The sequence below is a fragment of the Diachasma alloeum genome, unplaced genomic scaffold (assembly GCF_001412515.2).
Source record: "Diachasma alloeum isolate Michigan unplaced genomic scaffold, Dall2.0 Dall_scaffold_00299, whole genome shotgun sequence".
Lineage (NCBI taxonomy): Eukaryota > Metazoa > Arthropoda > Insecta > Hymenoptera > Braconidae > Diachasma > Diachasma alloeum.
The window spans coordinates 272807-334806 of NW_021680438.1; the positions used below are offsets into that span (position 1 = coordinate 272807).

Here is a 62000-nt window from a genome sequence, read left to right on the forward strand (position 1 = left end):
AGGTGAAAAGCCAGCGGCCTCCCAGATGTTGAACGTTCATGTTTGCTCGAGGGAATGCCAGCGAGCTGCAAGAGGGGTCGAGGTGAAACCAGCGACTTCCCTAATGCTAATCGTTCATTCTACTCGAGGGGATGCCAGCGAGTTGCAACGGGGGTCGAGGTGAAACCAGCGACTTGCCCGTTGCTGAACGTTCGGTTTAGCTACCGATCCAAATGTTACTGAAAATGGCGGTCGGTGCTGCTAGGCGAAATTCGCTGAATTCTCGCTGTCTTGTACCCTAATCCCTACTAGAAAAACAAAAAGAACAGGAAAAAAGGACAAAGGGAATAACCTACCTTTGAGCCTTTGCTTTTGATGGAATTAACGCACTTATCGTGCGTAAATTTTCTAACGAACGTTACAACAACGTTTTTTGCACATATGCACGCTTAGGAAACGAAAATGTACTGATCTGTGAATGACGCCATCCGTCACTAGCCGCACTTGAAACTCGGATCCAGGTTCCCCTATTCCCTCACAGATGGAGCCATTTTCTGACACTTTGGGCATTTTGCATGGTTAGGATACGCAAGGTAATCTCCGAAGGGTCAAGCCGAAGGCACAGACATAAAATAATTTATTTTGTTATACTCTATTATTATAAAGATTTGTACTGAATACATTTGATCCTGTAATTGGCCTTGTGCTGTAGGATCTTGACAAACAATAAAATAACAAATAACAAATAAATAAATAATAAAGATAAAGAAATTGGAAACGAATAGTTGTTAGTTGTTGGATTTTGGCTGATGGTTAATTTCTTTTTTATAGCACTGGAAGGGAATTTTTGAGAAGTATGATCTAGACGGAGATGGCAAAATCTCGTACAATGAGCTGAAGGCAATGGTCAGGGGATCCAGCTGCACTGATGACATACCACCTAGAGTTGTGAGACTCATAATGCACAAAGCCGACCTGGATGAGTCAGGGTATCTGGAGTACCCAGAATTTATTGCCATGGTGAGATAACTGAAGAATTGGATTGATAAGTTCTAATTGAAGATCTTTTTATAGATGTCGAACATAATTAAAATAGTCTTAATGGTACTTTTAAGTTTGTTTTATCATTGTATGGAGGTCAAGTGATTAAAGGAGATGAGGTTCAAACAAATTCACAGATTATTCTGCGAATATCCTTGGAAGGAATGGTTTTGGAAAATATCAAGAGATCTTTTTTATGTGACACTTTATTAACTAGTGATAATATCTCCTAAAATCTATTAGGTTCAGCGATATCTACTGGTTGATCAGCCTAACAATTACCAAAATTCAAAAAGCATGAGCAATTCTTATCTATCTACAATTAGTTATCTTCGGAAACGAGACCTCTAGAGAAGAAGATTGAAAGATCTTTTTTAAAGTCTATGGATTCCCTATGAAAAAGTTCTCCTGTTGTTGATTTTTAATCCATCAGCTTCAGAAAAATTTACATAATAATCAGTCCGATGATTCACAAAATATATTATTCAGTCATTATCTTCTGATAAAATGCTTTTATCCCAAAAGTGAAAAGGCTTTTTTTTAATTCATCGAAGTCTTTTTCAAAAAACTCTTGCAATTTTTTGGAATACCAAACATTATTGAAGGCTTAGACTTGATCCTTTTTACGACACATCGTTGTTCTCATTTCAGCTTCTTGAGAAAAAAGTTCGTTCATTATTTATTCTAAATCTACTAGTTCTAGGAATATTTAGACAACTGCCAATCTGATGATTAACAAAATCCAAAATGAGTAGGTAATTATTATTACTTTCAGATGGAAAGCTTTCATCAGAAAAATAATAAAACTTTTTTGCAAATCCATCGAAGTCTTAAAAAAATACTTGAAATTTCCTGAAATAACAATCATGTTTCTTCGCTGTTGGAGAAAAAAGTTCTCTCATTATTTTTTCTGAATCTATTAGCTCCAGAAATATTTACATAACAGTCAGTCTAATGATTAAAAAAATCCAAAATGAGTTGGTAATTATTATTATTTTCAGATGGAAAGCTTTCATAAAATAGTATATTTCCCACCAAAGGAGGGAAAATAAAGGAGTCGTGCCCACGTGCAGAATTACCACCCGAGCCGAAGGCGAGGGTGGTAAGCACGTGGGTAAGGGTCCTTTATTTTACCTCCCGTGGTGAGAACGTTATTTTTCGTCACAGCATAGGCGGAAAGGCAGATTTTCCTCCCGCTAAGCGAGAGGAAAATGTGTCCTTTCCGCCCGCCGTGGGGAAAAAAATAATAAACCTTTTTTTCAAATCCATCGACGTCTCAAAAAAAATTCTTGAAATTTCCTGAAATAACAATCATCATTGAATTCTTGAATTTGATCCCTCTCATCTCTCAACACAAACTGTTATTCTTCATTCTCTCCGTATGGAGAAGACAATCGACATATTTTTTTCGAAATCTATTAAATCCTCTATCGAAAAGTTCTCTTGATATTTTTTATGAACCAGCTAACCAGCTCCAGAAATATTTCCATAATAATCAATTTGGTGATTAACAAAATCATAAATCAATGTGTAATTGTTATTCAGTAATTATCCTGAAATGGTAAGCTTTCAGACAAAAAGCAAAAAGAGTTTTTCTTCAAGTCCATCGAAATCTCTCTGAAAAAGAGTTCCAAGAGTTCTTGGAATTTTCTGAAATAATAATCATCGTTGAATTTTCGGACTTGACCCCTGTCACTTTTCAACCGCAGATTGTTGTTCTCATTTCTTTCCCTCTGACATTCGCAAGACAAGCAAAAATCTCTCAAGTCCACTGCATTGTCTCTGAAATGCTGATTCAAATTACAGATCCATAGGAAAGACATGCAGGGTGTCTTCGGGCACTTCATAAATCGCTATGTCCACACAATGGTGCCGTGCAGGCCCACCCTCTCCACTCAATTGAGTGCGAGAATTTCCGCGGACTTTCCCGATGGCCAATACGAGGAGGAGTACAGTTGTAGACCACCTCCAGTAGCCATGATCATCATATCAATTATCGAAATTATTTTATATGTTTACGACATCGCGACTGTACCGAGGAAAGCATCGCTCATTGATGGACCAGCTGCTGAGTTATTTATTTACAATCCCCATCAAAGATATGAGGCCTGGAGATACGTGACATACATGTTTGTACATGTTGGGTGAGTCTATCATTCAGTCATTTCAATAGCCATTTACACTGAAAATTCCTACATAAAATGAATAGATTGAACAGGTAACCAAATTTTCGCATCAGTAGTATGTTGCTCTCAACAAGTAAAAACGAGCAGGGAGTCGAGCCTTTCTGTCAGAAGGCATGTTCCCGTTGTTTGATGCGTTATTTACCTTTTTCGTTTTTTACTTCTACCAATTTCATTGGTACTAAGTTGCCGAATGGATCCGTAAAAATTTTATTGCTTGTTTGATTGAAAAAAAAAAACAATTTTTTCTTGAAAAAATCTGATCCTCGAAACGTTTGATCTTCTAAAATTGAGAATTAAATTTTGGTTTTATTCAGTGGAATAGGCATACCAGACGACCCCATTTTTAATAAATGGTTTCATGTGAAAATCGATGATAGAATAACGATAATATTTCCGATAATAAAGGTGTTCTGAGAAATGTCTGTGTTCCTTTTGGGGATATTATATTCTGAAATATTAGGTGTACAAATAAGTTTTAGGACACTTCGATTCCGTGTCATGAAAGTAATTCAAAGTTACCGCTTCCGTATGCGAATTGACTGATGTGCGATTCAAAACATTTGAAGAAGTGCAAAAATGGGTCGATAATTTCCTCGCCTCGCAAGATGAAACTTTCTTTGCGGAAGGCATCCGTGAATTACCTAACAGATGGCTGAAGGTCATTCAAAATAATGGAGATTATTTTGAGGAATAAATGTAGTTTACTTTTTTTCGAAAATGAATTTAAAATTTTTTGCAAAGTGTCCTAAAACTTATTTGTACACCTAATAATAACAGAATGGTTTTCGCTTGTTTTGTAATTTTCACGTAAGAAAATGACCTTTTTTCCCATAAAATTATTTCAAACAAGTGGGAAATTGTTTTGATCACAACATAGTCAGTAGATTTTTGCTAATAAATTGACAATTTGCTTCCGAATGGAATTTGTATGACGGTGTATGTTGACTTGAATTCAATAAATCATCATTACCTCAACGCTGGTAGTCAACATTGCCCCAACTTTAAAATTTGTTATCTTTCCCTGAATATTGGTTTCAAAATTAATTTTTTCTACAACAGATGATGCAATCAATCTCATGATCGAAGGCGGTCAAGATGGCATTGAGAAGAATATTTTAAATCACAATTGGCTTCATTTAAACAATTATTTTTTTCAATTATCGTCGAAACACCATCAGTCACATACATACATCCATCTGGACATGGTCTAAAAATAGCATATTCGAACTCCTGAGGCCAAAATTAGTTATTCTGACCAGGGATCCCCATCAATATTAAATTACTGATATTACAAAATTTTCTTAATATTACAAGAATTTGACCCTTATATTAATGAAGGTTTAAAATATGTTGATCCAATTTTTAAAATTATATATTTTTTTTTTTTTTTTTAATGCTTATTTTATATCGCTTCGAGTCTGAGGAGACTATATGGCGATTGATCAAGACTTTAAAAATGGTTAGATCTCACCATTCTACCCGGCCAGGAATCGAACCTGGAACCTATCCGTTGTGAGGCAACGGCCTTAACCACTACGCCAGGCCACCGGGGAAAAAAAAAAAAAAAAAAAATTATATAATATAAATAATCTGATTTTTTTCGAATAATGATGTATTTCAAATTTGTTAATATGAAACTGTAAATTTACTACTAAATGAATAATTCAAATTTCTTAAAAGGGGATTTTCGATGACACAAATAATCATCAATCTTCCTACCTCAATTATTGATTGATAAAATAGTTGACAATTTGAATATTTGAATTGATGATACTTAAGTACTCAAAAAATTTAAGAGTGATGTTAACTAATTGACGGCTACAATATTTAACGGTAATAAAATATTACAAATTTGGCTGTCCCTGATTCTAATTCGAAAATTAGAAATTTCGGATTTGCCAAATACAATGCTTCCATTCGCCATAAAAAATCCTCTCAAGAGCCTCGAGAAATGACTTTCTAAATAAACCCCATGATTAAATTCCTCATCTTTATGTATTCCAGAGTGTTTCATTTACTGGTGAACCTATTAGTCCAAGTAATGCTGGGAATACCCTTGGAGATGGTCCACAAATGGTGGCGTGTACTAATCATCTACCTCGCTGGAGTGGTAGCTGGCTCCCTTGGGACATCAGTATCAGATCCAAATGTCTACCTCGCTGGTGCATCTGGCGGTGTTTACGCACTCATAACAGCCCATGTTGCAACAATCGTAATGAACTGGCATCAAATGGAGTTTGCTGTGCTCCAATTATGTGTATTCGTCGTTATAACGACTGTTGACGTCGGCCAGGCTGTTTACAATCGTTACGTGCTCGGTACACAGGATCAAATTGGGTATGTGGCCCACTTGGCAGGTGCTATTGCTGGATTATTAGTTGGGATCAACGTTCTTCGTAATCTAGAAGTACAAACGTGGGAAAAAGCTGTTTGGTGGGCTAGTATCTTTACGTATACTGCTCTCATGACGGCTGCTATTCTCTGGAATATCTTCGGAATGGAATAGAAAAGTCATCGTTAGAAAAATTGATGAGTGTGGAAATGGTGAGAGGAGACTATTAGAGAACTGACATGAGTAAAAATGTCATTCATTATTTTGTAAATATATTGGAAGAGACGTTCTTTTAGGACATAACATTTACAAAATTGGCGCTGAAAAATTTCTCTAAAGTTTTTCCTTCCAATCATATTTGAGAAATCATCTATCAATGTGTTCGACCTCCTTTTACTACTTCTCTACTGAATTATTGGCCTTTCTGAATCACTTTCGAGTGATTATGTGAAGCTAGAATTAATCCATAATTCCCTCAGTATTTAATTTGTATTTAGTTGGCAGCTACGAACAAATCCTCGATTTAATGAACCGAGTGCTATGTAAGTTATTTTATATTTCATTCTAGTTTAGTACAAAAATTTATATCATGAGGTCATGTAATGAGTTCACTGAGACGAATCATTCTCTAGAAATAATGACAACGAGCAGGATTAGGTATATCAGAGTGTCAATTATTTTTTTTGATGAATATAAACTTTTGTACGGAAGATGTGAAAGAACATGCATTTATTCTCTGACTATAAGATTTTGCAAGATGTATTTATGACTTGGCAGGGGATTGAGAGTGGTGTGTTCACCGAGGAAGAGTACAATTTTTGTTACTGTATTTAATCGATGAAAATTATGCACAGAGGGTTGGAGAAGTTGCTTGTATAGTAGCACATTTTTTTTATCATTTGTATTGCAAAATTACAAAATTTTACTGCCATCGTATTTTCCAACGCCCTGTGTCAAGTCATTTTGTATTAATAATGCTCTCACTATATAAGTTATGTATTTATTTGACAACGAAGATATATTGTTTTTTATGATACAAAGTTGAATAAAATCGTTTGCATCAAATTTGAATTTTTCGACTTTTTCAGGTAATTTTATCAGAATATCATTATCTCAAAAATCCAAAGTCAAGAACGTTATCTCCATTTTTTTACATCTTCATGATCTAAAATATTTCCCAATTTCCATTTGATTTTTCATTACGCAGGCGTCCCTAACAATTATCATTGTACAATAAAACAAAAGTAAGAAAACGCTGAATCCTCAAAGAGCGTTTTTAGTAAAGGTAAGGAAATAAGTCCGATAGGAAGAAAACTTCATATCGATAATTTATCATGGCAACTGACTGACTGCCCTTAGATACAGTTAACTACTGCCCAATATCATATTGAAAGAAAAACGAACAAGTTCTGAGGGTCTTGTTTGAGCCAACAAAATCGTTAGTTGAAAATTACCAAAAAAATAATTCTTTGGTTCGAATTTCAAACTCTCACACATGAATAATTGCTCTGCTTTCAACAACAACGAAATATTTGGCTCAAGAGGCGGGTCATTCATACAAGACGGTGCCTTTTCAGGATAAAAATATCTCTTATAGAGGGAAGTTTATCAAGAGCAGTATATTTCGATACGAGTGAGACGGAATTTTCACGAGTGTGAAGTTCCAATCACACGAGCTGAAAATTCCCGTCTTACATGTGTCGAACAATATTGTCTGACAATGATATTAAGTTCAGCGACTGGCCGAACTGTGCCTTTTCCGTTTACAAGTAAATGAAAAGATTTGTGACTTTTCCGAATAAAACCCGAGTCGTAGGCGAGGGGTCACGTATGAAAAATCGTATAGAAATTATGTATACGGATTACGTATAGAATTTTTATACGACCCACTACCACATGTATAGAAACACATTTCGTATGGAGTTTCAACATTCCTCTACGTTTTTCTTTGGCGCGTTTAGAGACGTTTCGTATGAAAACACAAATTTATGTAAAAATTTATGTGTCGAAAATATTCGTATAGAAATATGCGAATATCATATACGGAAATCTATAGAATTTGTACACTCGTTTACTAAAGTTCTGAAACAAAATACGTAGGATGCAAGTCAGATTGTTTCAGAACTTTAGTAAATGATTGTATACCCAATCTATATAGAAAATTTCTATATGAGTTTTTCATACGTCGTGCAATCATATGAGCTAGAAAAGTTTTTTTAAGCTGTATGGCGAATAATATTTTTTTTTGTCATAACGGCTGTAGACAGTGATTCGCTGACGTATAGCTCATGATTGTAACCCTCGCCTTTGGCTCAGGTGCAAACTCATATTCGCTAGAAAAAAAATTTTCAGCCTAATGACGAAATATACTGTTTTGTCATTCCGGCCGTCAGGCAGCGTTTCAGGGACGCGGAGCTGCAATCATATGCTCCGATTGAATCGAATTGAATTGAAGCTCCGCTTCGCTCCATGTCCGTGAAACGCTGCCTTACGGCCGGAATGACAAAAAAAACTTTTCTAGCTCATATGATTGCAGCCCTCGCCTTCGGCTCGGGCTAGTATTTCGTAACGAGTGCAAAACAGTGTTTTTTGGCGAGTGGGAGGTTTATATCACGAGCCGGAGGCGAGTAATCCCACGAGCTAAAAAACATTTTTTCACGAGTTACGAACAATATTTTTCATCACAATGTGGCGGAAATTCACTTTTCGTCACAGCGTGATGAAAAAGTTTTTATGTCGCGCCGTGCAATAAGTCGAGTTTATCGCACGCGGCGCTTCGCGCAGCCTGCTCAAAACTCGACTTCTGCACGACTTGACATAAAATATTATAGAGCACTCGGTAATAAATTTCATTTTCAACGAATGTGTGTACAGATGTGTCTACACATTCGTTGAAAACGAAATTTGCGCCCTTGTACTCTAATGTACTATTTTCGGCCTGGTGACGAAATATACTATTTTGTGACGACAGCCGTAGGCAGAGATTCACGGACACGGAGTGAAGCGGAGACGCTGCCTTACGGCGGGAATGACAAAATAGTATATTTCGTCCTTAGGCCGAAAAAAACTTTTCTGGCGAATATGAGGTTTGCAGCACGAGCCGAAGGCGAGGGCTGCAATCATATTCGTCGGAAAAGTTTTTTTTGGTCGTATGACGAACAATATTTTTTGTCATGACGTTCCGCGTCCGTGAAACGCTACCTTACGGCCGGAATGACAAAAAAGTTTCTTTCGGCCTAGTGACGAAAAATGCTGCCGAAAAAGCGATAACAGGGTTGAAAAATATGACCAAGGCGTTTTAGCGACAAGCGAAGAAGGAAATGAGATGTTCCGTCAAACAATGCAGCGGGAGATTTGAAAGGGGAGGTTATATTTGTTAATGCTTTTGAAGATGCTGTGCATGAGGTGGTTTGAAGGAAATATCATGTAGACGATTTGGCAGCAGGTAAATGTTATTCATTTTGTCATGTTGAAGGAGTGCCTTTTTTCACGGATTTATTGAGATGGAATTCCTCTGTTATGCAATTTGAAGACGTGAGAAAACAGTTCAATTTCACTGCTGTCATAAACATTGGCGTTGCCGAGATTTTTTCTGAGGGGTCTTTCGAAGGAATTAAAGTACGTTTCTATCATGATGGACGGAAAGTGGCGTTTTTGCTTTTGTGGAGAATGAAATAGTATTTTTCCGGGCTGTTGCGATGGGGTTTTTTACTCGTGTGGCGTTGGCGTCCGAGCCGAAGGCGAGGACTGGCCAACCACACGAGTAAAAAAACCCCATCGCAGCAGCCTGGGACAAGATTTTTTTGTAGTGATTTTCAAGTTTTCGAGTTTGGGAAGTATGCAATACCAATTCCCAGACGAGAAATCGTGAGAAGCAGTACAGAAATAATATATTTTGATACAAGTACGACGGGTTTTTCACGAGTGTGAAGTTGGAGGCCCGAGGCGCTGCCGAGAGCTGTCAGTCCCACGAACTGAAAAATCCCCGTCGCACATATATCGAACTGTATTTTTCATCACACTGCCCGTAAAACGTCGTTTTACGGCAACTTCGTGTCCGTCAAACGCTGTTTACGGACATTGTGAAGAAAAATTATGTTCGTTCCTCGGCAGAAATAGTATTTTTCCGGCCTGTTGCGATGGGGTTTTTTACTCGTGTGGTTGGCCAGTCCTCGCCTACGGCTCGGAGGCCAACGCCACACGAGTAAAAAAACCCCATCGCAACAGCCCAGGAACAATATTTTTCTGTAGTGATTTTCAAGTTTTCGAGTTTGGGAAGTATGTAATATCAATTCTCAGACGAGAAATCGTGAGAAGCAGTACAGAAAACATCTTTTCTGACTCGTGTGGTTGCATTCCTCGGCTTCACCCGGCCTGCAGCCCTCACACTCGTCAGAATAGTTTTTTTTTCGTACTACTCTTCACTTTCCCTCGTTCGGGGATTGGTATTGACCCTTCCTCAAACTCGTAAAAGTGAAAATCACTACGGAAATAGTATCTCATGTCATAAAGCGATAGAAGTATTATCTGCCGAATGTGAGTTTATAATCCGAGCCGAAGGTGAGGATTATAATCACATTCCCCAGATAATGCTTTTATCGCCGTGTGACATACGATATTTTATGTCATTAGGCCCGATAAACCGCGATTCTAACCTCGCTTCGCTCGGTTAAAGGTTCACGTCTAGTGCCATGGGGTTTTTTTTTCGCGTGATTAGCCGGTTTTCGCCTTCGGCTCGGACGCCAACTCCACGCGACTAAAAAACCCCATGGCGCTCGTCCTGAAATATACTATTTCAACGATGTATAAATGAATTAGTTATGAAAATAACTAATTCAGTCTATAGACTGAAATAGTATGGAAAAATATATATCCATAGATATATATCAAATATGCCCCTGTGTTTTTCAAAAGGGCGTCTACCTTCTGGTTCTTTCAACCGATGAAAAAGGGAGAGGGTGCGGAATCAATTTCATCGCATCGCTAACGTATAACTTGACTACGTAATTTTCATGGAATCCAACATGGGCAGAGATGAATGTGATTTTTTCAGTTTCAAAGATATCCTCAAAAAACAAAATGCAAAAATGCAAAAAAGTCAGAACGAATTCCTGGGCACCCTTAATTGACTAAAAGGTCGTAAATTTCTTTGGCAATTGAATGCAATTAGATGTAGAACGTTAGGACCTTTAATTTCAGAGAAATCCCAAAAAACGAAGTGATCTCGGAAGAGCATGGCCCCCTGAAAGGATATAAAATAAAGTGCAATAACATCGAGGGAGAAATATTTGAAAGATCGCGGTTAATAACAATGCGATTGCCAGTACAGCCCTTGTTCATACAGAGAGAAAAAAAAATTGATTTTCGGAAAAATCTCACTGATTCTTAGGAATTTATCATTTATTATTGTTGCTACTGAACACTGACTAGAATAACAACATTATAATAGAATAACTGATTCAAATTTCGCGATGGACGCGAAAATTTAGAGAAGGTTCCCTGAAAATCAGTGACATCCTCCAGGAAATTAACGACGATACCACCGGAAGTGACAAAATTATGCAATTCCAAAATTCTGCACTCGTTGAAGATTTCAATCTTGAATTCTTCGAACTAGAGAATAGATTCTCAAAAATTACAGATGGATCCCGGAAAAGTAGTGACATGTCTCTGAAAACCGAAACTCTTTTTTCCCTGTGCACACTGAGAGAAAAATTTTCTAATATGTAGACCATAGTTACTTGAGAGAAGTAAATTATTTTCAATGGTTTAAATCTCAGAATGTTTGCGGTTCACGGAACTCGAATGAATTCTCATTTATCACTATCGTTGTGCATTATATGATGAATATATTACATATCGAAACATTGTAACTGCATAACAAAAAAATTACGAAAACAATAAATATTTGGAGATTGACGATCTTTCTACGCGATTTGAGTGAGTTCATTTACGACAAAATCATACTTGAGTACAAGAATATTGTAAAACATGAGACCTTTCTCGGGTCACGTGAGTTGAGATGCCTGGGAGAATTAAAGAATTGAAGAAAAATTACTTGTCTCAAGAAAATATGCTTCAGATATTAGAAATTTTTTTCTCAGTGTACTCTTTTTATATCTTCAAGGGCTCGGCTTCATGATAGTATTGTTATCTGAGTTAGTAATAAATGAATCGCACGAGTGGTTGAGGTTTTGATGATGAGTAATGGGGATATCAGTCGATCCTCACCTGTTGAACTGTTTTCATACCTGTCGAATAACCACCGCCTCCTGCCCGTCATTTCGTCGTGGTTTTTAACTTTCCGAAAGGAAGTTATGGAACTTTTTCTTCAGGATGAAATATATCTTCGGGGTTTTTTCTAGTGTTTGAAAGTGCGGATCTATCGTGAATCAAAGTTATTTGTTTGGATTATTTCCGAATGAAAAGTGATATCGACAGGAAAAGTGATATCTTACACTGATAGAAGGATTCAATTGCTATTATCGAGGCTTTTCAACTATTACCACGATTTGTTAAACATTAACAAATTTATTATAATATATTATATGTGTGTTGTGGTAATAGTTAGGAAGCCGTGTCAAGGGGACCCAGGTGAGATTTAAGTCTTCGGTTGATGAAAATAACTATCGAGCGATTTTTGATACATCACGGGGTACCTAAAAAACTATGATAAATTTCGTACCCAACCCATTTTACTCCGTACGTCAGGCGAAAACGTCGGTTTTCGTATTTTTGGCTTTGAAATGCTCCGCCCCCTTTTATTTTTAGATCATAGAAAAATAAAAAATTATCGATTTACTCGTTTTTTTTACTTTTGCGATATCATATAAAAATTGATATTTTGAATGGTTGAACATCAAAAAATAGTATATAAAACGTGTTTTCAGGAGAAGAGTTTTGATATTCAACTAGTCAAAATGATAATTTTTGTCCGGTATGAAAAAAGTAAATAAAAACCACGGGACACAAAAAAATTTAATTTTTCCATGATCTAATTGAGATGATCGAAAAAACTACCTAGTTTTATTTTATGGAATTTAACGAACATTTTGAAAGAAGAAAAGTTTGAGTCACATGAATTATCTGGTGCGAGAAGCATTTTAAAGCCAAAAACCCGACAACGGAGTAAATGGTTATTTCCATCAACCAAAGAGTTTCAAATTTCACTTGGGTCCTCCCTTAAGGATATCCAGGTATCTTTACAGTTTGGTACAGACTACACTATAGATTGAACCATTTTCAATCATTAAATGTGTCACTTAAATTGCGTGAAAAAAATGGAAAAAAAAATCACGAATATTAGCGTCATTCGAATTACATTTTGCCCAGATGATTATTTTTTTTTAAATTTGTTGTTTGTAAATAAGCGATTGAAATTGTTTAAACTTTCGGAAACCGACACCCGACATTCAAATTCAAATCAGCAAAGTGTAAATAATAAAATCATTGTAAAATTTCCGGAAACTTGGAGTCAAATGAGGCTCAAATGAAAGCTCTGATGTTTGACTGCACAAGTAGAAAAGCATTTCACTGGAGAAAAAATAGCCAAAGTCCTTGGATATCCTTAACAGCAACTAAAGTGTTTTACCTTTTGCTGGAAATGTCTATAACCGCGCGAAGTGATAGGGGTTTTCAGCTGCTGTAAGAAAATTTTTCTATAAACTCTTTCATTATCTTTGACTCTAGGAGTATAAAATTCATAAATAATGGCCACTGCGCAGAATAGAGAGGATCACGATACCATTTTCCGCCAGTACAATGATCCAGTAAGTATTTATGATACTCAATTTCTCTCGCAATTTCTATTTATTAAGTTGTCGGAAAATTAGAAAAATTAAAGTTACGCATAGTAAAAAGTAAAAGAACATTTAGTGCATGATTCAGAAGATTCTATTGGATTTTTATTGGATTTTAAGAGCGTAAAAAGCTTCTTGACAAATATGACATAAAATTTCTGATGAAATTTGCCCTTCTGTATCATTGAAACCTTAAGATTACCTGGAAATTTTCTCATGTTTTATCGTTCTCTCATGGTTTATGTTACTACACTGAGAGAAAAATATGATTCTTCTGACTATATTCCATCACCATCGAACTATAGTCAAAAAGTCGGTACCTATTCTTCACTATTATCAAAAAGTCCTTAACAATTTTGCATGGGTTACGGTAACTATGGCCGGAGAAGTGATTACTACAATGGAATGTAGTCCCTGCAACTATTTTATAGTTCTACTCACGATAGATTTGTCGTGGTTACTTTTGAACTTTGGTTAGTTTAACTGCATTTTGATTTGCAAAAATTACGCTTGTAAAGTTACTATAACGTTCACCAAAAGTGCCTCAATTATTTTCTTATTGTAAATCGAACTTCAGATTTTTCTCTCAGTGTAATCGCTCATCACATCTTGTGCAACATTTTGTACTTTTATAAATGTATCATCAAACGGGTTGATTCTAAAAAATTAGGACGTATAGTTGACGACTTTCTAGTGGTGACTGATTACTTCGTTTATAGTATTGGAAGGAGATTTTTGAGAAGTATGATCTCGACGGTGACGGCAAGATATCGCACAACGAGCTGAAGGCAATGATCGGAGACTCAAGCTACGCTAAGGACATACCGCCTAGAGTGGTGAGACTCATAATGCAGAAAGCCGATGTGGATGAGTCAGGGTATCTGGAGAACCCAGAATTTATAGCTATGGTGAGATACTGTGGTCATCGATCAATTCTTCGATTCTTGTTTGATCGAACACGAAGAAAAAAAATATTTTTGCCAAGGAATCATTTTCTTGGGAGAAAAATTGATTTTTTCAGAAGCGTATGTCTCCAGGCCCGTCATTTCCAGCTAGTCTATGTCCATTATCGAACATTACAATTGATTGTGCTACATATGACCTAAAATGAACAACCTTCATTATTTTTCAATTTTTTCATTTTTGAGATTTTTTACATAAAATTATTTCAAATCATTCTAAATGTTGAAAATTCAGTAGCTAAGCGGTAAAACGGTTTAAGTTGATTTTGATTATTGGCCAGTTTTTCATTAATATCTCGAAATCTTAGGGAGATGGCAAAATTTTTGTCATGACCTTTTTTGTAGTCCTCAATGCGCTTTACAAGAAAGGTTTGTTTGGTGAGGAACTAGGTTTAGGGTGGATGTGGGAGAAAAATGTGGAGGGAGATGCTGGAAAATTAATGATGACACTGATTATAAAAATATCACTATTTATTCGTGGGATCGAACCACGTCGTTAATATTTTATACACTCTATGGTAAATTGTCACTGTTGATAGTCTTCAATTTTAATAAAGTTGAATCACTGATAATAGTTGAATTGAGGCTGATAAAACTGAGGTGATGTACTGAACGAAACGTTGATCTTACAAAGACCGGTGATGTACTTGGTTACTAGTAAGCTAGGTGAGGTTCAAGAAGCCACTGTACTCGGTGAGGAGCGATGTAAGACTTCTACAGGTGATTTGCCCGAGTTAGACTTGTACGGTGAGAGGCTAAGCCTAAACTGATTCGCGCGTGTTTCGGTCACTTATGACTGATGACCCGAAGGGTCCCGAAGATTTTCGAAGTAGGCCGATCTAGTCGACCAGAATGTTCTGGAATTTTAGTTGCGTTTCAAACAAGGTTATTACGTAAATTTCGTTATCTCCCTTAAATTCTGAGATATTCCTTGAAAACTAACCTAAGAGAAAAATCGGCTTAGACCGTTTTACCGTTTTGTTGCTGAATTGTCAAGGAGTTTACGTCATATATGGCATGATTATCCCATAGTTCAACGTAATTGTTATCTTTTGAAGTGGATTTGGACCACCTGCAAATGAGTGGCCTGAAGAAATACGTTCCTAAAAAATTGATTCTTCCCGCAAGCACATAATTCCTTGGCAAAAGTAATTTTTTTTCTCATTGTCAGTGAAGTACGACTGGGGTTGACTTGAGCATGCAGGTGACGGTCGGTGGATTGTTTGTTATGTCCCAAAAAGTGGAGCATAATTTCCCAACTTGTTTTAAAAAATGGCCAAACGTAAGTGGCACATACTTCAGATTCAAAACCAAAAATTAAGAAATATAAATAAGAATCAGAATATACGTGCATTAAAAGACACGTATATTTGCAACAGAAAGTAAGCTATATGAGGCAATGGCCGAAGCGTCAGAGCCCCTGAGGAAATAAATACGCGAGACTGTACATCTGATACCTTCTGTATCAGAATGAACTTAACGATTCTAACTTCGTGGAAATTAATTGAATATAGGAAAGGGTAGGGCAAAACGCATCGCAGGGCAAAACGGACCACTTACAGAAAATTGATAATTTTTGTTTTTGCTTCCGAATGGAAGCATTGTAATCGTGATTTTTTTCGATTTCTTAATTTTGAGTGAAAGTGCTTAGAAATGTGACGACACTTCTTGTCTACAAAACCCCTGTAACCGATACGATCCAAGAAACTTACTTTTAATTCAACACATTCAGTGTTCCTAATTTGAAGGAAAGAAAAAAAAACAAAAATTATCAATTTTCTGTCAGTGGTCCGTTTTGCCCTGCGGTCCGTTTTGCCCTCCCGGTCCATTTTGCCCAACCCTCCCCTAAGAGTATTATTCAGTACTTGTCGCGTGTGAATTATTCCAATAAATAATCGAACCCAACCCGCTGGGAACTCTGTTTGTTGATTGCCAGTTGGTTATCAATCGGTGAATGAATCGATGAATTGTTGATCCGGAGACCGATCATCACCGATCGACCGTCGTTTGATTAGGTGCACGAGTCGACTCTTCTTTTTTTTCCTTTTCTTGTAAAAAGGTTTTTATCCAAAGACTGTCATGATTAAAAAAAGCTACGAATCGAATATCCTACAATTTGGGTGAACTCCGACTTGATTTTGAGAATAACATTATAACTCTTGTTGGTATAGAGGAATTATAAGTACATGTAATATGAAAAAAATATATTTTTTACATGCTTGAAAAAAAAATTGCATGGGTGTAAAAAAAAACATTTCTTCGGTTTGTGCGACAGCGAAAGTAATGTAATTGATTGATTACATATAAAGGGCGTCATTAATGTTGGTCGACTCCTTTACCTAATGATCTGTTGAAAATATTAAAAACCCATCACAATAAAGATCACTGTTAAATAATAAGCCTGTCACTGTTAAAAATATAAAAACCTATAACAATTCATCATAGATGACTTGATGAATGTTAGATCACGATTACTGCATTTTCTGTGTTACTTTTGAATTTGTTTTATCATCCCTGAATAATAAATCGATGAAAAGAGATGAGCTTGCGAGAGATTGACAAATATCTTTAAAAGGAGTCCATTTAACAATTCGTGGTTTTTGTGTTCAGTAGGGGAGGGGGTGTCTGTACCGCCCACCTAAGGGGAAATTCCAGTTTTATATTTTATATTTCAACATGAGTATAAAAAACGTATTTGTGAGACTTCTTTAACTATTGAACTCATTATTCTCGGAGTGTAGACGCCTAATTCTCCTTAGAATTCACAAAATTCATTGAAAATAAAAGACAGAGCCTATTGAGCGGTACTACCCGCCGTCGGGTAATACCGCTCGGCACGACTCCAATGCCGCTCATAGGGTTTTGCGTGTACAGTAGACTCTCGTTATAGTCGCATTTCCCCTCATATCGATTTTTTCGAGCTCGAGCGCTTCCCCCACTCCGTACCACCTCCGAGGTGTGGATTTAAATGCCCCTGTGTTTTCTCGGAATGGGCTTTGTTTTGCATTTCTAAGAAATTCGGGAAATAAAATTTAGGAAAAATGAATTTGCGAGAGAGAAATTCAGTTCACTCTTGACTGTCACGAAGAGAGGGTCTTTGCAGTGGTGCATAATCCTGCTTTTTATTTGAATGAAGTGAATAAATTTTGGAGTGTATTGAACAATGCGATGTTATTAATATTTCTATTCATTTCATTAATTTACTAAAAGTGTTCAACGCAATTCATTTTGTTAATTTAATAAAAGTGTTTAATGAAAATAATATTTATATTTAATAAAAATGTTCAATGCAAATTGAAGAGAAAAATAATTGGAGTAAAATTTATTTTCTTATCGCTCCCGATTCCCGGAATTTAGGCTTACCGTGATCGCCTGGTGGGGGAAGAGAAATACAGTCCCATTCTCAGAATTGGCTGCCCCTACAGCCCCGTGAGTGCGACTATAACGAGAGTCTACTGTATCGCTCGCGCCGCAACCTAACTGTACTCGAGTGCTGTCGAGCAACTACGTGGCCGATCCTATGAGCGGTATTACCGGCACCGTTCGGCGTCAACAAAATTATTGATAATTATTGACATGAGTGGAGTTTTGAGTTCGAATTGGTCTCAAATTACGCGTGAAAGTACCACGAATCGAATAACCACAGTTTAATATAAGAATTCAGCGTTTGAAACTATCAAAAACTTTAATTACAAGTCCACAAATTTTGCACTGTAAAGACCTCAAAAGTTCGTTACGTGTTTTTTCATATTTAAAGCGGTAAATAAAGTGAAATTTTTCCGACAATCACATCCTATCATCAAATTCTTCATGATCAGGAACAGACAGAAATTTTCAAGTTGATGGTTGTGGACAAAATCGGGTGAACGGTATCATCCGCTGAGCGGTACAGGCACACCCTTCCCTACAGACTCCTTGTCAATATAAAATTTATATTCGAGGATTCTTGAGATCCAATGCAGCCTCTCTCCGTCGTGGATCCTGGATGACGCCCAGAGCTGGAAAGCTACAAGTTCTTGTGATTCTCCTTCTGATAAGCCCGAAAATTTCGCGGTATTGAAAACTCCTGATTCAAATTACAGATTTATAGAAAAGACATGCAGGGATTCTTCGGGCGCTTCATGCATCACTATGTCGACACAGTGGTGCCGAGGAGGCCCACCCTCGCCACTCAATTGAGTGCGAGGCTCTCCACGGACTCTCCCGACGGACAATACGAGAAGCAGTACAGTTGTAGTCCACCTGCTGTAGGTATGATCATCATATCGATGATCGAAATTATCTTGTATGTTTACGACATTGTGAAGGAGCCGACGAAAGCGCCATCAGAGCTGGATGGACCTACTGCTAAATTACTCATTTACAATCCCCGTAAAAGATACGAGGCATGGCGATATCTGACTTATATGTTTGTACATGCCGGGTAAGTTCAACATTCACATTGTAAATTGTAGAATAGAATTACAATTCCCATTCACTAGCGATACAATAAAACGGTTCAAGTGGATTTTTTTTTCGAAAATAAGATTTCATATATCAATTCCTAAGATGACCACATCCATTTTTACAATTCTTCCAAAGCCAGTGGGGAATTGCTTTCGTCACAGCATAGTCAATACATTTTTTCTGATAAATTACAAACTTGCTGTCGAATGGAATTTTTATGACGGCGTATTTTACAATCCCCATAAAAGATACGGGACATGGCGATATCTAACTTATCTGTTCGTACATGCCGGGTAAGTTCAACATTCACATTGTAAATTCCGGAATAGAATTACGATGCCAATTCACAAAATAATGGATAATTTAAATTTTCAATTGACTATGAATTAAGTAATTCACAATATGCGATTGTCAATCGACTATTGAGGAAATAATTTTAGATTTTATAAAAGGATTTTTCGATTAGCCAACTAATCGTCAATCTTCGGAACTCAATTACTGCTCGATAAATTAATTCGGAATTTGAATATTTAATTGATGATTAATTTAATAATTAAAAAATTGTCGGGTAATCTTAACCAATTAACTAATGCAAAATGTAACTTAAGGTCCGGGTGGATTATCTTTCGAACGCGATCTTGGTTGTTTTTTTATTTTGATAATTTGAAATGATCTCCAATTGCTACTCAGTTTTACATAGCTCTCGAGTCTCCAAAAATTATGATTGTACAATCAAAAAAACGTTGACAAAAAGCTGAATATTATCAAAGAGCGTTTTTGCATCATATTGGGAAATAAACTCAATAGGAAGGAAATTGCAAATTATTAACAGTAGTCAATGGCTGCCAGATCCTTAGTTACCCTGATAAATTATCTATTCACTATTTCCTCTCTATCGAACTTATTTCTTAATTTTTATTAAAAATGCTCTCGGAAAATGTTCAATTTATTTTTCTACTTTTTTTGATTGTACAATTATAATTTTTAGGGACTCCTGCGTTATGTAAAATCGAATGGAAATTGTGATATATTTTAGATTATGAAGATGGAAAAGAATCGAGATAAAGTTCGAAAGATAATCCACCCGGGCCTTAATTTAAAATTGACGACTGTACCGATGTCTGCTGCTGAGGTCAAAATTAGTCATTCTGACAAAAAATTGCAAATTTCGGATTTGAAAAATATAATACTTCCACTCGGAAGCAAAAGTTGAGAATCCTCTTGAAAACATGAGAAATGGGGATTGCTCCTTAAAAATTCCGCTCATGAATTGTCCTCATCTTCATTGATTTCAGAGTGATCCATTTAACGGGGAACTTATTAGTTCAAATACTGCTGGGAATCCCCTTGGAGATGGTCCACAAGTGGTGGCGCGTGTTAAGCGTCTACTTCGCCGGAGTAGTAGCTGGCTCCCTTGGAACATCAGTCGCCGACCCGAATACCTACCTTGCCGGTGCATCTGGCGGGGTTTACGCACTCATAACAGCCCACGTTGCAACGATCATAATGAACTGGCAACAAATGAAATACGCTGTGGTTCAATTATGCGTGTTCAGCGTTATAACGATCCTTGACGTGGGCTCGAACTTTTACAATTGTTACGTGCTCGATAAAAAGGATGGAATTGGCTATGATGCGCACTTGGCTGGTGCAGCTGCTGGATTATTAGTTGGAATTAATGTTCTCCGTAATTTAAAGGTAAAAACGTGGGAAAAAGTGGTGTGGTGGGCTAGCATTCTCACTTACACCGCTCTTATGACTGCTGCCATACTCTGGAATATCTTTGGGATGAAATAAAAACTCGTCTTTGGAATAATAAATATTTTCCAATTCTTCTTTCATCACTTTTCTACTGAATAATGGTTCTTTCTAAATCAATTTTGGCCATTTAATTAGGGTTCGAATGGTAACACGTAACAGTATTAATGTTGCTTTCACTATGTAAGTTATGTATTTATTTTTCAATAAATATATTTTTTTATAAAACAAAGTCAAATAAAATCCTCTGCATGAAATTCGATTTACTTGATTTTTTAACCCTAGACTGGTCACCATGCGAGGGAATTGCCGCAACACGTGGTTTTATCAGCGTTGCCAACCTGAACGTAGCCGATTATGGCACCAACGTAACAAAATTATGGTATTTCAATTCAAATTATGGTATCCACGTTAAAAGTGCCTTTTTCGGAAAATTGAAATGGAACACACAAAATCCTATTTTTTTCTCTTCTTTGAACACTATCAAACAGAAGAAATAACTAGGAGCGGTACTGCCGATGTCTGGAAGGATAAACTGGGTGGAGAATAAACATAATCGAATACAAGCACACAGTAAAATGTAAATATTTATAGCTCCTGGATTATTCTTGGCTCAAATTCATCTCATTCATCACGTCAACAATGAAAAAGTGGAGGATATCTATCTGGATGAAGTTGAAGAACCAATAGTTGGGTCTGATCATGATGATGAGGAGGAAAATCTTGATGTTAGTCTGGATGATTAACGGCTAGATGCTAGGGAAAGAGAGATTGATGACGAGATTGACCAATAGCTCATCCAAATACAAAATGATTTCGTGATCAGTTGCCAGATGACGAGAGATTTTCGGATGATCTATTGGCAGAATAAAGAATTAAAAAAAAAACAAGCATTTTTTGTGGTCTCCTCCCCGAAACAAGAAATTATGGTAAAATTAGGGATACCATAGACCTCTCTATGGTATATGGTATCGGATGTGAAATTATGGTAGCGGTACCATAATTATGGTATGGTTGGCAACGCTGCGTTTTATTCACCTTGCCATCGACTGGTTGACCGGAAAATTTTTAGAAAAATTGAATTCGTCAATTGAAGTATCTGGAAAATTCTAGTATTTTTTTTCAATATTGTATCCTTAATTCTGGGAGAAAAAAAATTATTTCCAACAGGTGAACAATTTTTTCCCGTGTTAAATGAAATTGCCTGTTGCGCGACGTTGCTGGGAACTCGCTAAGTGCGCCCGGGAAGTGCAGAGTGGATTCGGCAACGCTGGAGCCTAAATAACACAGCGGCACTCTCCCGCAAAGGTGACTAAAGTCGCATTTTCCCGTCAGGTGACTAGACTAGGGTTAAATTTGTGTCATGAATATGTCATCAACCAAAAATGATCGCACGCAATTTGCTGCGTGCCTTCTGTTGAACTGTCGGTTTATTAGTGTATTACTCCCATGCAAATTCTGCAATATATGAATTATGTCTTTGTTTCTGTGACGTTTGAGGTTTTCCAAGGTGGGTTAAGGAATAACCGACAATAACTAAAAATCCTCGATTTGCCAAGTTGACCCTCTGTTTCGGCTAATTTCCCCGGTTGAGCTCACGGGGAGTTCGCCCTTTTAGAGATGATCACCGGGTGTATAATTTTTGGGAAAATATGCGCCAAATAACAAGACCGATTTGATAGATGGAATGATAGTGAAATGAATTAAGCCGTTTCATGTCTCCAAGACAGTGTTCCAAATTTTGGGTCCAGCGTACGCGCGTTGGTAGGAAACTGAATTATTTCGTCAATTAACAACAATAAGAATTGAAATTAACATGAAAATTGAATCGGACTCCATTAGGTAAATAACTTGACCGAGTTGAAATTTTGGCTTTTGTTGGGTTCATACCAACTGCGTTCCCGTCGCGAACCCTGGGTAATGCTAAGCGCTAGTGAGGCTGGATACTTTAATAAAAAGTGCTTCACTACACGTTGAATTCATATGAACACCTCATAGGTTGAAATTAAAAAAATACTTTTAGAAGGAAAAGCGCAGAATGGAGTTTTCATACATCTACATGAGCTTGAGCATCCGTGTAAATAAGTGTGATGACTCAAAGAGGTTACATTCATTTATAGCAACCACGTTCCCACCTAATTTTCGTCGATGTACTTCAAGATTAACACATACTTTAATATTTAAACTTTTAATATTTACCTATTAGTAAATTTTGAAAATAAAAGCCGGCAATACTTCCAGCAAGTTGAGAAAAATTTAGAGGACCGACTGTCCTGTTTCGCCTGTATCCGTGAACTACTTCTTTTTGGGACTGCAATTCGTTGTTACCTCAAAAACGCAAATTAAGCATTCTCACGATTTTAGAGACTAAGACAGCCATGCCGCTCTTATTGACAGTCTCCAACACAGTCAAAGCGTCACCGTGAAACTGCTCAGGTAAGATAGTGACTTGAAGAAACTGAAATTCTTTGTTTTTGAGTTGAATGACAAAAAAGATAAAAAATATTATTTTCCAAGCAGAAAATAACCGACGTATAGACTAGGTCCGTACGTCACACTTCATAACGAACATGTATAGTTTTTTATAATAGGAAGTTGAATAAACTCGTTTGCATCAGATTTCAATTCGACAATTTCCTTGATTTGTTTCATGAAGGCCTAATTCCATAATCGCAAATCCATGAAAATCAGTGACATATCTCCAAAATTACTGAGATGTTCTTGACAATCAAATTAGTATAGTTGGACACTAGGCCATGGGAAACTTTTTCTGGCGAATATAAGTTTACGAGAACGAGCTGAAGGCGAGTTCTGTAATTATATAAGGGAGAAAAGTTCTTCACGGCCGTGTATTGAACAGTATTTTACACAACCTTCGCATGCACAAAATCCCACTTTTCACACATTGTGATGAAAAATATCATTCGATACTCATGGGAAAAGTGTTTTTTGGCTCGTAGGATTATATCACTCGCTTTCGGCTCGTGCTATAAACCTCCCATGAGCCAAAGAACACTTCCGCACTTGTATCGAAATATACTATTTCGTCATTAGGTCCGAAAACCGCGATTTAACCGAGCGAAGTAACTATATTGGCAGTCTACTGTTATGTCTCGCTTCGCTCGGTTAAGTCGCGATTTGCGGGCCTAGTGGCGAAAAGTATATTTCGATACGAGTCCTTAAATAATATTTCGATACGAGTGCGTAAAAGGCTTTTTTGAGCCGCGGGAGGTGTGTTACGCTCGTCGAAGCCAAGTGCTTTCCTCCCAAGGGTCAAAATCCTTTTTCCCATGAGTGTTGAACTCTATTTTTCGTCAAAATATGTGGAAAATGGAATTTTACGTATGCGAAGCGTTGGTAAAATTTCACTTTACTCACCAGTGAAAAAAACCTGTGAGAAAAAAAAGTGAAAACTTTTTTTGTGATGCCTGCCTGAAAAGTGCACTCTTTGAAAACGTTTAGTGTGCGCAAAGCGGTTGTTTTCCGCACGGCGTGCGTAAGTTTCATAAGCGTGCATAAAGTGAATTCTCGAACAGGGCATAAATAAAATTCTTGAACACTGAACTCGGCAGGTATCATACAAAATAGGATGCATTGCAGTGCGTGCGAAAAAGTGGATCTTTCCGCACTAGTAACCAGGGATAGGCAATAATATTAGATTTTGGCAATATTAAAAATGATTATCTCGTTATATTGTTCAAAGTTTAACTATATTTACCAAATTTAAAATATTATAGAATTTATTAGCTAAATTTTTCGATTGATGGTTAATAAAATATTTGATAATACTAAAATGTAATTTAGCTAATTCTAACTTTAGGTACTTGATTTTCGATTATCCAAATCATCGTCAATCTTCCCACCTAGATTATTGGTTGACAGCATATTTCGAAATTTAAATGTACAAATTGATGCTTACTTTAATATTTAAAATTTTAAGATTTATGTTAAAATTGACAGCTTCACAATTTAACGGTAATTATAATTGATTGGTATGCCTATCACTGCTAGTAACACAATATACTATTCTTTGTGATTGATAGCGTCTCAAATAGATGAACTGGCTACTCCATTCCGGATGATCTATTTGAGACGCTATCAATCACAGAGATCCGGATGAAGGTGATTTCTTTCTAAACATTTGTGAACAAGGACCAGTGTTCTGGAATTTAATGAATAATGTGGCAGAGTCCCGAGTGAAAATTCTGGTCAGGTCTTGATCAAGTTTGGATCAAGTTAGACCTGACCACTGATCAGGTATTGATCAAGTTGACGGATCCGGTCTTGATCAGACATGTTACGCCTCTGACCAATCCGGATTTGATCAGGACGAATGGATCCGAACTTGATCAAGTCAACTGTATGAAAACCGGATGACCTGTCTGTCAGTATCAATAAAAATGATCAATGATAATTAATCCAAAACAAAAGATAATTCAATTCTTTTACTGTGGGCCGCCTCTTTTAATGAATCTCTGCTGTTATTACCTCTGAAAAAGCTTATTATTTTTTTACCGATGCTGGGGATCGAACCGGCGACCCTATGATTGCTAATCCTATGCCCTAACCGCTACGCTATCGCGCTATTACTATTGAGTAAACTGTACATTGCCTACATGATTTGTATCGGGGTATTCGTTGAATTTACGATTATTCCTGATCTCGCGGATGTGCGTGTGTATTCTCAGAGATAAAATATGGTCAATTAAATTTTTATTTATTTTATTAATGAATAATAATAATGATAATAATAACACTAAAAAATAAATAGACATTTGGTGATTTTTTTCTCAAGATCATTTGCGTGTAAGTTTGATACTCCTCTAATACGTATTTACGGCATCATCATCCCTCCCTTCTGTACATTTGAGAAGGGCTGGCTGTTAATTAAATTGATTAATTTAATTTAATGTATTTTAATTATAGTATAATGATCCTTTTTAAAGATTGTGAATTATTATTGATAATGGTTGATAAAAATTAATTTGAATAGTATAATAATAGTTAATTAAATTATCCGAAAAACTTATTAAAATTAATGTCAGGTGGACCGGATCTGAATCTGATCATTTTGTCTTCAATTGACTAGGTTCAAATGCCGATCAAAGACATCAACTCGGAATTTGATCAAATTGGGGTCAGGCAGCCGACTTCAGGGTGAAATCGTGCCTACCTGATCAAAACTTGGTCAGGTTCTCATCAGGCATCACCTGATCCTGTCTACCTGTTCAGAACTTGATCTGAACCCGCCTGTAGTTTTTCGGATCCGATCTGCTGGATGAGAACTTGGTCAGGTTCTCATCACGAATCACCGGATCAGTCGAACCATACAAAAGCCTGATCAAGTTCTGATCGTCCTTCAGGTGGGCCTGAAGCAATTTCGGGGGGGGGGGGTTCCGGGGGTGAGAAGCTACACTTGAAGAACACTAAGATAGAGGAAGGAATATTGGAGAGGGAGGAATTTGATAGGTTGAAATCAGTGGGGTCGATTATGGGACTAATGAGAACACGACCTTGGCCAGTGCTCTTGTTCATAGTTTCATTCATTAATTGTTATTTAAGTGTTAGTAGTGGGGGGATTGGAGAAATGGTTAATTCTTCGATGATAAATAATGCGCATCGCGATCAGACGTTACCTGTTGGACTGTTCTAATACCGATCGAATGATTGCCGGTTCCAACTCATCGATTTTTCGTTGATTATTTCTGGTGTCCAACAGTACTCGTACTGGATCTGAGTTAATCTCTTCCAAGTGTTTTTGAATTCGTAATAAGGTGATATCAACAAGGTATTTTCCTTTAAACGTCTCCAGAGGGATTTCTGCGAGTATTGAAACAGATAGGAGGTTTCACCTGTTGTGAGATCATTTATTATTTTTTGTGGTTTTGACGTTCCAGGAGTTTTGAATATATCGGGATGGCTACTAGATCGAGCCAAGAGGAGCACGAAGGCACTTCTCTTCAGCATGATGATTCGGTAAGTCTTTAAGATTCTGATTCTTCATTCATTAACTCTTCACGGACGGGCCCCTTCTATTACCAAGTGTAGTATGTGCTCAATACGACGTGAATTCAATTACTTCTAATGAATGGAAATTTTTGAAACCGGTATCTAATTGAAACTACAGTATTCCGATTTCCAATTAGGTTTGTCTGATCAAGTTCTTCTTCATAGATTTGGAAATAATCAATTTTGAAAACAAGCGTTCACATTAACACGGCTCGGTACGATGCCGATATTAACCCCTCGACCCCGTACGTGAGGGGTTAATATGCACTAAGAGTTTCTCTCTCATATCAGTTACTAAAGACTGAACCACAGAGCCCAAGCAGCCGAAGGTATTAAATATTATTTAAATAGAGACAGTTTTAAGATATAGCGAATCTACACTGGTTTTATATTTTTGTATGCCTCCAATAGTCATTCTAGTTTACCTCAGTGGTGTTAAAAAAACTACTACTTTGTATTGAAGTAGAAAAAATGTTTTCTTCGTCGTTATCGAAATTCGCACCTGCTACGGGTATGAGACCCATTTGTTGGTTTTCAGTGAGAATACCCATGGAAAGTAATCCCCACACTGAGAGAAAAATCTGAAGTTCGATTTACAATAAGAAAATAATTCAGGCAGTTTAGTGAATGATACGATTTTTTTTTGTATGCGGCACATAACATTATAGTAACTTCACAAGCGTAATTTTTGCAAATCAAAATGCAGTTAAACCTACCAAATTTCAAAAGTAACCACGATAGATCTATCGTGGGTAGAACTATAAAATAGTTGCAATGACTACATTCCATTGTAGTAATTACTTCTCCGGCCATAGTTACCGTAACCCATGAAAAATTGTTGAGGACTTTTTGACTATAATTCGATGGTGATGGAATATAGTCAAAAGAATCATATTTTTCTCTCAGTGCACGGAGACACATCCGTATCACCAATCAGAATCGACTAAATAAATTTGGCGGGAAGAACTTACGATCTGTTTCGCAGAGAAAAAGCAGTTTTGATTTTCGGGGACATGTCACTGATTTTCAGGGATTTATCCGCAATTATTAAGGATTCGCGATTGTGAAGTTCAGTGAGTGGAATTGTTGAAATTCATCAATTTGTAGTGATATCGTCACTTATTTTCAGAGCAATGTTAATAATTTTTAGGGACCCATAGATAGAAATCACTAATGATCAGGGTCGTTCTAGTCAGCGTCCAGTATCACCAATAATTGATTATAGATTCCTGAAAATCAGTGACATGTTCCTGAAAATCGAAACTTTTTTTTTCTTTGTCGGTTACACGAATCGGGCTCCACGTAGATTCGGGCGATGGGTTTTCCATGTCAATCTCTATAGAAGCAATATCCATATGACAAATTGGAATCCATGAAATAAAGAAATTATTGCACGATCCTTTGTGAAAATTCGATCATAAAACTCAGTTTCCTTTTTTTATGACATGATTCTGAAGTTGAAAAAAATTTGAAAAATTTGACACATCATTTTGAAGTGGATGGAACTTCTACAAAAAAATTAAGCAAAAATTTTGAACAAAAGAATGTTCTACAATGAAATATAGCAATTTTTTATGTTGAAACTACTATAAAAAATACTTCAAGTTTGAATTGGAATCAATAATTGACGATAATATTTACAATAAAAAATCTTATAGAGTTTGATCGACAGTCCTTCAAAGTTTATTGTTCATTTTCTTCAGATTTTTTCCGTGAATTGAATAAGTTACGCGCGACCAACGGACTGATAATAATCTGGCCGTTTGTTGCAGGATTCGTAATTCCATATTTTTTCATTCTGAATGTATTATAGTTCATCGATTTATTTTTATTGTTATTTTACATCGCTTCGACTCGGTTGAGTATATTGGGATGATGATCAAGACTTTAAAATGGTTAAATCTCACCATTCTCCCCGACCGGGATTTGAACTCGGAACCTTGCGCACGTGAGGCAACACCTCACCCACTGCGGTAGGTCGTATCGGGCGAATTCGTCGAATTATAATCCTTTTTGATAGTTCCTCATCAAATTAGATCTAACTATGTTATAATGTGACAGATCATCGAAAAAAAAGTCATATCCATCCGTAGAGATCAATATTGTGATAACGCCTGGGGTGGAGTAGTGCCGGAATAATCATCTATTATTTTCTGTATCTTCAGCCGTTCACTCGAACTAATTAATGTATCGGCTTCAACTCATTGAACCCTAATTACACTATAAAAAATAGAACGAAAAACGTATGTCCATATGTAAATACTTGGCTGAAGGCCGTCGGGCGATGCCCTATCGAAACAAAATTAGCTTTTTGTATATTGTTCTTGCAATAAAGCTCATTAAACTAATTGTAAGTTACGTTGTAATTGATACTAGTCGAAACGAAAATTTTGTATCGAGTTATTAGAACAGCCCCTATGGCATTTATGTTTTTTTGTGATTACTCAATATTGTTTGTAACACGTTATTGTACTCAACATTTCTATCTGGGATTTAATATTAAAGGGAAGGGAACAAAAATGTAAAAACCCGAGAGGGTATACATATGGATGAATAAAATAAAAATAAAGTTCGTTAAAAATTAATTAAAAATTAGGCCACATCTCGGAATTAATATCGCATTCACTCTTCTGATTGATTAGTTTAAGCTTAAGAACGACCTTCTAATTAATTAATGATCATTTTACTATCGCCATTGATGACGTTACGATCTTATAATGATCGAATAATGGTTATTTTACATGTATCAAATTCCGATTATTATATATTCTATACTGATGATAATTATATCTAGAGAGGGGTCTGACAGAAATGTATTAAAATCAGTGGAAATTGGTTTTTTAGTAATATTGCGTTCCATCGAATCCATTAAAGTTCCTGTTAATTTTGTTCTATTTTTTATATTCCAATGATCTCAACAAGATCTTTTTTTAATTTCCGCCCGTTATGATTATTTTCCATAACATTCCTCCAGGTATACTGTTGAATTTCATGAAACAAAATACTATTCAAAAATTCATGTCCACACTGATTTAGGTTATGATTCACCATTTGTAGGGAAACAATGTTTTCGATATATTTGGATATATCACTTGATTTTCGGGGACCCATCTCTAATTTTTAGGAATGTATCACCGGTAATTGGCGATGCACGAGAAATTCTTTAGAAAACTTTTATTGCTAGCATGGGAAAAAGTGACGGCCACCGAATAATTCCAGTGCCGGTAATGGAAATTTTATTGAATATCGCGTGAATTTTTTTCATTTTTATATGAAATTTTTATAGAAATCTCCGGCAATTTTATACTTTGAAACCCTTCGAAGTTTTACCTTAACCGCACTAGAATTTTTCGAAAGAATTGCTCTCCGTGTAGTCTAAAAAATCTGTGCCACGTACCTGGGACTCAGTGACATATTCTTGATAATAAAAACAAATTCTCTGTGTTCCTTAATTGTTAATCAATGGCCTTAATAGTTGATAAGTATCGTTAACAGCAATTAAATCCTTCCATCTTTTTTATTACTGTATACAGCTTGACATTTGAACTCGAAGAATTTCAATCCTATGAGTATAAATCTATTCAGGAGAGGATATCATGAAGATTTATCACATCGATATTGTATTTATAATGAAAGGTGAATGTAGCGTTGGGGGTGGGGTGATTAATCACCTCGGTGTATCTGGGGGTGTAACAGTAGAAAGCTAATTATATGTGTACGTCCACGTGAAAAGGGCCCACTTTGTCGCATCTAGTTTCCAAGATATTCACGTTTTTCTCTCCATATCTCCCATTTAAACCAATGTTAAATTGTTTTTTTGATCATCTATACTGACGTCAGTTTTTATTCTATCGGGTTAATTTTGGGCTCAAAATGTGAGAAATCTGATCAAGATTATCGGAACATACATAACTACAATACCGTCAAAGTGGGCCCTTTTCATGTGGAGGCCCACATATAAAGTTGAGATGATCAGTCTTTCTTTTTTACTTGTAGAACTGGAAGCGGATTTTCCAGGAATATGATCTCAACGGTGATGGCAAAATCTCATACATTGAACTCAAGACAATGGTCAGAGATTCTGGTGGCAGTGATGACATTTCACCTTCAGTGATGAGACTGACCATGCACAAAGCTGACGTAGATGAGTCAGGGTATCTAGAATACCCAGAATTTATGGCCATGGTGAGATGACTAAATATTAAAATCCGTAGTCTTGGATTGGAGATTGATCTGATAACGAGTTATTACACTGAGAGAAAAATATGATTCTTCTGACTATATTCCATCACCATCGAACTATAGTCAAAAAGTCCTCAACAATTTTGCATGGGTTACGGTAACTATGGCCGGAGAAGTGATTACTACAATGGAATGTAGTCATTGCAACTATTTTACAGTTCTACTCACGATAGATTTGTCGTGGTTACTTTCGAACTTTGGTTAGTTTAACTGCATTTTGATTTGCAAAAATTACGCTTGTGAAGTTACTATAATGCTATGTGCCGCATAGAAAAAAATCGTATCGTTCACCAAAACTGCCTCAACTATTTTCTTATTGTAAATCGAACTTCTGATTTTTCTCTCAGTGTAATGATCATTTTACACGTGTTATTACCACTGTAAATTTTTGTATCATGATACAAAAAAAATGATTCAAATCATTTTTTTTATTTCGAATTTTTGATTCAATGAATCAAAATCACGATTTAAATTTTTGAATCATGATTTTAATGAGAGCAGTGATAGCATGAGCCATTTTACGAGACATCAGGAGACAATACTTTGGAGGGCTTGTCCCGGTCTCAGTGAACGCAGAAATTTTTGGTCTCGTTTTAGTCTTGAAATGCGCAGTATCGACTCCTCCCGTGATGACTCCGAGTCAATTTGTCTCCTCTCGGTTTCCAGTTTTTCACTTTTTTTTATATGTAGAATCCCGAGACGAGACAAACCGAGATTTTACGTTAAGAAATACGGAAAACTTTAGACCGAGATGAGATAGATTGACTCGGAGTCATCACGAGAGGAGTCGATACTGCGTATTTGGAGACTGAGACGAGAGCAAAGATTTTCATGTTCATTGAGACCGAGATCATCTCTCCAAAGTTTTGTCTCATAAAGTGTCGCGGTATCACTGAAGGAGAGACCGCAGTGGAATTTCAGTCTTCGTTGATGCAAGGGACATATTGAGCGACTTCTGATATACGATGGGACATATTAAAAAGTGGGAAAAATGATGACTACAATCAATTTTGTCGCATATATAAATGAAAACGGACAGTTTTCATTTTTACCTTTGAAATCGTTCAAGTGCCCAATTTATAGAGGACATGAAAATGTCTGGGGACGAGCACACGAACATTTACTACGCTATAATGCAGAAAATACTGTTATCGAGACTTTAAATAATTTTCAAAAAAGCAAAGAGATTCAAATGTTAGTTAATCAACGAGAAAATACAAGGACCCAGAACTTTTTATCCGTAGGGGGAGAAATTTTCCTGTGAAGTCATAGAATTTTTCATATGGTTTCCTTTAAAAATCCATGGGAGTATATGAGTAAATCTCACGCAGATTCAGAATTTTTCCGGTGCTCCCCAAAATATAACTCCGGTCGGAGTAAATTCAGCTCATTCCTGGTGCTCACCGCATTATTTTTTCTCGGATGTTTGTCTCCGTATGCACTCGTTTACTTTTGGGAGATGCAGTGAGGGTGAATATCGAAAGTATTTGTTTGATGTACGTCGTGCAAGAAACAAATACTTTTCGCCCGCTATACTGTCTCGAAAAGTGAACTTTGCAGGCGGGAATCTTAAATCGATTTGTAAAATAGCAAATTTTTGTATTTTAAACCCATACAATGACCATTCCATTGTCTCGGAAATCCCGATTTGTATTGCAGATCCATGAAAAAGATAGACAGGGTGTCTTCCAGCGCCTCTTGAGTCGCTATGTCGATACAGTGGTCCCGAACAGGCCTCCGCTCACCCGTCAATTGAGTACGAGGCCTTCACTGGACCTTCCTGACAAGCGATACGAGAAGGAGTACAGTTTTCGACCCCCTCCACTAACTATGATCATCATATCAATTATTGAAATTATTCTATATATTTATGATAAACGGTATGGTGGAGCTGGTGAGTTGTTCACTTATCAACCCCAGAAGAGATCCGAGGCATGGAGATATCTGACTTACATGTTTGTACACAATGGGTAAGTGCATTATTTACATCCTAAATTCTAAAATAGAAAGACATTATAAATTGCACGAATTGATGAAATTACCTGAGTGGTAAGTTTCGTAGCCGATTTCAGATGGTGAATTGTCAAATTTGAAAAAATGAAAAAAAGCGTTGAGTCCCTGTGGTTTTCGCTCGTATTTTACCATCATTCACAGAATAAAATTGATTATTATGTAATGAAAACAGTTTAAGGAGGGACCCCGGTGAAATTTGAAAGTCTTCGGTGGATCTGGGAACTTATTGAGCGACTTTAGTTATATGATGGGATATGTTAAAAAGTGGGAAAAATCCTGGACCCAATCGGTTTTGCCCCGTACTTCCACGGAAAACATAGTTTTTCGTGTTTCTACCTTTAAAAGGTTCCTCGTTCTCCAATTTTGATCCAATTTGATTTTTTGTCTTCAAAATGTTCGTGAGACTCCAAAGAACAAATGTAAGCTTCCGTTCTACAATCCATTATATAGATCATGAAGAGATCGAAGAAAAACCGAAAAAAATGAAAAAAAAAAATGAAAAAAGGGGGTTTTTCTTCTGATCGTTAACTATTCAAAATAAAGACTTTTCAGGCATAATGCAAAGCCAATCAGAAGGGAAAACGCTTTTTTTCGGTTTTTTCTTTTTTTTCGGTTTTTTTCGATTTTCTCATGATCTATATAATGGATCGTAAAACGGAAGCTTAACTTTGTTCTTTGGAGTTCCACGAACATTTAAAAAAAATAAAAATCAAATCGGATCAAAATTGGGGAACGAGGAACGTTTTAGATGTAGAAACATGAAAAACGACGTTTTCCGTGAGAGTACGGGGCAAAATCGATTGGGTCCGGGATTTTTCCCACTTTTTAACATATCCCATCATATAACTAAAGTCGCTCAATAAGTTCCTAGATCCCCCGCAGACTTTCAAATTTCCCCCCTTAAAAAGATTGACGATTCTTTTGAAAATATAATATCCCATTTTCAAACGACTCAACTTGATTTTTTTGCTTTCGAATGGAAGCTCTGTAATCGCTCAAATTTAAGTTTCCAAATTTTTTGTGTTAAGGCAACTGAATATGATCTAAAAAGTCCAAATATGCGATTTTTAGACAGGATCTATGTAGTCTTTTTTCATTTTTTTCGAAATTTTCTTATAAGGGATCAATTGAATTTTGCTTGATCAATGAATCGAAAGCTCGGTTCAATGAATCAAAAATCGATTTTTCAACGATCACTTGAAAAACACTCATGAAAATGGACCTAGTCGTGGCTTATAAAAAATTGATAACAATACTTTTTTAATTCTATTAGATTATGATGGGAGTCGCACAAGTTGTTTTGGAGTTACAGCACATTGTTTATATCCTGATTAAACCCGAACTGAAAACGAGTTCAAGCCTTGAGAGGGTCTGAATGTATAATTATTTGACAGAACGAAATAATACGCAAAATTTTGAAGACATTTCACTTGATGATTCGACATGATATCCTTTAATAAAAAATCCAGTGTAACGTTTTTTGAAGTCAACCTCTTGGGTGTATTGTATCATTAGATTTTTCATAAATGATGATAGTATACATTAAAGATATGACGATAATCCTTTATTATATTATATTCCATACTATTATATACTGTATTATAATACATTGTGTAATGCATTATATATATAATACATTATGCATATTATTATTATCAGTTTATTATTTCATTTTTTTATTATGCACATTATATTTTATAATGCATATAGTATTCTATTATAGATTGTATATTATACGTAGTATATATAATATAGTATAGAATTATCGTAATTTCTTCAATGTATGCTATCATCATTCATAAAAATTCTAATGACATCATAATACGCCGAATAGATTGGCTTTAAAAAAAGTTACACTGGATGCATTATATATTATACATAAAAAAATTGAATACATTCCTGAAACGTTTCCTTCGGAAACTTTGATATTAACTTTAGAAATTTAATATAAGATTATTCACTACAATTGACATTCAGGAAGCCCCATGGCGCCATGGCGTAGGACATACGCGCGCGGACTAATCTAGTTTCATGAAAAAATAGAAAAAGAGAATAGTGAAATAAGAATTTAAAAGAAGAGAAATTGCTAATTTATTAGTGACAGTAACTATACTCATTTATAAAAGAATACAACTATCCGATTGTTTTCAGAATAATTCATTTAGTGGGGAATTTACTAGTCCAGATATTGCTGGGAATACCCTTGGAGATGGTCCACAGATGGTGGCGTGTGCTAATCATCTACTTTGCTGGAGTGATAGCTGGCTCCCTTGGGACATCAGTAGCACTTCCAAATAGCTCCCTCAATGGTGCATCTGGTGGTGTTTACGCACTCATGACAGCCCACCTTGCAGCAATTATAATGAATTGGCAGCAGATGAAGTGGGCAGTATTACAATTACTTGGGTTCGGCGTTTTAGCGACTGTTCACATACTCCCGAATATTTATCATCGTTACGTACTCCGCGAAACTAAAGACGTTGGGTATGACGCACATTTAGCAGGTGCCCTTGCAGGATTGTTAGTTGGAATTAATGTTCTTCGTAATCTCAAGGTGAAAAAGTGGGAAACGGTGATTTGGTGGGTCAGCATCCTTACTTACACTACTCTCACGACTGCTGCTATACTCTGGAATATCTTTGGGATGAAATGAAAAAGTCATTTTCGTCACACGGTCCAAAAATATTTTCTGACGAATGTGATTATAGACAAAGCCGCATTCGTTAGAAGATACTTTGTGGACCTTGTGATGAAAATAACTATCTTATGAAAGTAAATGAGTCTCGAAATTGTGAAAGGAAACTATGGGAGCTTAATAAAATGCCGTTCTGTAGGGATTGAGGTGTTGACGGGAAGATAAAATTCTACTATCAGTATAATTAAGTCCAGACACGCGGTAACGTATTGCATGGCTAAGGAAACGGTTTGACTCCGACTGTACAAAACTGGCTGAATGCTGCCGTTTATCTATACACAAAACACTACCCCCTTCACGGAGAGAAATGTTCAGTAAAAATTACGGAACTCACAATTCGCTCACCGATTACGGAATCGACTCAAAAAATTTAATTGACGGGATCGTAATTTTTCACAGGAGATTCAGATAAAAATTACGGAACGAATATTTTTCTCCGTGTTCACTACCTCCCAATCATATCCATTAAATAAAATGCAAACGTGACAAGATGCGTGAAAAATACTCTTACTTACATTGTATAAATCGGCCGCAAGCTTCTCATTGATGTTTATTTTTTGTTTGAATCAACATTTGACCCTAGATTGGTCACCATACATGAGGGAAACCTCACTGCGCGTCGCGTTTCTTTTATTACAATTGACTGGCTATCCGGAAAAATTCAAGAAACTTTGACTCTGTCAATTGAAGTGTCTAAAGAATTATAGTACTCTAATAACCCAGAAAAACACAAATAAAATTTTAAAAAATAAAAAAATTATTAGAGTTATTATTGATAACTCTAATAATTTAGTACTTAATAGCCCAGGGGATAATATGGAATTCTATGAATATACCAGTCGAAATAATTTCATTCTTTCATTGGAATAAGAATTATAGTAGTTTTTAGAACAACATATTTCCCGAAATTCCTAAAGAAAACAGATTATTTCGAACAGATGATTTTGTTACCCATGTTAAATGAAATTGCCGATCACGCGACGTTGCCGGAAACTCGCTAAACGCGCCCGGGCAATCTTGAGTGAATTCGGCAACGCTAGAGCCTAAATAACACGGCGGGGAATCCCCGCGGAGGTGACCAGAGTCGCAGGGTCGCGTTTGGTCACCAGATTAGGATTAAAAAATTACGCGTTAGCAACGGATTCATATGCGCATTGTCGCATTTCACCTATCATTTTTTTGTTACGGAGTTGGTAGCAGTGCAATTCAATCGCACGCACCAAGGAGGAACCCGGGAATTTCCAAATTTAATTCGATGAATGAATGATAAAGTTCATAGATATTTTTCAACTGGATTCCGTAAATAAATCCGTAAATCCGTAATTCCGTAAATGAAACCAGTAGAGTGCGATTATTTTCTTGATTGACATGATCTTTTGGAGGAACGATGTATGAGGACATGCATTTATGCACTGACTATAATATTTTGCACGATGTATTTATGGCATGAAAGAAGATTGAAAGTGATGCTATCACTGTGAAAGAGTACAATTTTTATTACTGTATTAATTAGATGAAAGTTATGCACAGAAATGTGGGGAAGTTTTTCCTCTAATGCCACTTCCTTCTATTGTTATTATTATTTATATCGACAATACTTCGTACAAATATTTTACCGCCATCACATCCTCTAAAACGTGTATTTTTGTATAATACTTTTACTAAATAAATTATGGAATTATTTTATAACAAAGATATATTGTTTTAATGATCCAAAGTATAATAGAATCGTTTGCATCGAACTTGACTTTCTCCATTTTCCTGATTCCCTTGTTCAAGGTGTCTTCGTCTTAACAACTAAAAGTTAGGAGTGCTGACCAGTAAGAATAAAGTATTGTTGCGTATTTGTTCTTTTGCTTCCTCTCAACCATCCACATGTACGATCGTCTGTTTCTCTCTCGACATTCTTTTATCTATGTTTTTAGTCCGTGGACCCAGAAAGCTTCTGGAGCTGCACAGAGGGGATCTGAGGGTAGAAGTAGGGCTCCTTACGGATCATACAGCTCTCAGAGCTCATCTGTTCAAGATGAAACTTATAGAACAAGAAGACTGCAGACTGTGCGGAGGCGATAAGGAGGGTGTCATCCACATTTTATGTGAATGCCCCCTATTAGCACTCCGTCGCTATAAAATCTGGGGCCAGGCTTTCCTGGAACCAGAGGACTTATAACAAGCGGCTATCACCAGCCTTATTAGCCTAGTGAGAAACACAGGGCTGGGGCTGTATGACTGACCGAAACTAAGGCGGATGTTACAAAAGATCGTATGATTTAGGTGACTCTGGGCGCTTCAAGTGACCAGCCGCGCATATTCTATTCTATTCTATTCTAGTCCGTGGACGTATTTCTTTTTACATTTTTTCATTTATTCTTTTCGCAGCAATTTATTTCATAGTCTTTTCCTTCAATGAAAAGGCTCATAACTTTATCTCCTATTCGCTCTACGAGCGAATAGGAGTCGCTCGTAGAGCGAATAGGAGTCATTGAGTAATTGACTTCCAAATTTGATGACGTCTTCAGCGAATAAGTCGACTACATTTCCATGAATTTCAACATGAGCAGGAATGCAGATGAAGGCGACTTGTGTGACATAATTTCTGAGCAAAGGCCATCTTCATATGAAATCGTCGCTCTCGACCATGTTCTCAAGTTAATAAAATTCCTTCGATTAGGGATTGCTGTCAATTCATGAAGCTGAAACTAGCAGAATATTCGTCAGCGAAAAAATCAATTTAGGGGGTATTTAGGTGCAGGAGAGTCAAATAATCACATGTACAAATGTTTTTCAAGTGCGAAAGAGTTTGTACGTTACTTAAAAATATTTATACACCCCTAGATTCGCCTAAGACAAATCTTCTGCTGTCGAATATTTCGCTAGTTTCAGCTTCATTGCCAATTTTTGTTGTTGCAAACCTAAATATAGCCCGAAAGAATTTTATTAGCTATCTTTATACATAAAAAAAACTCCTAAATCACGTCGAGGGTGTTATTTGACATGAGTCAGAGTGAATCATGTCGGGAATAAACTAATTGCACAAAACAAAAAGTTGAAGCTTTTAAGTATCTATCTGTTATTTTTTCTCTCCCGTATAACCTTTTGGATTGTTACGTATCGCATTCGCTGAAGGACAAGGGAAAACCGTACTTGAGGAAAAAACCTGCTTAGCTACAGCCGTGTCTTACGAGACTCCTACGCAACTAGTGATGCCGCGAGAGAATTTACGAGACATCACGAGACAATACTTTGGAGGGATTATCTCGGTATCAGTGAACACGGAAATTTTTCGTCTCATCTCAGTCTTGAAATACGCAGTATCGACTTCTGTCGTACACTGATAGAAAAAATCTCTGACACGACAGAAGTGGTTTCTTGAGACAAGAGAATGGGGTTTTGACCATGAGTCTCTTGATACAAGAGATTCTTAGTTTTACTTAATTGAAGTATATTCTGAGAGGAAGATGTGTGCCCTCAGGACCGATTTACTTGATTGGAAACCCTATCACCTCTGTCGAAAATCATGAAAAACAGAATTATCTATAGCGAAAAGTACGAATTCTTCACACAAGAGAATAGAAACTTCATCAGATTAATATTAAATGTAAGCAAGATTACTTTCCGCCAAGAGATTCTTGCCAGCGAGTCTGATCTAATATGGAAAGCATTATGATGCACGCGAAACTTCCTGCTCTTTCCGTCCAATATTTAATACTTTATGCCAAGTTCCCCTATTTCTTTGATCCAAAGTCATGAAGAATTCATTCAGTTAAAACGACGCAAATGATGTAGTTTCTTGAGCCAAGAACTTGTACTCTACGTGTCAGAGATTTTTTCTATCAGGGTAATGACAGTACACAACCGATGTTTGATGTATTAGTGGCTTTGTTTACTCTTCAAAGTTACTATAATGTTATGTGCCGCATACAAAAAAAAATCGTATCGTTCACCAAAATGCCTCAACTATGTTCTTATTGTAAATCGAACTTCAGATTTTTCTCTCAGTGTACACTTTTACAGAACAGTAGGATAATTTTTATCAAAAATATCTCTCCGTGTAGAGGTTCAAACGAATGGCGCTAAAAGTTGGAACTGAGAAAACAACAACATTGGCCAATGCCCTTGCTCACAGTCGTATTAACTGTTAATTCAATTAACAGAAATTGAATAAAATGACAATTAACTTAATTGCTATTTTATTTAATTTTAAGGTATTTTGATTTGTTAGTAATGGGCGAATAGGAGGGACGGTTTAAGTTTCGTGAATGAACAATGGGGATTATAGTTGACCCTCATCTGTTGGACAGCTTCGGCTCCTTTCAAATTATTGCTAGCTCTAATTCGTTGTTTTATCATTGTTTTCTTTTCAAGTTTTTGAAATTACGGAAATATTTTTCGTGGGTCGGAGTTTCTTCGTTCGATTGTTGTCGCCTAAATAAGGCGATATTGACAAGTTAATATCCAGTGACAATTGCCAGAGGTATTTTTGTAAATACGAAAAGGTTTAGCTTAGTTTTCAGGAGTTTCAATTCCAACAGGATGATCAATGGACAAAATCGAGAGGAGCCTACGGGCATTGCTGTTTACGATGATGACTGGGTAAGTGTTTCAATTTTTTTTCCTTCCGAACGGAAGTTTTTTAATTAATGGATTTTGTCATTCGCTAATTTCAGTTAGAAACAACGGACAAAAATTTATCATCGAAAATTCACTACGCTTATGCAGAAAATGCTGTTGTCGAAATTATTAACGAAAATCAACAGTTAATCAGTTGTTGATGAAATATTTTATTGTTATTTGGAACGACTTATAATGTCATAAAAGTTCTAGATATGGTGTTTTTACAAACTGTTTGTGCAAAATTGGATGAAAATAAAAACAGACTAGAATGAGCTGAAAATCTGAAATTTTGGCTTATAAATGGTATGGTTTAGGGGCACTTGTCAGTCAAATTTAGGCTCAATCACTGCCTTTTTGAGATTCCGTGATTCCCCAAAATGTGTATGTACTTAATACCCCGAAAGGGACTGCAGCAAATCAAATTTGTTTTGATAAATACTTTATAAGCTCCAACAGAATTTTCTATAGATGAAGAAATCTCTCTCCCAAATGAATAATCATGATTTTTAAATAAATCTGGTTTTTTGATGCAAAAAAATTATTTTTGTGAGGGTCTTGCATACATTTTTGCATACTTTTGAAATTTTTTTCATACAGATTTTGTCCAAAAATATGCCGTAGACGCGACTCGCTTCGCCTACTCGCTCGTCGATATTCGGTTATGTTCACAATTCGCACGCCCGTGTATTTATTGCATTCCTGATGACATTTCGCAACGTTTATATGTGAATGCATGCGGATTGATACCACCTACCCCCATGTCCCCGGCACCAAAAACATTGAAGAAAAACTTTGTTCTGTTCAAAAAAATTGCGTCATTGCAAAATCGTTCTCTCTAGGATAATTATCGAATGTCTTTTATTTTTTAATTTGTTCGCAAAGAGAAAAATTCAAGAAAAATGACCAGAAAAAAAACGCAAAAATTTCGTTTCGAAACGTAATCCGCGAGCGAAGTAAAATTCAATAAAAAGTGTGAGTTGGAACTGAAATTGTACGAATCACCACGTCAATTCTACGATTTGTTCCGTAAAAATTAACCACCCGTCTGATGACTCACCGCTGTAGGGACAACAAGTCGTTCCGTAATTTTTCCCCAACGATTGAGAAATTTTACGGAACGGAACGTTGAAATAACTCACCAGCTTCATAAAATTGTTGAACGTTCAAGATTTTTTTATTTTGGAGGCACAATAAGTCAGCAAGTTTCTGTAAGATTTAACTTCTTCGGAAAAAATTACTTGACAATTTCATATTTTGTTCGGTGATGAACCTGAAAATTCACTGAACGTTTCAGATTTCTTCTCTTCCATTCCTATAAAAATTGCCGGAAAACGATTCCTCATTGCGGATTACGTGAATTGTTCCGTAATTTTTACTGAATATTCCTCTCCGTGTAGTGGAAATTTCGACAACAGTATTTTCTGTATTAGTGTAGTGAATTTTCGATGCCGTTTTGCAAAGAACAAAAATTCTAATATTTCTCTCTCCATATGACAGCCCGTTTGCGCAACCATACATTTTCTAGAAAAATTAGTCATTTGTTGTCTTTTCTCTCAGTATCGCGATCATAATTGTTCAGATTATATCCCTCCCTATTCTACCGTGAAATTAAATTCAGCTTTATGGTAATGCGTCAAATTACGGAAAGTACGTCATGATTTGTGATCCCATCTATCTTTGAGATTAATCAGTTTGAATTAAACATCGATTTGATATTGATTTATTTTTTATTTTTCATTTTCATTGAAGATAATGATTTATTGATGGTCATTGTACGATCATTGATGATAATTTTACGACCTTGTAAGCTAAATGGCCCGGCACTTGTCTAGCTGAGGTGAACACGTACACTTAGATGGCAATTAAGAGAATGGCCTCTCTTCTCTACTGGGCCCATTTCTCTTTTTTAGATATTTGTATTTTAAACCCAGTGGTCATTGCACGGAGAAAAAAGTTGGAGAAAAAGTATCAAACAAATCAAGTAATTGTGGAGTCGAATCCACTTCTAGACCCTTTTCACACTATATCGGGGCAAAAAGTGCGAGACGAATAGTGAATTTGTCTTCGCTGTCTCGGGAAAAGTTAGTGAACGTGATTTATCATTTATTTAATCAAAAATTATCCCATGAAAGTGGATAATTGCTCAATATTGGGTAATTATTCACATATATGTAGGAATTTTTCCGTGGCGGCGAATGATTTTTTTTTACCAAACGCGGTATGGTAAAGTTTCACATTGTCCGTTCCTATGTCGTTCATATCGAAGCCAGAAAAAAAAACCCTATCAGTGCGGGAAATTTTACTGTACAGAGAACAGTAATTTTTGCATCCACAGATGTGTTTCATTTACCGAATAAATCGTAAGATATCCTCCGCATAAAATATTTGTTATTGAATTCTAATTTCGCTCTAAAATCAGGAATCGGCAAAAAGCACTGCTTTAGTAATATTAAAAGAATTAATTAAATTAATTAAAGAATTAATCAAAGTTCGCTAATTTTTATTAAAATTTGAAAATAATTTTTAAGTCAAAATTTAGTTAAAGTAAAATTTTCAAAATTTAGTTAAGTTAAATTTTTATTATTATTTGCTTATTTATTTAGAGTGATGTAACTCATGTAGTGAGTTATTTACACTATCATTCGCATTTTATATGCTATATTACATGCTCTTGTTTATCTTAATTGTTTTATATCTGAAGTTGATAATCTTTCAGGTATTTACATATTTCCTTAATATATGTATGGTCAGTTGCATCTGCCAATTATTGTAGTAAAGGGCATAGACGAATTAGATTTTTTCAATCCGTCTAATAGTTTAGATCTCTGGTGAGCATATTTTGGACAATGCCACAGGACATGTTCAAAGTTTTGCCTTTCTTCTCCATAAGAACAACTTGGGTCATTAATTATTCCGACTCGTTTCAAGGATGCTGCAAGATGGCAATGGTTGGCTCTTACTCGGTTTACAGTGATTAGTCTCCCTCGGGAACTTGTAGTTTTTGTACCAGGTCCCAACAGAGTCCTTGAAGAAGAGTCCTAAACATTCTGTACTCTTTTTTCTTTTTTACATTCGTTAAAAAAAAAGTACAGAATATTTAATTCTAATTCTACATTCGTTGCCTGTTCTACGATTTTGCGTGTCGTAGATCTGTATTCTTCTTGTTTTTTTTATCGTTATACATCGTTTACATCGTTTCGACCCGGTTAAGGTATGCTGCGATGATGATCAAGACTTTGAATGGTTAGATCACACCATTTTACCCGGCCGGGATTTGAACTCGGAACCTTTCGCATGTGAGGCAATGAACTTACCCACTGCCCCAAGCCACCGGGCACCTGTATTCTTCTGATTTAATGTGTATTCGGAAGTCCGTGTATGGAACTTATATTATTATTTATTATTCATACCTGCCCTACAGGGACTAGCCCCATAGCAGGGGGACACATGGGTAAATTGTAAACTAGAAAAACAATAGTGGCGATACGTTCAAAGCTCAGTCGCAAAATCACAATTGTCCTTAAGTAATAGAAAGAGTTGAGCAGAGTATACAAATGAAGTTGTTGACGAATTATTTAATTCGCGCTCGGTCAAACTTGAAATTAGTTGTAAATATCTGAATTTGATTTTTCGATTAATAGAATAATCGTCATTCTCGCGAAGTTGATTACTGATTCATAAAATATTTGAAAAATTTAGTTGATGATTAATTAAAAACAAATTAAAAAATTGTACAATACAGTTAACTGATTTTGTATGAAATGCAATAATTTTAATTCTGCATGATGATTTTACCTCTGTCCACAATATTGACCTTTCGTGTAGTAAAATTTGCCGATTTTCTAGATAATTTTTATCCAACTTTTCTCTAAGTCTGTATTATCCCTGAACTGCTGATATAATTACAGATTGATAGGGGAGACATGCAGGGTGTCTTTGGGCACTACATAAATCGCTATGTCCACACAATGGTGCCGAGCAGGCCCATCCTCTCCTCTCAATTGAGTGTGACGTCTTTAGGGGACCTTCCCAATGAGCAATATAAGGAGGAGTACAGTTGTAGACCGCCTGCAGTAGCAATGATCATCATGTCAATTATCGAAATTATTCTGTATGTTTACGACAGAGAACTGGGTGGAGCTGCTAATTTCTTAATTTATAATCCCACAAGAAGATACGAGGCATGGAGATATGTGACTTACATGTTTGTACATAAAGGGTAAGTTCGTTGCTTCCATTGAAGATCACTAAATAAAATTTGTGCAATGCAACAAGTTGATTAGATTATTCACAACATGAATTTGGGTAGCAATTTCGCGAGAAATACCGCGACGAACGAAAAATTGCAATTGCTTTTTGGAATTTCGTCTCCCATTATTGAATCCTCCGTCCGGTGTACCGTCTTTTCCGCATGCGTAGAACCATCCGATGGGTCTTTTGGCTTCGCGGAATATAAAACCAGTTTATAATTCGCAAAAATTGAATTTAAAAAATCACCCATCTTTATAGATATGTTGTTTTAAAAAACAATTGATATGATTGAGGAATGGTATATTTCTAATCTAGGCAAGTAAAATAAAGGAGACGTGCCCACGTCCGGAATGTCCACGCGAGCCGACGGCGAGGGTGGTAAGCACGTGGGTAAGGGTCCTTTTTTTATTTCCCACGGTTAGACCGATATTTTTCGCCCCGGCGTTTTCGCACAAATCGTACGAGGCATTCTCAAATGACGGCGATTTTCGCGAAGAATCGCGAAGTTTACACTTCGCGTTAAATCGCGGTATCAACATCTTTGTGTAGAGTACTAGTTAAGTTGAAATTGAAGTTTAGACTTGTCTCAACAAGGGGGACAGTGGAAAACACAAATCGTACAAGGCATTCTTAAATAATGGAGATTTTCGCGAAATTTACACTTCGCGTTAAATCGCGATGTTAACATCGTGTTGTATAAAGTCCTAGTTGAGTTAAAATTGAATTAGCTGTGTAGGAGTCGAAGCTGGAAAAACTAATTCGTAATTGTTATTGTACACCTTTTAGCCAAAATTTAGAAAAAAAACCACTGTAGCTCAAAAATTGGAGGTTCTGGATTATTTTTAACATTTTAAACCTCTGCGGGGCAAACGAACTATAAATAATTAATTTTTTTGCACTAATTATGCGTTTTTAGATATATATTATATAATCGATCTTCAATGCATGAGAAATATCACTCCAATAGCCCGCGACTTTTAAAACTCATAGTAGTCTCCGCTTCAATAGAAGTTCAGTAGAAATCCAATAGAATTTTCTATCGAATTCGCTAAGTTTTCATACGAAATTTTTTTGTGCATGAAGCCTTTAGTTAGTCAAGGACACGACCGTAGGTAAAATCATAGGTAAAAGTCCGGGTTAATTCCTCAACTTCATTCATTTCAGAATAATACACCTAGGTGGGAATTTATCGATCCAAATAATGCTGGGAATCCCCTTGGAGATGGTGCACAAATGGTGGCGTGTGCTAATCATCTACTTCGCTGGAGTAATAGCGGGCTCCCTTGGGACATCCGTCGCACTTCCGAAGTTCTATCTCGCAGGTGCATCTGGCGGTGTTTTCGCACTCATGACAGCGCACATTGCAACAATCATAATGAACTGGAAACAAGTAAAATTTGCTGCGCTTGAATTTTTTGTCTTCGGTTTTATAACGATTCTTTACGTGATTTCGAATTTTCGCAATCGTTACGTACTCCACAAACACGATGATATTGCGTATGATGCACACATGGCTGGTGCTGCTGCTGGATTATTAGTTGGAATTAATGTTCTTTGTAATCTCACGGTAAAAAAGTGGGAGAAAGTGCTTTGGTGGGTTAGCAGCCTCTCTTATACGGTTCTCATGTCTGCTGCTATACTCTGGAATATCTTTGGGATGAAAGAGTGAAATTATCGAAAGAATAGTATATTACGCAACAAGTGCGTAATGGGTTTTCTGGCTCGTGGGAAGTTGTAAAACGAGCCGAAGGCGAGTTTTACAATCCCACAAGTCAAAAAACACCATTACGCACGAGTTTCGTATACTATTTTATGTCATAGGGCCCAGAATTCGCGATTCTACCGAGCGAAGCGAGGTTAGAATCGCGTGATTCTGGGCACCTATGGCATAAAAAAGTATATTGTGTTACTCGTACGTAAAGTTCCACTTTTGCGCATGCACGTGTAACACATCCTATTTTTTGTGATACCTGTTCAGTGTTCGGAACGGTAGTGGGGGTAATGTGCGTGATTGTTATGTGCACGAGTGCGTAAAGTTCAAGAAAACAATCGCGTTATGCACACTTAACTGTATCGAAACGTGCACTTTCCATCACGTATCACAAATAGTATTTTGCGTTACTAGTGCGTAAAGTTTTCTAGCACTTTTTGAACGCACGCGTAACGCATCCTATTTTTCATCACTGTCCGTCGAACGCCGTTTACGGACATTGTAAAGAAAAATTATATTCGTACTCGCTTGAAAACAGCGATTCTGACTAGTGTGGTTGCATTCCTCGGCTTCACCTCGGTCTGCTACCCTAGGAACTAGTCAGAAAAGTTTTTTCGGCCTTATGACGAAAATGGCTAGTTTCTAACGCCTACCGAGTTCACTTTCCGAGGGTACAGTATGAGTAAAGTATTTTTTCTTTGCACGAAGTACGTAAAGTTTCATCACTAATGCGTGAAGTGAAATTTTACGTATGCTCCACGTGCATAAAATACCACTTTTCACACATTGTGATGAAAAATTGTTCGAAAAGTGTTCTTTGATTCGTGGCAAGCAGCATTCACACCTCCTACCCACCTCAACACCACTACTGCACACATCCCATGGAGCAAAAAACACTTACGCACTCGTATCTAAATATAACAGAGCAGTACGTTAACTTTTCCCACGAGTGTCGATCCCTATTTTTCATTACAGCGTGTGGAATTTCACATTACGCACAAGTGATCAAAAAACCTTTTTCGTAGTTATGGAAGTTTCTCATAAACAATGTTAGATTCTGCCCAATACCCTCTAAATAATTTTGGTCGAAATAGTTTTAATAGTTTTTTTGATAGATTTAAATAGTTTTTTTGGCCGAGTAACGAAGTTGATTTTTTCACACCATCTGCAAACTGTATTTCACGGACATGAAGTAGTATATTATCAGAAATAGTATATTTCGTCATTAGGCCGAAAAAAACTTTTCTGGCGAATATGAGGTTTGCAGCACGAGCCAAAGGCGAGGGCTGTAATCATATTCGTCAGAAAAGTTTTTTTGGCCGTATGACGAACAATATTTTTTGTCATGACGGCCGTAGGCAGAGATTCACGGACGCGGAGTGTCCGTGAAACGCTGCCTTGCGGCCGGAATGACAAAAAATACTATATTAATGATCTCTTACCAGTTCTCTAGTAAATAATGGCCCTTCCCGTATCACTTTCCTGTATTTGGCTAGAGTTAATTCGTGCTTGTCTCATTATTTAATTGTCGATAACGGCAAACAAACCGTCGGTTCAATGAACCGACTGCTATATAAGTTACTAGCATTCGGATAATGGGTTTTCCGATAAGGAAAGTTATTGTAATTATCCCGAAAATTTATTCTCAATTTTTTATCAAATGTTCACGTTTCAAGGTCTTCATATTAATTTCTATCCATTTTAAGAGTGATGTTTGTGTACATTCTGAAAAAACATCGAATTAATATATGACGCCATCGATGGGTTTTAACGTAACTTGGAGCTAATTGGATTCTGGTAGATATCGATTGAGCGATTTTTCAGTTTTATAAGATGAAGGAGTGGAGAATTTGCATAGAATTTTTTTTTAAACATGTGTTGTCTATAAATAAATAACTGAAATCGTTTAAACTTTCGGAAGCCTAATTTTTTAAAATATGAAATCGATTTCTAGTAAAATTTTGAATATGAATGAGGAAATGATTTTCATGCTGGAAAATTGATTGTTTATAAATCATTTACAGGAAATGCTTGCAATTTTAAAAAATTGCAATTTTTTAATCATTTCATCAATCTTCCTCCAAAAGTAAACGTTGCAATTGTTTTTTCACATTTAAAAAATGTCTGACGGTTCAATATTGAAATTCAAATTCAGGCCTGCAAAATTTAAACAATAAAATCATTGTAAAATGTCCGGAAACTTAGGGTCAAATGGGGCTCAAATAAAAGCTCTGATATTCGCCTACAAAAGTAGAAAAGCATTTCACTGGAGAAAAAATAGCCAAATGTATGATATTGTGACGTCGTATGACATATGTGAACGTTCAATAAGAGGTAACGTATACCACTTCCATGTGTTGAACTTTAGAATCGTTTTCGTGTCCAAAGTTATAAATTTTTGGAACTAAAAAAAACTTCAATCACTCCATTACTACATTATGCAGTGCCGGAAGTTTTTTGATTTCTAAAAATCAATAACTATGGACACGAGGACGATTCCAAAATTCAACACATCCAAGAGGTACCGTTGCCTCATAAGACGAATCGTTATTTGAGAATAATGACGATGAGAAGGAATAATAGTGTCAATTATTTTTATAATGAATATAATCTTTTGTATCGATGAAGGAGACGTAGAAAATTTTTTTTTCTTTTACTAGAAAATTTTACAAAATGTATTTCTGGTTTGGAAGAAAATGGAGAGTGATGTTTTGACAGCAGGAGAATACACTTTCTATTACTACATTAATTCGAGGGAAATTATGCACCGAGTTGATTTTTTTTCGTGTAATATCACGTGGTTTTTATTATCATTGTTATGGAAAATACATTTAAAAAATTCGCTGCCGTCGTATTTCCAGCGCCCTGTGTCAATTCATTTTGTAATAATGTTTTTACTACATAAGTTAGGGATTAATTTTATAACGTCATTGTTTTTCATGACACAAAGTTGAATAAAATGGTTTTTATCAAATTTGCATCTCTTGACTTTTTCAGTTTGTTTTGTTACAATTAGTATCTAAGCCCCAATTTCCAATTATATTTTTCAAACATAGTAAATAAGAATATTATCCAGTTTCAAAGAGAAAATAACACTCAAGTGTTCCGACCACATTTTTTCCTCAGAAAATCATAAAACTAACTTTCCCACATTCGAAACGAAACCGAAAACCAGACGCTTGCACGCGTGCATAATAAATTATCCAAAAACATGAAAAGGAACTCACTAAATCTGTAAGATAAGTACTAGCATCGTGAAATTGTAAACCGAACACGACGAAATCAACACGGAGAGAAATGTGCAGTAAAAATTACGGAACTCACAATTCACTCACCGATTACGAAATCGACTCAGACAATTTAAGTGACAGTATCGTAATTTTTCACAGGAGATTCGGATAAGTATTACGGAACGCTCCGGAAAAATTCCGTGACAGTTCCGTAAAATTTCCTACAACCACATTTCGCTCCGGAATTACGGAAAATATTTCTCGCCGTGAAGAAACACAAACGTCATGAGTGTCAAATGACGTTTTCCAAATTCTAATGTTCCGTGAGAACAGAATTGTTCTCAAAAGTCAAAATGCAGCTGCACCCTTAATTGCTCTTAATCCAATCATGACTTTCGAGGCTCCGCGAGTGACCTAAAACCAAACGGTTCGCCTCACCTCACCACCATCCCTAATCAACCAATCCTACCCTAGTTAGAAGTTGGAGCGTGTACGTCCACGCGTCAACTCTAAGCTGCCCTGAGATGTTCAAATCTCATCTTAGTAAAATCACTTCTATTTCCACGATCAAAGAAAAAGGACCAACTTCTCTAAAAATATTAAAGTGAAACTCCAAGTTCAAGTAAAGTCTCAGTGAATACTTCAACAACAAATACCCAAATTCTAAATTCAAACTGTTCGGGACTTGATCACAAATACCAATTTAAACCAATAGAAGTCAAATAATAAAACAAGACCAAACTAAAAATAGGAACACTTAAACCTTGATAGAAGCCAATCCACAAGTGTCACTTAAAACCTTGAAACTGTAATAGTGAACAGTGTAATAAAACCAAGTGTTATTGTTATTGAATAATTTTATTAAACGAAACACTCTAAATCATGTCTTGATTGGTCAACTGCGCGTAGTAGTTGATTAGTGGAACCTACCTAATGAGATAGTTTCCCTCAACACCTGGTAACACCTGGAGTTACCGATCAAAGGCTCAATTCAACTATTTCCCAAATTAATCCAACAGACAATTGAGTGTAACCCATTTGGGACGTAACAGTTTCATTAAAATATCATCATTTCAAAAATTTAAAGCGAGGAATGTTGAATATTATGAATAGACTTTATGAAATTTATGAGCAGTAAACAATTGCGTAGGCAAATATCGTTTACAAAATCAGAAGTACTTTCAGCTCTTAAGTACGAATTATCAACGTAAATGCGAATTTATCCATCACAATCCATAACGTTTTATCGTCGTATTCATTCACATTGAAATTTATCCCCCTCATTTATGTGTAAAACTCCAGTATATACAATATTAAATACTATTTCTCCCACGTTATCCCTAACAATTCATGACTCAAACGTGTAAGAAAAATATATCCATAAAATTCACATGACGTTTGTAAAAAATCCCTGACAATCCTTCCGCCAAGAATCGGATTAACCAGTTAAAAAATGTACCGTTTAATTTATTTACAAACCTCATTCCATCAACAATGAAAGGCTCAAACGAGAATATCTAATCGCAATTCGGATCAGTTTTCGGAAAATATCTAGTCCAAGGAGATAGCATTTCCATAGAGACAAAATTTTTTCGTTGATTCACGGGGCAAACTGATTGTGGTCAATATTTTCCCGCTTTTTAAAATGTGCCATCACATCAAAATTCACTCAATAATTGACTCTAGCTGTAACGGCGATTTTCAAATTTCACCGCAGTCTCCCTTTAAAGTAGCTCTACCCTTACGGTAAATTCAAAGATTATTGAAAACTGCAAAAAAATTGCTGAAAACTCGATTAGATTCGGAATTTTAATTTTTCTCTTAACTTAATTATCGTTTTGGTTTTCAAAAAAGAAATGTTCAAAAATCCGGATTTAACGCAGTGTATTCTGTGAAAATCAACATTTCCATTGTAATTAAAGATTAAAATCTGAATTTTTTTTCATTATAGATGTGAAAAAATCAAGAATTTTTTTGACACCTCATAAAAAATAATCCACCGTTTTGCAAACAAGTTTTATTATTTATTTATAAGAGGGAAATGTTTCAATAAATATCAATATATTGTGAAATTTAATTTAGATAATACTGACTAGATATGAATTTTTTCAAATTTTTTCCATGCAATTTAGTTGAAAAATTTAAAACCTGAAAATATCCAAGTACAGTGTAGCCCGGCCGAAGGATAGAGCTACTTTAAGTCGAATTACCCTCCTCTATCAATCGTCCGAAAAAATCTCAAGTTCAAAACAATACAGCATGCATTTCATGAGGTCCTCCTTAATTTCTCTGAAATTCCTCTACAAGAAAACCTTCAAAAAAATCTGTTATGACTTTTACATTTAAAGACATCAAATTATATTTTATTCAATAAAAATAATCGATCCTAAAATTGACCTGATCCACCACTAATGATTCAATTTAAATTCAAAATCAGCTTTTCGAGAATATCTCGAAATTAAAAGGTGAAATTTGCTTCACAAAAACCTTTTTCCTAGCTGTCAATTCTCTCTACGGAAACTTCCATCAAGAAAATGTCGGTATCTCCCCTACTCAGAAGATATTCACAAAACAATAAAAAAAAATTGATTCGAATTATCCTCTTCTACCAATTTTCCGAGAACACCTCAACATCGAAAAAGACAGAATTTCTCTCAAATCCTTCTGCAAGGAAATCTTTCCAAAAAATCTGTCACTCTTAGATTCAGGGTCCTTCACCAAAACTGAACAGTCCTAAAATTGAGCTGATTCACCACTCCTGTTCCCCACTGAGATATGTATGAAAAACGGACGGATAACAGTCAATCCTCTCACTCCACTTAATCCTGTATAATAGGAACTTTCTCCAGCCACTCGGTATCCGGCCTAACGAACTCCAGATCGCTTCCCTCCTCCTCCGACTCGTCATCCTCATCGAAATACGGTCTAGTATTATCCAACTCCTTCGCCACCACCAGCTCCCCACCGCCGGGTCTCTTGAAGACCTCGACTTCCTTCTCGTCATCATCAAAGAAGCTGTTCCCATCCTTCAACAGGCTGAAGGCATAAGCCCGCCTTTTGTTCGTCTCGTCCTGCCCAGCTGCCTTGCACCTCATAAAGCAGCAGATGCCCATCGCAACGATCCCCACGGAGACGATCCCCGAAATGATGACGAACACAAGCCTAGGCAGCCCGAAGACGCTCTCATCTCTCTTAAGCATGAACACGAGATTGGAGAACCTTTTGATGTCCGGAGTGGTGAGGATTTTCGTATCTGGAATGTACCCATCAGCCTCAGCCTTGATCGCATGACTCCCAGCTGGCAATAGCACCCAGAAGGCCCCAGTCTCGATGTTCCTGACCCTGTGCACCGAATTGTCGTAAGACAGACGAGCCCCAATGGCCTCGCCCCCCTCGTTCAACACATATCCAGTGACTCCCTTGTCCACAGCCCCCATCACCGCCAGAAGACTGTTCTTATTATACTCCCAAACATCCACCGGATGATCGCTATTGCAGCAGGTGACGTAAACATCTAGCATTAGAGTACTAGTGTTCAAATAAGCGTAATCAATGAGAGAATCTCTCCTACCACCTGGGAGAGCCTCTCCGCTGTGCGAGACCCCACTCTTCCCAATCCTCACATCATCCTGGCACTTCTGATTGGCCAGGAGCATTGACGGATGATTGCGGGTGTACGTCGACGCCAGATAATTAAACGTGTCGTCATCATTGGTGCTGAAATCCCCAGAGTTATTGCCATTGAAACCATAGGGAATCTCCACGTGTCTCGATCCACTGTTTAAGTTAATCCCAACCACTGCTTTCGTCTCCTTCAACCAGTCCGCTATCATCTCGGCGTCTGCACTCATAGGCCCGTGAACCGGAAATTTGAGACCCGATGAGGAAGCCGAACACGTCAGGTTTTCCCCGGTGTCCGGGAATAAATTCGGAGCAACGAGGATGTTGTAGTTTTCTAGAAAATCAGTCACACTTTTCTCTCTCTGGTAATTACTAACGAGGTGATTCGCGAAGTGGATAAGTACTTGTGAGGTCACAGGAGCCCCTTGGCCAACCCCAGCTGAGAAGACAACAGTGGGACGACTGGTGACTTGGTGCTTAGCATTCCTAGCTGCCAGTTCAATCGAAAGTACTTTAGTGCCCTTGGTGGTGGTCCCAACTGTCTTCAATTCCGTTATCTTCGGGTATTTTTTATTTAATTCATCTAGGGAACGATTCACCTCGTTCTCTTCATGGAAATTGTCCAGAGGTTCTTTGGAAATAGGTTCGACGGATCCGGTGGATCGCAAATCCTCGAGCTTAACTGTGACGTCTGTCATCTCCTGGCTCTTGATCTCGACGTTCACAGTCTTGGTGGTGTAATTATCACAGGAGAACATCAGAGAGTACTTCCCAGGGTTCAGAACCCTGATGAAGTACGCCATGTTCTTGGTGACCGGATAAACCTCAGTTCCAATCTGAACTTTAGCGTTTCGAAGTGGCTCGTCCCGACTATTTCGAACCTCAGCTCGAACTCCAGTGGTCAGCCCAAAGAGTAACTCCTTAAGTGGTGCTAGATTGTCCCTCCAGATTAACGGAAGTGACTCGGGAGCAGCGTATTTGCAGCAGGAGAGGGACAGAGCCACCACTGGGATCTTGTAATTCTTCATTATGTAGTCGCCAACAGCACTGGAGTTGTCGTCAGCATCGCAGCTCTGTTTGTGCATGGCAGCATCGTAACTCTCTGCTAGCGTCTTGTAGACGTTGAGGTAATCCTCGGTATAGCTGACACCAATGCTGCCCCCAATGACGGTAACAACGATATCGTATCCCTGTGATGCCAGCAATCGCCTGAAGGCTTTGGTGACAGGATCCTTATCCCCTCCAGCCAGCAACTGCTTTCCAATTTCGTCAGGGACTTGAGGATTGCAGCTATCGTCGACCTTATCAAATTTTTCGTCCAACCCTGGGATAATGTGGAAGACAGCGTTGTCTAGAAGTCTCACTATGGGGGGATCCCCGATGGCGTCTCCCTTCACCAAGTGATTCGCCAGACGGAGGTACATCTCCCTTCCAACAGGCTGCGATGCAAACAGACCACCCACCAGAGCTATGTGGATTTTGTTCTCCTCTGGGGCCCCCAGATTCCTCGTTATCTTCAAGGAGTGCACTGCCATGCTGTCCAGCGAATCTCCAGCTTCGAACTCGACAATACTGTCCGGCCTCTGGGACTCCAGGGAACCCATCGCAATGTTCAAGGCCCCATTACTCAAGTACCCTTTTCTCAAGTTCTTCAGGATTGCGAAATCGTAAGCTGAGGACCAGTGCTGGTCGTCGTCCTTCATCAGGGTGATGTCTAGGACTACTTCTCCCTTTCTGGATTCCCTTTCAGCCTTGATGGTGACTTCTTGGGTGTAGGATTCGTAACCGTAGGCACTAGCGGTGATATTGTAACGCCCTGGCGTCAGCATCCTCCAGTAGTCTCCATCCTCGGCGGTGTAGATCACATGATCAATACCGCTTACCTCAATCTTGGCTTTTGCGATGGGACCACCAATGGAGGAACGAACTACCCCGTGAACTCCCTTCCTGGACATCTCTATGAACGTCATCAAAGGTTCTCGGTTCTCCTCCCAGTACCGGGGAAGGTCCTCGGGTCGGGGGAACTTGGCGCAGCCTAACTCTAGGGTAAGTTCGAAGGCGTTACTGTGGACGTAGTTGTAGTCTTGCATTCCACCGGTTACTGGGTACCACGCGGCACCGTTGGTGATGCCGTCGGGGAAGGCGTCGTCCAAGACGCTGGATCTTCCGGGAGGGGATGGACAGGGTTTACCCAGGTGCATCCTTGGGTGGGCCATAGAGTAGGACAGGGCGAGAGCCTTGAAGACAGCGTCGTCTGGTGATAAGTTTTGCCCAGGTTCGTCTTGTAGTGGACCGTCGTCCCATGGGTAGTTGGCGACAAGCGCTCCGCCGTGCAGATTAGCCGACAGGACGAACGGAATTTCAGAGATCCATTTCATAACCGCTTTGGTCTCCGGCTCCGGGTGCTTATTCAGCTGAAAATATACGCCCGTGAATGTATTGGTTCATTATGGGGACTTACCCTGGAACAGAATCCACACGGAGACGCATCCGTATAGCCAATTGGATCGTAAGATTTTCCCGCCAATTTTATTTGCTCAAGTCTGATTGGTCTACGCGGATGGGTCTCCCCATGGATTCTGTTCCATGGGCATTCACTCTAAGGGATAATAATGGATTCTGTTCCATGGGCATTCACCCTAAGGGTGACTGACTACCCATGGACCAGAATCCACACGGAGACGCATCCGTACAACGAAGTAGATCGCCAGATTTTCCCGCCACTTTTATATGCGTCTCCGTACGGATTCTGTTCCATGGGCGGTTATTCGTATTATGAAGAGAAGAAGCTGTCGGTTCCTCGAAGGACACCTAGCAGATTCGAGAGAACAGGCTGTTGGACTCCCATTGAACTCCTTTTGAAAATTCTATCAGTTGTATTGCTTGACCGATTCTATTGATGAATTCCGCAACTTTACTGTACGTTTTTTTTTATAGAAAGTGTCCAATAGAAACTATTTTATATAAAAAATGAATGGAATTTTATCTTTCTATACAACTTCTGTTGAGACATTTTCTGTAGGAATTCCCCGACATGAATTTTCGAAGTTTTTCTCAATCTTTTTTATTCGTTATTCATTGAAGAAAAAAAGTAAAAAACGTAGAAAATCTGAGCCGAGGAAATTCTATAGAAAATATCTCAATTGAATAAGTTGTATAGAAAAATCTAATTCTATTGACATTTTCCGTCGAATATTTATACTGTTGCGTATTTGTTCTTTTCTTCCCTCTCAACCACCTTCCTGTACGCTCATCTCCTTCTTTCTCGTTATTCTTTCATCTTCGTTGTTAGTCCGGGGACGTGTCATTTCTTTTGTATCTTTTTATCATTCATTTCGCCCCAAATTCTTTTAATAAAGTCATTTATTATTAAACGGGTCCATACTTTACAATATTAAAAAGAAGCTCGCAAGATAAAGTGCGAAATTTTTCAATAGAATCGGCCAAAAACCAATCGAAAGTTCAATAAAAATCCGATTGAATTTTCTAGCGAATGCGTTAAACTTGTCTGTAAAATTTCTTCACTCGTGAAAAACTCGTGGTTCTAGCAGTCATGATACTGAGATCGAGAAACTAGTTACTTAGTTTCAGTAGAAATTCAGTACCAAAAACGTACTTGGAGAAAAGTCTTCAAACCTAGAACCGTTGAACTCAAATTAGGAACTCTGGGGTTCTTAAAATAAGAACCGTTGCTCATTGAAATCGCGAACCCCGAGGTTCTGAAATTGACACCATTGTCTTCTCAAATTACCGCAGTTATTTACGGTTGCACGTTACAACTTAATTAATAATGCAAGGTTCTACGTTAAAGAACGCCAGAGTCCTTATTTTAAGAACAAAGCGTGCCTTGAACTAAGAAAAAATGTGCCTCATTAACCCTAGTTGGTCATCATGTGAACTTGCGCTTGGTCACCTTCACAGGGATTCCCCGCCGTGTTATTAGGCTCCAGCGTTGCCGAATTTACACTGCCCAAGCGCATTTACTGACGTTCCGGTAACATCGCACAAAGAGCGATTTCATGCCACATGGGAAACAATTATTTACTTCTTCAGAATGATGATAAATCAAAATCAAAATGATGATAAATGATAAATCATTTTACAAAAACAGTAGACTCCCGTTATATACACTGAGAAAAAAAATTATTTTTGCGAAATATCCATTTACTTGAGAGAAGTATTTATTTTTTCAATGCCGTATTTCTCCAGTCGAGTCATTCCGAGATCATCCTCATTAAGTGTCAATTATGACCATTATATTGCTCCAGGAGATAAGCGTGTTAGTTAAGACCTTGAGTGCACTCTCTCAATAATTATCAACATTCAAAAATTAATATAAATTCTTCCCTCTGGAAAATGAGAAATGTTGGGAAAATGAATAACCATTGGACGAGTTCATCCAAGGTCAAATGCAACATAGTCATCCTCTAGAGCAACAGGATTGGCATAATTGAAATCTAATCAGACGCGCTTGGGAATGACTCAATAGGAGAAAGATGATTTCGAAAAAATTAATGCTTCTCTCAAGTAAATGAATATTTGGCAAAAATATTTTTTTTCTCAGTGTCGTCCTACGCCCCTAGCCCCACCATGCGCCTAGTTTTTCGTAAATTTACTGTTGGAGTATTTTATATTTTATGTACGATCTCCTAAAAAGGCGAAACAATAGCGCATCTAAGAAAACATCGAGGTATTCACATTCGGGAGGCGAGAGTGGTAGGTGTGGGGGAAGTCTCCACCGTGACGAAAAAGCGATGAAGAGAAAATGCGACAATTTATTGTACTCTTATCTTTTAAACACTTCATTTGACGAATTCAAGTGTTTCCGAAATTTTCCACTCACCCAATCAATGGTGAGAACAAACTTGTGAATTGGAAAACTAGGATAAGTGCATTTTTTTCGGAAAAAAACTTTTTTGACTCGTATGATTGCATTCCTCGGCTTCGCCTCGGTCTGCAACCCTCACACTCGTCAGAAAAGTTTTTTTCGACCTTATGATGAAAATACCTATTTTTGGCTACATTGCTTCCGCAAACTGATGCGAAAAGATTAAAAGCTTGATAAAAGGCGGGAATTTATATAGCGTTCTACACCTTGTGATGTCACAAGATATTGTTGAATAGAATTTTAGAGTAGGTAGGAAGCGAACCAGGATAATTCTCGATATTAGTTTGCAAGAAAAATCGCTTCCACAAATTGATAAGCGGCGATTTAACAAAACGCATTTTCAAAAAACATGCTCCTATCCTAGTTTACTACTACTTCACGACAGAAATGAAAAACGACGCGTTGCGGGGTTTCCCTCCTATGGTGACCAATCTAGAGTTAAAGTACACCTAAAGATACAAAATGACTGTCATTTTTCAGATCACGTCATATGACCAAAAAATTGTGATCTTGTGACGGTTATGTGACGCAGTAATTTTCCAACTACAAAAGATGGACACAAACAATTTATATGCAACTGTTGCTAAAACATCTCTATAAATTTATAATGACTGTCACAACGAATTTCTAATTTCTGACGGTCATAAATATAAAAAATGGTTTCATCCACAAAGAAGAAACATCACCGTGATTTCCATTTCAAAATGCACATTAGGCTAATATGAAATGAATTAAAATCAAAATTGACGAAAAAATGAAGTTGCATGAATACGGGAGAGTGGGATAAAACGGACACTTTAGACTTTTGTTTTAATTCCTCATAACTCAGACACAAATTTATCAATTGAGCCCAGTTTAGGCTCATCACAAAGGGAAAGAACATTTGAAATAAAGTCAAGTGTCCATTTTATCCCAACCTCCCCTTATAGATGAAAAATGACTGTCATATTTTTTTAGCAAATTACCAAAAGGGCAAAAGGTTGAGAATTGCGACAGCCGTCACAAACGCTTCGTCACCGCTTCGACGCATTTGCATCTCTAAAAACTATTTATTTCGTAGTTTCTGGCCTCTGCGGTCATTAGCCAATTTCTCAGTACAAACTACTGAGAACTCAAACTTTTTTCTGATTCTCGGAGAAAAATCTCTTAGAATAATGGAAAATTCCACTGAAATCCAGGAACTTTGTTCCTCTCTGATACAAGAGGGGAGAGATTTCGGTCAGGGTCGAATGATTGAAGCGACTGTTTACCTCGTCCGTGCCATATTGATCGGGGAAATTGCGATTTAAATCAACATGATGGGCATTCTTCCTGCCCACTACACTGTCCACATCCCCCACATGGGATATTTCGTAACCATCCGGATTCATGCTCGGCATCACGTGCAGTCTAATTGTGTTGACAATCCGGGTTGCCCTTGTATCGGTGCCATAATTCTCGCAGAGATACTTCGATAGGAGGAGGAGGACCTCACGCCCAACCACCTCATTTCCATGCATATTCCCTATGTACTTGACCTCTGGCTTGTTAATATCGTGTTTTCCAGGGTCTTCTGTTATCTCGAGGACGTACAGCTCTCGATTTTCAACGGAACGACCAACGCTGTACAGACGAGTTATGCTGGGGTAATTTCCACTCAGCTGCATCAGGAATGCCTCCATCTCGGTGTAATTGTGATGTTTGAATTTTACCTCTTCGTAAAATCCGTATTTATCGCGGGGTCTTGTGTACTCCTCGATTTTCTGGGACATTTGGGCTGTGGGGGTGATAAAAGGGAGAACAAAAAAATAAATAACTGCTGTGAGTTGGGGTAAACGCAACACAAGGTACGGGTTTCAAGCAAAATCATAATAAAAGTTTTTGAAAGAACGTGATTTTTACAGTTAAATTAAAAGTGTGAGGGAGAGGATGTGGCTCAAGTGAGACAATTTGAACATTCAATCACAGCAAATATAATACTTTATTTTTTCTGTTCTGTTGACACCGCTTTATACATTGTACACATTTTCTTTGTTCATCCAACTTTATTGCTCTTCACGAAGGACATGCGATTACGAGTGGTTAAATGGATATAGCTAGTTTACATTGAATTTTCTTTCACATTGGCTGATATTCGCATTATTCAGAGCTTTTATGGAAATTGGTAATTTTGAAAGCGTCTCGTGTCCTCGCCCATCGCATTTACAATTTTTCTTCGATTAAAATAGTTTCAGATCTATAAGGAATGACGAAAAAATGAATCATCGAATTAATCATTCTTATCGCAAATTCCTGAATAAGTACTAATTAGTTGTTCAGTATTCGGTTGAATTACACGTGTGGAATGTACAACGATTTTCTTCATTCTTAAAAATAGCACAAAAATATGGAATTTTTCATTTTCTTGAACAGAAATGCTGATTCATCAGTTTACCAATATAATATAACTCTCTTACTAATGAGATATGTTCGTGATCGTTATTAATGTCATTATTAGTCTAGAATTACGTGGATCGCGGTGCATATTGTGCATGTGGCTTTTACCGCGTTGATTGTAATTGAATTAGGCGTATACAATAGACATTTTAATTTCATCATTAATTTGTTCTTCAATCCTTCAACACTCGAGTTGTACTGACTAGTGATGTCATGATTCAAACACTTCAATTTCTTTTTCATTCCATACCTTGTGTACGCGTTTTGCACTTGGAATTGGGACACAATGAATGAGATAATTTCATAAAAAACTTAGCCAATTCGCTTAAAAATTTTATTTGATTTCTCTTCGATTCTATTGAAAGACTACATTCAATTCTGTCCTACTGCGCGTTTTTCACAGCTAATGATCAATAGAAAGTCTGTTATAGAAAAGAAATTTTAAATTTGATCTCTATACAACTTTTTCTATTGAGACATTTTCTGCAGGAATTTCTTGACATAAATTTTCCAAGTTCTTTCCATTTAATTTTTTTCTTTTGAAAAAAATCTGAGAAAAAAACTTAAAACCGAGACATTTCTATAGAAAATATCTCAATTGAGAAATTTGTAGGGAAAAAGCAAATTTTAATGATTTTCGCTGTAAAATATTCTCTATTGAAGAACTAAGAGAATTTTCAATAGAAGTTCAATAGAAATCTGAGAGAATTTTCTACCAAATTCGCTAGGTGTTTTATAAAATAAATTTGGCGTTGGGGCATTAACAGTCATTCATACGTTAGATAATAAAAAGTGGAATTGAAGGAGAAAAAATAGTAAATCTTTGCGTAGTTAGTTTGTCATGGAAAAAAATAAAAATGTCCACTTTCATCGAAAGTTGAACTGTTACGATAACGAGGTGCACTGATCCAATTAGGGATCGTGAGCTGTAAACAAAAAAGGGGAAATAGTAAATAAAAAGAATAATTGATCATTTTTTTCATCAGTCAGGAGAAATAAATGAATTGTGATCGTGGTTATTAGTAGAAGTAGTGCAAATTGGGAATTGTGTCATGGAGGTAGTTGATGAGGACCTAGTAGTCATAGTCACGAATTCTTAGGGAAGCTATCATTCTCTCGAGTGGCGATAGTATCACTTCTGGATAATCCAGCTCGCTTTTACCTTGTTGCGCCTCGGAAGACAGAGGACTCAGAGTGAAATTTACTATTGTTGGGCCGCCCACCTCTACTCTTATTTTCTTAAAATCACTTCGTTTGTATCTGAAATGGCCACAAAAGAAAATTATTAGAATTACCGAGAGAACAATTTCGTTCACTTTTTTTTGGATACTTATCCCTTTAGGGCGGTTGTTACACTGAATTTGATGTACCGCCCCTTGAGTGAACTTCAAATAAATTTAAAAAAAAAATGTTCAAATTTGAGAACTTGACCTCAATTCCAAGACATCCTCAGAAAGGCTCATTTACTTCGTAAGAATAACATGGGTTTTGACGAAAGAAAATCAATTTTCTTGCTATTAAATTTTTTTTTCTCTCGTATACCCTTTCGGGTCTTTACGATTTGTTCCCTTCCCACTCCTCAACTCCCTGTACCGCATTCGCCGAAGGACAAGAGAAAACCTCATTTGAGGGAAAAACCTGCGCAGGTACAGTCGTCTCTTGCGAGAAACCTGCTCGATAATGAAACCGTGAGATTTAGAGTGTCACAAATTTTGCCCCCCCCCCCCCCCCCCCCCCCCCCCCCCCCCCCCCCCCCCCCCCCCCCCCCCCCCCCCCCCCCCCCCCCCCCCCCCCCCCCCCCCCCCCCC

At 37.1% G+C, this 62000-nt stretch overlaps 5 protein-coding genes across 8 annotated transcripts in view; 4 read left to right on the forward strand and 1 right to left on the reverse strand.

Moving 5' to 3' along the window:
* Positions 1-6603, forward strand: part of LOC107039407 (rhomboid-related protein 2) — a 15758-nt gene extending 9155 nt beyond the window's left edge. For all 4 annotated transcript variants that reach the window (XM_015258998.1, XM_015259001.1, XM_015258999.1 and 1 more), the window contains 3 exons: positions 811-999; positions 2827-3164; positions 5211-6603. In XM_015258998.1, coding sequence (XP_015114484.1) covers positions 811-999; positions 2827-3164; positions 5211-5712 — 1029 coding nt within the window. In that variant the 3' untranslated portion in view covers positions 5713-6603. The remainder of the gene's footprint in view (positions 1-810; positions 1000-2826; positions 3165-5210) is intronic.
* A 5173-nt stretch (positions 6604-11776) lies between these two features.
* On the forward strand, positions 11777-20681 carry LOC107039381 (rhomboid-related protein 2). Its single transcript, XM_015258958.1, has 5 exons — positions 11777-12132; positions 13228-13307; positions 14057-14245; positions 18382-18722; positions 20041-20681. The coding sequence occupies exons 2-5, from the start codon at positions 13248-13250 to the stop codon at positions 20540-20542; spliced, it is 1092 nt and encodes a 363-aa protein (XP_015114444.1). The 5' UTR covers positions 11777-12132; positions 13228-13247; the 3' UTR covers positions 20543-20681.
* Positions 20682-26419: 5738 nt separating this feature from the next.
* LOC107039397 (rhomboid-related protein 2-like) lies at positions 26420-35420 on the forward strand. The gene is made up of 4 exons (XM_015258980.1): positions 26420-26479; positions 30509-30697; positions 32414-32724; positions 34919-35420. Exons 1-4 carry the CDS (start codon positions 26420-26422, stop codon positions 35418-35420), a joined length of 1062 nt encoding a protein of 353 aa, XP_015114466.1.
* Positions 35421-39995: 4575 nt separating this feature from the next.
* Positions 39996-45996, forward strand: LOC107039352 (rhomboid-related protein 3-like). The gene is made up of 3 exons (XM_015258919.1): positions 39996-40055; positions 43985-44295; positions 45492-45996. The coding sequence occupies exons 1-3, from the start codon at positions 39996-39998 to the stop codon at positions 45994-45996; spliced, it is 876 nt and encodes a 291-aa protein (XP_015114405.1).
* Positions 45997-51609: 5613 nt separating this feature from the next.
* Positions 51610-62000, reverse strand: part of LOC107039422 (carboxypeptidase D) — a 22650-nt gene continuing 12259 nt past the window's right edge. The window contains exons 6-8 of the mRNA XM_015259022.1: positions 61355-61452; positions 59028-59533; positions 51610-55303 (exon numbers count right to left, since the gene is read on the reverse strand). Coding sequence (XP_015114508.1) covers positions 52088-55303; positions 59028-59533; positions 61355-61452 — 3820 coding nt within the window. The 3' untranslated portion in view covers positions 51610-52087. The remainder of the gene's footprint in view (positions 55304-59027; positions 59534-61354; positions 61453-62000) is intronic.

Bases quoted from the DNA above. Each gene is read 5' to 3' on its own strand.
- LOC107039381 (XM_015258958.1), top strand. From the start codon at position 13,248: ATGGCCACTGCGCAGAATAGAGAGGATCACGATACCATTTTCCGCCAG. The intron at 13,308-14,056 runs GTAAGTATTTAT...CTTCGTTTATAG, and splicing joins TCCGCCAGTACAATGATCCA to TATTGGAAGGAGATTTTTGA. The intron at 14,246-18,381 runs GTGAGATACTGT...TTCAAATTACAG, and splicing joins ACCCAGAATTTATAGCTATG to ATTTATAGAAAAGACATGCA.
- LOC107039397 (XM_015258980.1), top strand. From the start codon at position 26,420: ATGGCTACTAGATCGAGCCAAGAGGAGCACGAAGGCACTTCTCTTCAG. The intron at 30,698-32,413 runs GTGAGATGACTA...TTTGTATTGCAG, and splicing joins ACCCAGAATTTATGGCCATG to ATCCATGAAAAAGATAGACA. The intron at 32,725-34,918 runs GTAAGTGCATTA...GATTGTTTTCAG, and splicing joins TACATGTTTGTACACAATGG to AATAATTCATTTAGTGGGGA.
- LOC107039352 (XM_015258919.1), top strand. From the start codon at position 39,996: ATGATCAATGGACAAAATCGAGAGGAGCCTACGGGCATTGCTGTTTAC. The intron at 40,056-43,984 runs GTAAGTGTTTCA...ATATAATTACAG, and splicing joins CTGTTTACGATGATGACTGG to ATTGATAGGGGAGACATGCA. The intron at 44,296-45,491 runs GTAAGTTCGTTG...CATTCATTTCAG, and splicing joins TACATGTTTGTACATAAAGG to AATAATACACCTAGGTGGGA.